Below are 59,505 nucleotides of genomic sequence, written 5' to 3'. Positions count from 1 at the left end.
TATGATTTTGCCCCTGAAATACAATAAATCTTTTTTCAAGTCAAAATCATTAGTAATCCCCTCAAATATTTTGTAATCATCAAAATCAATTCATAGAGCAACATATGTAAGTATTAATTGATTAAGTTCTATATTTCAATTTCATTATCAAGTTTAGACTTTTGATTACATTTATTTTTTTTTTAATTAGGAGCAAATGATGGATATACGATCCCAGCCCGCCCTCAGTGCTGAGGGCTCCACCCCACCCACAGATAACGATATCTATGATGAGGTGCTTGGTAGAAGATCCAATTTTATTATGAGATTGGGATATGCGATTATGGCCTCCAGCTCCTCTAGAGTACTATATGTTTCTTGTGATGCTCGTCTACATGAGGCAGATATGCTTAGCTGCATAAGGCAGAGAGGATACATAAGGAGGAGATGCGTTAAGCTGAGGAGGAGTACCGTAGATCCTAAGAGGACATAGCGGTCCTACAGTGGATCAATATTAAGCTTACATCCCAACTTGCAGCATTTGGGACAAAGCTCGATGAGTTATATATATCACCACATGCCTCCCCCACCAACTCCCGATGTCTCTGTTGATATCTATGATGATGACTCCATCGATGATGATAATGGATATCCTCTTGTGATCGATATTATTTTATATTATTTTTAATCTATATATTTTCATCATTTAGTAAATAATTAGTTTGCTAATTTAATTTTTTAATCTATTGCAGGTCTGTGATATGGCTTGGCATGTGGAGTTTATTTTGTATGGATGTATATATTTATATGATATTTTTACAATTGTATATATACTTGTTTTGTTATATATGTGGTTGTAAAAATGAATACAATATTTTGCTATATATATATATATCATGTCATTATTAAAGTGAAATGAATCTGATTCTGACATATATGTGAATGAAGACGATAGTGTACATATTGTTTATATTATATATATTTATTTATCTACAGATTTATGAAAAAAATTATAAAAAATTAGCATAAAAGCAATCAATTTTTTCTTTAGATTAAAAGGATAATTAGCGACACAAGATAAGCGTAGGTATATAGATTTAGCGACGCTAATTAGCATCGGTAAATTAAGTGTAGCATCGCCAAAGGGTATGCCTGGATGTCGGATGTGCCACCATTACCGACGCTATGTAACAGTTATCGATGCTAATTAGCATCGCTAAATTTATTTACCTACGCTTATCTTGCGTCGCCAAATAAAAAAATTAGCGATGCAAAATAAGCATAGGTCAACCGAAACTTTTTTCGACACAATATTTGCATCGTTCAATATATATTTGTTGATATCTTTTAGGCATAAGTAAATTGACTATTTTCGATACTAATTTTGCATTGATAAAAAGCTTTTTACCAATGCTTTCTGTAAGCGTAGGTAAATGGAACCAACGACGCTTAATTTATGCGTCGGTAAAATATAATATTTATCGATAAAAAATATTAAGCGTCGGTAAATAAAATCAACGACCGTCTTTTTGTTGATGCTTATTTGCCGATGTATTTTGCATCAGTAGTTACCTTTTACGATGCTTTTGGATATTTAGCTATGCTTTTTTATATAGCTAATTGTCTTGTTTCTTATAGTGCCTCTGAGACCTTTGAATAATCTGTGATCATGATTGCTGAAGCACTTCCAGACTTCCTTGCAATGGCAAAGGCAACCCTGAAGAAGAGAACACATTAGACTTCTTAGACTGCAAATCCTTATCAAGAGAAGGTCCCGATGAAGAAACCCCCATCGGATGATCAGTATTACCCTCCTGGATCATCGATTTTCCTCCGTTGGAGGAGGAAACCCTATCTTCAATTGCCGCTTCCCCAGTCACATTTTTTCCTTCTGAAGACATGACCATGTGAGTCTTAATGATCAGATTGTGTTCAGATCCTCTTTTCCCCTTTTCAGATATCGCTGTGACTTTCTCTATGCTCTTTAATAGAGTTTTCTACTTTCTCTTTTTTAAATAGCACTGATACAATGTAGTGATAATACAGAACAATAATGTCTAGATGCACATTATGATTGTAGAAGATCTCTTTGGCCGCTAAAATATTATTTAAATAAACAAGACAAATGATCACTTATTATGTTGTCTTTTTCACTTTTTATCCTTCATAATAGCTTCGCAATGCTTATTCTTTTAAGGAACAAGAAATAGATTTTAAAAAAATATTAGTCCATTGGTAGAATAAAATAGAATATAATAGTCACCAAAAAATAATCATAGTATTGCTAATTGATGATTCTTTTTAAAATTTTAAGGTACCAATTAAAAATCTTGAATAATATACACATGTAACTTGATAAATCATTTTTATTTTTAACTATTAAATATTTTTTGAGAAGATTTTCAATACTTAAATTATTTTTAATTATTGTATAGATTATCATATATTATCTTGTCCGTTGACAAAATAAAAGTAGGAATTTTGAGTGGCCATGATAAGTGTGTGCAATCTAGGGTCCATGTGTTTCATTGGCCCCACATGCCATGACCTTCAGCATATACTCAATAGTGTGCAGGCAAATATAGACTAGAACACACCCAATAACAAAACTTACAAATCTAAACTATATAGTATGTGAATTCCTTTCTGAAAACATGCAATACCTAATCTTTTACAAACAAATGTATATTTATATGCAATTTGCTTATGCCTCTGGATCCAAACACATAATAGGTGCTAGGTAGAACTATTGCATACTCAATTCCATGCATTTCTGGAGACACATGAAAGTTGGAGTTATATTGATTGAAAAAGCATGTGAAACTGCAATTGAGGATAATTAATAAATATTTATAACACAAGAGAGGAACCACACTGGGGATGGTGCTGCATCCATGAGCATTAGTACTGCAATAGTAGTGTGTAGAAATGGAGATGAAAGAGGTTTCATTTAGCTCTAGGTTGATAAATTGACTAGGTTCACTAGGCATGTCAAATTGAGTAAATTAATCAAAAAATATAATCGATAAAAAAAAGTGATATAAATCAAAACTTGTGGCATGAGGACTCCAATTTTCAATGGAAGTGATGAGAATTAATCAAACAATTTGAATAGGAACCCATCTGCTTAATTAAAGAAATAATTAAAATAGAAAGTGGATAATTAGAATGCAAAATAGGATGATCGATTGAGAATGCATTACACATTCTATTAGATCTTGGCACAAGCCAACCTATATATCCAAGATTACTACCGCTGAGATTTGCATTTATAGTTCGAAGAAACATGTAGCATCAGACAATACACTATAGTCATTGAAATCTGTGAGAAAAACACCATCTAGTCCCTTTCTTTTTTTGATATCCAAGAATTCTCCAACCATGTTGGGATCCTCTACGGTGCATGTTTTATACTACAGAGGGCTATACAACCTTTGATAGCTACTATATCATCCATCTCAAAGATGGTGGATTGTTGTTTATCCTTATGGTATAGTGTGTTTGGCACCCTATGCAGCCTCTCTATTTCTGAAATGAACGACGCTTGTCTGTCTCTGAAATGGATGATATGATAGCTATCTAGAACTGTACAATCTTTTACAATGAAAAACGCATACTTCGCAACTACTTCCTTAACTGAGTTATCTTTTTTTTTTTTTTCCCTTTATGCCAAGAAGATGGACAAAGATAGACATGATGCCAACTCATTGATACCCAACTCTCACCAATTTGGCCACTCGAATAAGCCGAAAATTAAGGAAAGATAGTAATCCACCTCTTTTATAGCCATTCTCTAGTAACTTGACTACCAGAAATAGTTATTACCCTCCTCCTAAAATTATCTTTTTGTTTTAAACTTTCAGAAATTTTACAAATCACTTTAATGGGCCACTACCCTCCATCTTTGTTAGAACAGATTGAGTGGTTGGTGAAACTGCTTTAATCATGTGCGTGTCACATGCTATTTTCCAAATCATAGAAAGTTACTTCTAGAATATTACGAAGCAACTCACATAGCCATGTTACATTTTAGGACAAAAGAAATTGTATCTTCCATATATTGTTATAAGATGGAGGGTTCATTACCTCCATTAAGATGGAATTCTTGCAACCGTTTCCAAAACCAAGCAATCCACTTCCCATGCTAAAATGAACTCTTATAAACACTCTCAAAGGCCAAAGTCATGCTTTCAAGCCATAACCAACTGAAAAATAAAATAATTAGAATGAAGTATGGTAGATTACAAAGCCTTTCTGCATAATATTTTATAATATAATAAAATAGATAACTAACACGATCAGCAGAGGCTATAGCACTTTGTCAATGCCCCCAAGCCACAACCAAGGAATAAGAGAATAAATCAAAAGGAAAAAGAGAAGTCCGATCACCAAAAAAAAAAAAAAAATCTTATTATTTATGTAAAATAAATAATTCTTGGTGCTTTATCCTCCACGTCATGTTCCATACATAACAACCAAACTTAAAATTTGTTTCGTTTTGTTATTTTTTTTTCCTTTGCACGTTTCAACTGCATTGGTTGTTATCTGACTGTTCTTCTTCATGTCCTAGTTTTCTTATATAACAAACTGTAAACTGTTGGTAGGATTCCAAAAGCCTCATTCCATCATCCAAATGTGTGAAGAGAGGACGGACGTAAGATCAGACTAATGTTTAGTATTGATTCCTCATGAGGAGTTCAGCCAATTCCAATAGCTTCCGGCGATGGCGTGAGGCCGGCAATGAGTTCGTGCCGCCAGCCGACGTCCGAATTGTCACCTCCGGCGGCCGGAGCATCCCAGCCCATTCCGCCATTCTGGTATCAATATTTCCATCTCCTCCAAAATCTCATTGTGGTACGTCTTCTAGTTTGGTCTTCCATTGTTCTTCGGAATCCAGCATTCGTTATTTGGCATGCAGGCTTCGGCTTCACCGGTGCTGGAAAAGATAGTTGTACCGATGCCGGATAAGCTGGAATTCACAAAGAATAATCCGCATCTTGGGGGTCCCCAGCGATGCAGTGCTTGCTTTTGTTCAATTCTTCTACTCCTCCAGGTACAAACTTGACACAAACTTATAATGGATTAATTCCAATATTCCAATAATGTGATTGGATTAGAAGAGAGAGCTGAATGATGGATGGATATATGCATGGGCGTTCACAGAAGTGCATTGAGATGGAGGGAGGGGGAGGAGGCAATGGAGAGATATGGAGTGCATCTGCTGGTGCTGTCTCATGCGTACCAAGTGAAATGGCTGAAGAGAGGGTGCGAGGAGGGGCTGACGGCGAGGTTGGTGGCTGAGGTGGTGGTGGATGTGGTGAAGTTGGCGAAGCTTCGCGACGCGCCATGGTTGTACCAGCGGTGCATGAGGCTGGTGGCCAAGGATTTTGCCGCGGTGACGCTGTCGGAGGGATGGCGTTTCATCCAGAAGCATGATCCATTGCTCCAGCTGGAGATCCTGCAGTTCCCCCAAGATGCGGACCAGGTTTGTGAGTTTGTTTATTCCTTTACTATGGACAGACATTATGTAATTTTCGATTCGTTTGGTGAAGAGGAGAGGGAAAACGTGCTCAATAGCGGGAGAGGGGGAAAAAAAGAAAAGAAAAAAACCCTCATATTTGGTTGGAGTTAACAAAGAAAAAAAAAAAAAAAAAGGTAAGAGAGTGGCTTTTCTATGAGAATAAGATTTTCGTATTTCATAGAAAAGAAAAATCCATGTAAGGCATGACAAAGTCAAATTCACATGGAAAAATAGAGTAATTTTTTTTCAAAAGTGCCCAAGCTTTTATATAGAATAAGATAAGATTTTTCTTTTTATTAAGAGTATAACAAATATTTTACACAACTTTTTCGAAAAAATAAATACTCAATTAAATATAAGCTATTCTAAAATGCGTTATTTTTTCATGACCAATCAAACATGCAAAAACTATTTTTGTAGACATGATACGTCCAAGCATCAGGTTTCTACGAATAACCAAATATAAGGTACTCTAGAATGTGTCATTTTTCATGATCAACTAAATATGCAAAAACTATTTTTATATGCATCATATACTGAGGTGTCAGTTTTTTAGAAAAATATTTCAGTAAAAAAAAATTATTCTTACAAAGATAAACGAGTTCTTCAATCTAGGAAGAAATTCAAATGAGTAAAGCACCATAAGTTTAGACTGAAAAAATATCGAAACATGCTTTGCTAAACATTTTGTATTCTTGCATGATTTGGCTTAGGATCATTCCTTAATGCAATGGTAAAAGATTGCAATAGTGCAGGATTAAATCCTCATTCAACATTTTTAGTCTATCACCAATCCATCTGATCTTCCAAAATCCTAGATTGCCAGGACTATACCTGGATATCATCCTTTTCTTTTAAATTTATGCTTGCACCAATTTTCTTGGTTCATTGTAATTAACCAAATTGTATTACAAAATACTTAATCAATTCCTGTGATAGAAAGACTTGTTTTGCATATACATTGCTCAATTAAGGATAATTTTGAAAGATAATTCAGGCGCAATTCTAGCTTAAGTGTTTTGGTTACGCTATCCAAAATTGACAAATATGCTACATTAAGGTTCTTATTTGGGTGGACTATGCACTATTAAGTATCCAGAACTGCAAAATTGTTGATTATTTACAAGCTTTATGATATCTAATGTGCGCAGAGGAAGAAGAGATGGACAAGAGAGAAGGAAGATCAAGAGATGTACCAACTACTGAGCGAGGCAATGGAGTGCCTCCAACACATCTGCACAGAAGGTTGCACAGTTGTGGGACCCCATGATAGCAAGCCTCCAAGTAGGAGCAAAGACTCCTGTAAATTACACACGTGTGAAGGGCTCCAACTCCTCATTTGCCACTCTGCCACGTGCAGCAAGAAGCTGTTCTCTGGAGGTTGCATCCATTGTAAGCGCCTGTGGCAGCTCTTTCAGCTCCACTCCTCCATCTGTGACCAATCCAATTCTTGCAAGGTTCTTCTCTGCAAGTGAGTGGAATTTCATATGCCATCTACCCCTCTTTATGTTGTAGTGTTTCACTCAAAATTTATTAGCTAATATGCCTATGTTCCTTGTCTATTAATTTAATGCAGGCAATTTAGATCAAAGATGCAAATGGATGGGAAAGTAGATGTGACATGGAGGCTTCTGGTGAAGAAGGTGATTACTGCTGGAGTAATGTCTTCTTTGGCCAGTAGAAAGAGACCAGAAGAAGTCCAATAGACATGGTTAAGATACAGAGGCACAAAGTGACTTCTCATCATTCACTTTTCTGTTTATTTTTCCTTTTTTTAATTCTTTAGAACAAAACAATGTTTGTTCTGTACTAGATCTTCATTCTTTTGTACCCTCATAGCATTTATTCTTTCTACATTCCGTATGAGATTTTGGCTCATACTGTATGCAACTTATTGAAGTTTGATTCAGATGACTTGGTTGATTAAGCTCAACTTGCTGAGAGATGTGTTGCATATTTTATAGTGCACTGATGTAAAACTATATAGGGCAACTATACATAGGTTATCCTAGTAGTACATGCATTCTAATATGTGCACCATGGTTTCATTGGATGCTCTGCATGTTTTTAACCACCAGTGCCAAGAAGGGTACTCCTGCTTGTGGAATCTTTTGAATGGTGGCTCCAATTTGTTGGTATAGAAAGTAGCTAATCAAAGATATCTATAGAACCTAAAAGGAGTCCCTCCTACGAAATTCACTATAATTTCCTTCCCTTCACAGTGTAAAAAAAGTAGATATGAGTAGGTTCTAGGAAGCATAATACTCTCTACTCATGCATAGAAGTCACATGGTGTCGGGAGTAGCTCTGATGCCAAATTAATGAACAATATCATGTCTACAAGGAATTAAAAAGTCAAATAATGCATGACTTTTGTAGATCAAAACCATTCCCCCTATAGAGCTCTTAATTATCAAATATTTTCAACCGTTGTTTTTCTGAAATGCTAACAAACTAGACCTAAAGCAAGGGAAGATTCGTGTCGAGTACATCATTGTTTAAGGATTTGGAAGAAGGATCTGATAGAAAAGATGAGGTTGTTACATCCTACATCGTAAATTTAGAAAAGTGAAGTGGCTCCTAAATCTAAAAGATTTCAAAGACATAAAGCATCTCTTCATCATTGAGAGGCCAATGGAACCTACAAACTAGATATATAGAATTTTAAGTGCACACAGTATCTAACTTCATCTTCATTGTAAAAGGAATCCATATCCTCTTACGGGAAGCATGACATGAAAAAAGTTATTCTACCATGCAGTTTAAACGAGACCCCAGATTATTGATGCCATATACATAGCACCTTTTCTCCCTTACCAACTGTAAACTACTCTGGTGATCGTTGCCAGCCACCTAAGCTAGCTAGAGAGCAATAAAAGTTGGCCATGTTGAAAATTCCTAGCCCTCAAATTCCCCCTTCTTTAAATTGTTCCTCCATTTCACCAATGACAAGTCTGCCACTAGCATAGATTTCCATAGGATGGAAAACTCTACTTACCATATACCTAGTGACAATGCCAAAAAGAAATAAATAACCAATAAAGGTCTTCCCTTCATGAGTAAGGACATTACAGTAAAGAGCCCGTACTGGGAACCCATATGTAGCAGGATTAATGCGTAGGATTAAAGTGGATAGGGACGAGGGCATATGCCTCGGTGTTGGGCTCTTTCAAAAGCAAATTAAAGCTGGGTTTTGATAAAATCTTGTTCTGCAAGGACTGTCCGTGAATGTTTGGCTTTTGTTTTATGGCAATTGCTTTTCCTTCTTTTAGAGGGAAGAGGGAGCAGACACACGTACACTATAGTGATGCATCATAAAGAATCAAAGTCATAAATTTTGATTGCTAAGCAGACGGATGCAAATAGGGGTATCAAAGACCCTTTTGTCATAGCAGAAAAAGTGAGATCTCAACTTTGATTTCATGCTTTCTTGATTTGAATAGTTGCTAGGTGCTTCATAATTACTTTTTATATAAACAATAGGAACATCCTAAACATCCATTAGGTAGAGATAATTAAGGAATTTTAATATTAGTAGGTCACTAAATCAGCTAATCTCCCTCAATTTATTATTTTTTAAAAAATCGATCGACTTTCACATGGCCCCTCCCCTTATTGCCTACCTCCCCACCGCTTCTGCCACTTGCCTCCTCGTTGTCGCACGTTTGATGTTTTTCTCCATCTTCAACCTATCCCACTTCTTCCTCTCTTCCGCCACCTACCGCCTACCGCTCACCTCTCCGTTATCTGACACCGCCCAACCTCCTCCATCCTCAACCCGCACCTTATCCTCCTCCTCTCCTCCATCTTTAACCTGCCCCACCACATCCTTCTCCTCTGTCTTCAATCCTCCCTCCTTCTTCTCTCCTTTCCACCTCATCCTCCTCCAGGACTAGAGATTGGATTGAAGGGGAGAAAACTATTCAAAAAGAACCTCTTAATTTTAACAAAATTATACTCCTCCGTCGTGTATCCCACTATGCGAATAATCTTGGATTTCAAAAAAACTATCACACCAGCCACACATATAACTGGTTGTGGTAGATTAATATTGACCATCCATGTTGGATCAAACAATCAAAATTTTGATTTTGATTAAAGATGACTTTACCCTTTAAAGTACCGTAGAAAAACTCATGCTAACATACAACGATAAAGGCTAAAATGGTCATGGTAAACAATAAGCATAAAATGACAAACACCAAGTATAGAGCAATAGGAACTACAATTAAAGAAATAATCATGATCAGAAGAAAATAAATTTCTAGTTAAGTGGCTGCTCCAACTAAAAGCAATGAGACTGTACTTGTTCTTTATTTAGCTTTTCTGGACGACTAGAGAGAGCCAACCAACCTCAGAAAGTGGCATAGATAGGGTAGGTTTTGTAAGAGAAGAGAGAGAGAGAGAGAGGAGAGAGAAAGAGAAGCAAGGGAGAAAAAAAGTTGGCATCTCTTTATAAAGAAAGAGAAGGAAAATAAGAGGGTATCTTTGAGATGAGAGAGCAGCAAAAAAGAAATAGAGAGGGACATATAGAGTAGAGAAAGAAGAGCGAGATAAAGAGGGAGCAGAGGAGGTAGCATGCAGGGAAAGAGAGTTGTGCGCCTCTCTCTAGTTTCATATTTTCTCTTATCTTTCTCCTTTCATAATGATAGATCGAGAAAGAGGAGCTAAATGGAGGCATCTGAGATCCATGTTCATCTAATGGCTGGGGAAACAGCAGAATCTAGTCTTAAATTCAATCGAGTGGATATCTCCTGTTACTACAATGGCTATATTGACTAGATTTGAAACTAGATTCTATCCTCAAGTACATATCCACTCAAATTTAATCAAATTTATGTCAGATGAAGAGATTCAACGTCGATAATATAAGTTATTGAATATGATTTACTAACTCTAGATTTATTACATACCAAAAAATATATGATTTGGAGATTTTAATTTAGGCATCAAATGGTCAAAAAAAATTGAAGTCTAAATAACATCAAATTATATATTTTTTTTTTTATCACATGATGCACATGTTAAGGATCTCCACATTAAATGATTTTTGATATATAAATAATTTAAAAATAATAGGCCATATCCATGGTTGGATCATCGATATGGACCCTTCATTGTTCAACCTAAATTTAACTAATCTGAGTGGAGATTCATTCGTTAAGTCCAGCTTTATATAAGAAGAATTTTTGGAAGAATAAAATTTTGATTCTATGATTAGATTATGAACTGACTCTAGCCTCTCCATTCTTAAAAAAATATATATATAAATTACATTAATCTCTGAGATGCAAGATAGTTATAGATTCATACCAATATTTTAGATATATGCACGTAACATCTAACCATTATCTTTCTATAAAATAAGCTAATACACTTTATTGACATCATCATTCTCGAGTCTGTCTAAATCTTAAAATATTTTATTTTATTTTTCTTTCTTTTAATTTCAGAAAGAAATATTTTCAATATTGAGTTAAATCTTTATATTTTCAATGTTGAGTTAAATCTTTAATTATCTTAAATCTCGAGAGAATTGGTGTAATTTATACCATGGGGAATAAAAAAGCAAAAACAAATTTGACTCTAGCACAGCTGGACTTTAGCTGTTGCTTGCGCCATCCAAGGGAGTACAAATCACGAAGTCCAACCCCCGTCTATCTTCTACAGTTTTACAGCCCTACACATCGAAACAGAACGAGTCAACCAGGTTGGTACAGGGCTGACGCGTGTCCCGACATGGATTCTTGCTGACAACCTGAAAGGCTCCACCACCACCCAACTTTGGATGGAAAATTTTTCTTCTTTCGAGGGAGTGCTAGAGAGTTGGGCAACCACATGCCTCGATATCTGGGCTTTGGCTAGTTGCCTTCGTCCTCCCCGAGGCCAAGACTATCAAGCTGTTCATGACTATAATATGCTTTGCTGAGTAATGTATACTTGATAGATTCAACTAGAAATTGAGCCAAAGTTTAACTTTGTTAGCAACTTAAATAACTGAAAAATGAGCCGATTCTTAGTGTTTTGGACTTTGGGGAGATGAATAGAAGCTGAGGCTCGGCTCAATGGCAAGCCTTTTTTTTTTTTTTTTGGTAGAAAATGGCAAGCTTATTTGAAATCATTCAAACAACAGCTAAGGCAAACCTCTAGAAATTTTTTGTGAAGCTTGGTTTGAGTTCAGAAAGTGAAAAAGAGCAAAAGAATCAATGAAACCTGCTCAACTAGTTTGGAATTAAGGTTTAATTAAGTTGAACTATTTTGCATTCGCAAATACTTTCATACAATACATTAGGCTAAGCAGTTTAATAGTTGGTTCAGTTTGATCGATTTGCACCTATAGCGAAGATCCAACCTATATTAATAAGTAATAGTTTTAAAAGACTTGGCAAAATTTCTTTTCTTGTTATTTCATTTCCTAATGAAATGGTAATGGTTACAAATTCTTCCAAAAAAACAAAAGAGTCTCAGCTAAATGAAAAGTAGATATTACCACTAGCAATTTAAGAATTCATTCAAAGATATTAACCAGAAAGTATTATTTGAATTCCTTGATTTGGTGTGAGTACCTAAGATCTCTTTAATATATGGCTAATGTGGGGCTAAACATATACCTACACAGATCTTTATAGAAGATGAATGAGATTACAAATTTAAATTAAGGGATAGAAATATGAGCATGGACATCCCACCTAATGGCACGGTGGTTCCGGTTTAATTTCCCATTGCCTTCCATGAAAAATAAGGGCATGAAACCATCTAAGATATGCATCAATGATGAGCAGAAGATAGGTATATTACCCATTGTACCCGTGCCTCGACGGCATGTTATTGGGAGACAACATACCTTCGGCTGTGGTCCAAAGATGCAGCATGTGTATCCACACTAGCCAAAGAGAGAGACCATCTTCCAGAAGCTGATGTCTTGCAATGATAATGCATTACCTCCATCTCAGCATAAAATATGCTTGGAACTTTATGAATTATACTCAAGTTGGTAATATTTGCTGCTTCTTGGACACACCTTAAGCTTAGCCAAATAACTGAGCTTGCAGTGCATCTAATACAAACTTTCCTTCGGAGAAAAGAGGAAAAAAAAGTGGACTAATGCAATAATGCTAATCTGGATTCATGAGGGTGATTTCCATAACAATAAAAAATAAGATCAATATAAGAAGAAGGATCAGAAAAAAAACTTATAGATTAGATTACTCCTGATGACCTTACCTGAGAAAACATGACCATACTGTATAAGCCATTAATTACAACAGACCCTTTGCAAAACGTTTGATCTATAGATCCCAAATTACTACTACAAACTCAAAACAGCCCTTCCCTCTCCTGCATGTTGTCTCAGGTTTCGAGGAAAAATATCTTAGATTTCCTGAACAAGGAGGCATTAGTAATTAATCATGGATCAAAACTATTATGTATTGGTCTCCGCCGCCTAACTGAAGCATAATCTGCATTCCACCACCAAGGCATCATTTCTTTCTTTGCCACAAATCTTCCTCTTCTTGCCAGCCGCTGATCCTGAAGGCTAGTGGCGCCTTCCACATTCAATAAATTTCAAATGAAAAAACAAACCATAATATGTATCAATGAGAAGATCATCTACAACACATGCATAATAATTGAAGAGTTGTTCATGTTTCGATGTACACATGATATACATGTAGAGAACAATGAAAGAGAAGATGTTTTACCGACTCTTGTTTGATAATGGAGCAAGAAGAGTCCTACAAGCATCAGAAGAACTACCCAAGCCTCCATTCTAGCAGACCCCATCCTCCTCTCTCTCCTTCTCTCTCTATTTGTTTAAATATGAACTAAAAGCATGCCACATCAGAACTCAGGCTGCCTTCCTCAAGTCAAAGACATGAGACTTGCTTCAGCATGAGGGAATTTTAGTGGTTGTATTCTGTCCCTCTACTTGCATAGGTGAACTAGCTAGACTCATATTCTAAAGGGAAGAAGATTCTATAGTTTCAAGGCCTTATAGGAGTTCTATGACAAGGTGTGGGACTCGCTCTCACACCACCCCTCCCCCCCCCCCCCCCCCACAACACCCTTCTTCTTGGGGACTGATATCTTTCAGAATAGTTTGTCTCATGTGAGCTCCACTAGAAGGAAAGCACATGACAGTTAAAAATTAGAGGTCATCGAGCAGACAAGAGAGACATCATTAATGAGATGTTTATATATAATTAACCTTGTTGATCATCTTGAGGGCACAATGTAATGGTGAATAGGAGGATAGGAGGCCACCACCATGAACATGCGACGGCTAGTCTTAGTGGAGTCAAGTGCAGTAGACCTCATTATTGGCCAGCATATGTATGGATGTAAAGATAAGCTCAAGACAACATAAAATCCTATGTTAAGCTCCCTTGAAACCTAGGCATTATAAAACGACTTACACAACATGCCTTTATAATCCTACTGTTTTGCATGAAATTGTTGCAGATTAAAGTATTTTTGGTTTTTGGATAGACCATGCTACTGGGAGTAGCTGTCTGCTTAAATGTATAGACCACCAAGTTCCCAACGAATGTTTCAATGCAATTACCTAGAGATCTCACCAGCAAGATACCTAAAGCTTTTGTGTAGTTCGCAACATAATTTTAGAGGAAGGAAAATACTTAGATAAATCCAAACAAACAATTGTTAATGATTTTTTTTTTTACCGAGACGACATCAGCTAAGAAAACAAATTGATATCAATCTTTGCAGTTACTTATTTGTTTCAGCAATTTGGGACTAGGTTAGCTTTTATACAGTGGTAAAGTAGCCCATCATCCGAAGATTGTCAACTATTAACTGTGTGGACAATCATCAACCAATACACAAGTCCAAGTCTTGCTAGGAGTATTTCTTGGAAATTGAATTAGTTAATTTTGTTTGCTAAATTTAATTGTATTGTATAATGGCTGGGACTAGTAAGGTTACAAGAGGAGACGAATCTGATAAGAATTCATATTTGAACTAAGTTAGGTGTGTATTTGGTTTTTGTGGGGTTTGAAGGGAGTTTGTCGTTCCAGTTTAGTGGATAAACAATCCTAAGCAGGTCAAGGATAAAGAAGGGGAAAAGGATACAGGAAAGCTTAAATCACGTCCAGAATTATACATTGCTATACACCCATAATAAAGAAGAGAGACAATGTTCTCTTAATCCTCGGTATCAGAAGGAGAAACAGTAACTGCAGAATATAACATTTCCTTAATCCATAAGCAATTCCGGTTCACTTCAACTCACTCTAGTAGCTGCCCTCCCCTCCCCCCTTTGCTTGTCAATCTCATGAAAATTTGTACAAACACTATCACTTATAAGTGACAACTCCCTCTTGCTTGTCAAATTCGAAGCGTCATATGCAGATAGGTCCATAATATAACAAGATTTTCCTCATCAAAACATGCATCAGAGAGGAAACACTACAGTTCTTTGTTTTACATGTGCACATGCTGTCTTTCTTGAATTATTTGGAATTTATTAAGCTAATACACAACAGATCACTATCCAACATCAATCATAATACACCCTCTGAATTTGAGCAGACGAGACTTACCAAAAATTACCACCCTCTTGACTATATATATTACGACTTTATAAAATCCTTACAAAGCTGTTTCCGAAGGAAGATAATCTGAAAGATGCAACACAAGAACTAAAACAGATATCTAAAATGGAGAAAGGAGGGGAAAATTTTAAAAAAAGAAAAAGAAAAATTCAATCTACACATGGCAGAGAACTATTCTGACCAAATATATCTGGAATACCATTCCATCTCCCCTCCTCTCTTGCTTCCCAATATCCACCTACATATTGGTAACAATCATCTTCTCTATCTTTTCTGAACCACCTGGGTTGCCATCCCTTCTCCTGTAGCTTCCTCGCCTATACAACAAACCACGCAATTTATTTCAAAGAGCACCTTCAACGGACAAAAGTAACACAACTAAAAGAACAGAGTTTTATTTTTTTTCAAAATGTTTTCCCTTGGCAGGAGGATTCACACTTATCTGAACTGCATATTTACATATTGAGAGATATATCTGCTTTAAATACTAGATCTCCAACAATGCAGAAAGAAAAATAGTAAGATATGTTTCACATTAAAAAATAAGCAAAATGAATATCATACAAACTGCATTTTTGAAACGTAACTCAAAGCAATTCCTGTGAATGTTCAGTAGCCTTGGCACCAACCAACAAAAATAAGATTTTAATCTATGATTTGGATTATATGGTGAGGACTTCCTTCCATGAATAGTTAATGTTTAGTATAAACCTACTAGTTTCTTTGGAATGTGTGCACATGTACCTATGTATGTAGAGAGAGAGAGAGAGAGAGAGAGAGAGCTTGCATGCTTACATCTATTTAACATAGGACAAAACGACTACAAGCTCTGCATCTACTCAACCGTATTCATGCACATGCCATGTGGATTGAGGTCATCAGCAAGGATAAACAGAAGAAGCTTTTCAGAATAATCTGGAATTAGTGCAGACCTATAAGTGAAAACCGTTACATTATTCATCCTTCAGAAATATTGTCTTTGGATAACTCCTGATAAACAATATCTCCAAATGCATGTTTTCCTTCATTGGAAAGAATGATGCATCCCTGTTCCTAATACCATAAGCAGGATAATTTGGCTAAATAATAAACAGATTCAGCATCTATGGTGCATGAAAGACATTTAAGAATTGAGGGCTAGAAACAGTTTTAAAATTGAGGCAACCCAAAAGTAAACACTTTTCCCTTTCAGTTTTGTGGATTAGTGAGAAGAAAAATGACACTGAAAGGTGCATGACCATATATCCAAAAATAACAGCCACAGGCAATTTGATCATAACAGCATGGAAATAGAAAAGTATGTGCACATAATGCCCTTGTAAATGTCTTGAAATTTGAAACACATTTTTGCAATATCTGAACAAAATCTAAAGAATATAATATAGGCATGTTTTTTTAAAAAAAATGCTCCAATCAGGGAAAGTAATATCTTCCTCAACCCACTCTACTTAAATCTTGCAAAAGAAAACTAGAAGAGAGAAGAATTTCTAAAATAGGGCTTAAGTCCTCTTTTTCTTTCATTCATTAATCTAAAAATCAGATACACAGCTTTTATTTATAATAACGAGATCCACCCTTGCATAATTTAGATTGGATTCCTCTTTCTAGCTTCTAGAAGAACATATGCTCTCGTTCAATAAGGTCTTATTCTTCTTCCTAACTCTAGTAGAACTCTTTTATCTAAAATAAACATATCTAGTAGAAATAATCTAGAAAAACCCATAATTCTTCATGAGGGAGATCTCGACTTATATATCAACTGTCTTCTGTCACTCAGTCAGATTCTTCTCAGATTAGAAGCTATGCCCTATCAAAATTTTATCCGAAAGAAAATTTTCGATTTGACCGACCCGTTTCAAACCTCAAATGAAGGAATTCAAGCCTGATCACTAGGGGCATACCCCTTAAAGGGCAAGACCCAAGAACTTAGGTCCTGACGGACATCCCGTGGGATATCAGGATGGGATACCATCCCATGTATTGGAACAAGACTGTCCCGCTAACATCCCAGCATCCCAATGGAGACATCTTGGGATATCCCATGTCTTAAGTGTCGAGACGGGTGGGATGGCGTTGTGTCCAGTTCTATGAAAAAATTAGGATAGTCCCGTTTCACGGGATTTAAAATCTTGACGGAGCATCATGATGTAGATCATAAAAAACTGTCCAATTTAATAAAGAAAAAAGATCACCAAAATCGAACATTATATGACCAAGTCATGACCGAAAGTTTGACTTGTGACTTGGCTTTCCAATGTAGCGGATCGTGCTCTTGGACTCTGCCAGCCATACCCGTAGTAGATAAAGTGATTCACATCGAATTTGATGATCCTTTTATATCAATCCTCATGTTTAGGGGATTCACCTAATGCTAAACCAGAACTAAAGATAAGGAAATGCCTACTTTCCCATCTCATAGTTGAACCATCTAGTTTTGCTCAAAAACCAACCCTATCTACTAATCCACAAAGACTCAATCCTTCCATGCTTGATTTCTGTGACCTCTCTCTCGATGACATCTTCCAATATTTTTTTCTGCTCCACCTATAGGTCATCCATAGTTGGCAGCACTAGTTCTTGGCCTTGATCTTCATCTAGCATGGAGGGCTCAAACAACTTTAAATTCTCAACATTGACTACCAAGTACATCTCCAAATATGGTGGTAAGTCAAGCTGGATGGCCTTCTCCCCTATCTTTTTCAGAATTTTGAAAGGATCATACTGAATTGTGTTCAGTTTTCTCCCTTCACCTTTCAACTTGTCTTTCTTTAGATGGAGCTAGACTAGTTCCCTCTCTTGGAAAGTGCACTTCACATGATGTTTATTATGCCAATCCTTGCAATGTTGCTGTGATCTATGCTATTGTGCCTCAACCTCCTAATGTACTTTTCTGATATTCTCAAGAAACTTTTGAGCTCGTGCTTGGTTTCCTTCCTTCTTACTTTCCTTTGGTGCAAAAGCAGCTGTAAACTTTAGGTCAAAGGGACCCTATGGTAAATAGCCCAAATAAACCACAAATTGTGATTTCTATGTAGAACCATGGATAGCTCGATTGTAAGCAAACTAGAGGTATGGCGAGCTACCATCCCAAATCTTTGGATGCTTGAAATTATATCCTTGAAGGAGATGCACCATGATACAATTCACGACCTCAGTCTATCCATCCATCCGTGGTGGAAGGCGGTGCTACGTTTCAACTTAGTATCCATCATCCCCCATAAAGATCTCCAAAAATTATTTAAAAAACAGCTATCTCAATTGAAAATTATTGAAGGTAGCCCAAAATTTTTCAGACCTGTTAGAAGAACGATCAAGCTACTTCTTCAGTCACCATTTTCTTGCAGGGGAGCAGGCATACCATCTTACTAAATCAATCAACCACCACGAACAAGTAGTCATGGCCATGTCTTGTCCTTGGTAAACCTCCTAGAAAATCCATCGAGATGCTCTCCTAAGGTTTGCTAGATACTGGTTGTGGGGTATAAAGTCCCAGCTTCCTATTGGAAGGCTTTGACATGCTACATAGTACACAGCTACATCTTATCACATCTTCGGCTAATATAGGTACCTTTTTAAATTCAATAGTCCTCTCCACTCCGAAGTATCCTGCAACCTTTGAAGTGTGAGCCTCTAAAATCCAACATACTCTATTAGTAGCCTAAGGGATACATAAACATATATCCTATATAGCAATCCCTCTTTAAAAGTGCATTCTGTTAATGTGCCTTTAGTTAATTTCTCCTACTCTCCTTGAAAGTCTAAATCTGTTACATAGAGATCTTTGTACTCCTCATGACAGAGTGGTTGAAATATATTGCAATCAATATACTGGAGACCATTGTAGTTGGAGACCAGGATAATAGATCGGCTAATTTGTTTGTAGCCCCTTTCTTGTATTTGATCACCAAGTTGAATTGCTGCAAATAAGACATCCACTTTGTGTCGAGTCTGCTGCAGCTTGGACTAGGTATTGAGAAACTGAAGTGGCTTATGATCTGTATGCACAATTGTTTCTTGTCTAATAGATATGATCGCCAATGCTTCATAGCCTTATGTAGGGCATATAACTCTATCATATATCAAATAATTCAGCTATCATCCCTAGAACATCTCCAAGTGATATGCTACTAGTTTTCCATCTCGCATAAGAACTGCTCCCAGTGCATACCCTGATGCATTGGCCTGATCTTATTTAAGGGTCTTTGTAGATTTGGCAATGCTAGGACGGGTGCTTCGCAAATCTTCTTCTTTAAAAGTTGAAAGATATCTTCATGCTTCTTCGACCATTCAAATTTCTGGTTGGCTTTCATCAAAACATGTAAGGGTGCTGCAATTACTGAAAAGTGCCTAATGAATTTTCTAATGTATCGACATGCACCCATCGAGCTCCTAGCCTCAGTCATTGTCTTGGGTCTAAGCCAATTTTTGATGACCCTCAAACTTTTCTAGGTCAATTTTCAGCTCACCTCCATTAACCATGGAGCCTAAGTACACCAAACACTGATTTCCAATCTTGCACAAGGTTCATCTTTTCTAGGACCTTCATGATATGCATATGTACTTCCCAAGTGTTGCTGTAGATCATAATATCGTCGAGGTACACAATCATGAAGTCATCCAAAAAAGGGCCGCAATACCTCGCTCATCAACCTCACGAAGGTGGCAAGGGCATTGTATAAACCAATCAGCATGACCAACCACTCGAACAAACCCTACCTCATCTTGAAGACCGTCTTCCAGGTGCCTTCCTCGCAAACCCAGACTTGATGGTGCCTGGATTTCAGATCCAACTTGGTGAAGTAATAAGCACATTTGAATTGGTCTAACAGATCATCAATTTAGTGTAGAGGATACCTATTTTTTTATGGTGATCTTGTTCAAGACATGATAATTGATGCATATCCTCCATCCACTATCTTTCTTTTGCACTGGAACCACAGGAATCCGCACGATGAACAACTGGCCTTGATCATGCCTTGGTCAAGTAGCTCCATAATCTACTTCTTGATGTCTTCGTTATCCATCACCGAGTTGCAGTAGAGCCCCAAGTTGGGCAAAGATGCATTAGCAAGCAATTGAATCCCATGTTCAATTGCTCTTTTGGCTGGCATCCCCTTCACAACCTCGAACAAGCCTGGAAACTTCTTCAATAGTTGGCTTATCTCAGCTTTCTGACTTGGATTCAGGTTATCTATCAAAGGGCTCAACCTCTCATGTGTGACATCGGTTTCTCGTATCATCAGGAGCACAAACCTTTTGAAGGCATTAATGAGTCATTTTGCTTGGGCAGCAATCACAAGGTCTACATTTCCTTTTGTTTTGGAGGGCATTGATCATGAACTTCTTTCCATCCTTTTTTTTTTTTTTGGTACATGCGAGTGGTCACACTACTCTGGTATAAGAGCAGCCCAGAAAGTCAAAATACAAAATTTTCCACAGGACCAACGGAATACTCTCACCCTATCGCCAAGTCCGATCTCTAAAGTGCTCTGCAACAAGTGATACGACACAATCTATCGTGTTGTTCGCCTCTCGATAGACATACCGCACACCACCCAGCTGGAAGGCGAAAAGCGGTCCAGATGTCTGAGGGGTGGATGGGCTTCTAGCTGCCTCCTGCTATCACGGACCCATCCAATGATGATGGTAGAGTTATCCTCAATGAAAATCCTCTCAATCCACAGCTCCTGTCTGATAAATATAATATCCATCTAGACGGCATGAAGCTCAGCTTCTGAAACTGAAGGCTCAAAAAGATGAGAGCCCCCAACTGCCAGCAGCCCGACATCCGGACTCCGGATGACAAATTTCGCACAACCCCTCCCATCCCTGACATTGCCACAAAATTTACCTTGACAAACTCCAAAGGAGGGACTCCGAAGAAATGAAAATAACCCTCCAAGTCACTACAGGAGCAGCAAGAAAATCCCAATGAACGGAGGCATCAAGGGACGAGCTAACAGCATCGAAATGACTGCACTTCACTGTCATAACCCGGCCCGATGGGCCAAAAGCCCACTAAGCCCACTTAAGAAAAAAAAAAGAAAAGAAAAAATATATATATATATTTATATAATAATAATAATACACATGAAAGGAAGTTTCTCTCATCCCTCTCTAAAGCCTTTCTCTCTAGAATTGGACTCTTTCTCTCTCTAAAAATTTTCTCTCTCTAAGAAGCCCTATGAATCCCCTGTTAGGCCATCTTCTCCACTCCTAGGGACCTATGACCTTAAATCGGTTTAGAGCCGAAGGGAGAGATTTATTGGACTGATCATCAAATCGGTCATCTCCTTATATTATGTAATTTTATTAAATATATAAAATAAAATTTATTGATGATTTAATATTTTAAATAGGACTGTCCGATTCTTTTAAGGAAAATTAAAAGATCCAGGACGATCAAGGTAGGTAGATCTTATGCTCCTTATTTATTTTTAAATGATCATATTTTTATACAAAGAATTGCTATTGATGAAATCATAATTTTTCATAAAATAAGGATCGACATATGTGATATGAAAAAGCATGTTTTATTATGAGCATTGATTTCATGAATATGTCTTATAGCATGATTATGAAGCATGAATTTTATTATTTTTCTATCTATGTATATGTATGCTTTAAAAAAAAAATATAATGATTTCAAAGGCTCTCAGATGGCTATGAATGAATCCTTTCGAGAAAATCGACATCCGGAGCTAGCATCCACACGAAACATGGCCCTGCCAGTAGGTATAAAGTTGGCATATGAATTAAGAACTCTGTCGATTAAGAAACATGGTCCTGTCACGAGTATAATAGTGATCTAGCACGAATATCTATGAGCAATGTTTTGAAATATGACATGAATACATGATGAAAATGATTTACGATTCATGATTGTGAAATATACATGACTTATGCATGCATGATGAGCTTATAACTTGTTTTATTATATGCTCTATGAAATATTTATTTTTACAATAATTGTTATTTGCTAAATGATGCATTATCATAGAAAACTTATGCTTGATCCGATAAGGAAGCGGAAATCTACTTACTGAGCTGGTGTAGCTCATATTCTTTTTGTTTTCTTTTTCATGTACAGAGAAATAAGGTTAGGACTGATGGAAAGGGAATCCAGGCTTGGGGATCAGCAAAGCAAGCTTGAAAATTTTGCACTAGGAATTCAATTTATGTTTATGGATTGTAGTCATTATGAATTTTAAGGCTTGAATTATTTCATCTTTGGATTTAGATGCTCTGAACCAGTTTTGGTTTAATTAAATATTTGAATTGAACTTTATTATTACATTTATTTATGATACACCTGTTATTATATTTAAAAAAAAATTTGGCTTCGTGTTATCGTGGGTCCATCCCTCGGTAGCATGGCCGTGTTATGTCCCGGATTTGGGACGTGACATTTTATGGTATCAGAGCGATAGATTTAATCAAGGGTAGAACTTAAAACCTAACAGTGGGTAGTTAGGTTACGCATAGTTAGACTCTGACTTAAATTATTAACTGTACTGCAACTCTGTTATAAAATAATATAATAATGTTGGCATTTGAATAGGAAGCGATGAGCGATAGGGAGGGCGAGACCTTGACCAATATGGCTGCTAGGACAAGAGGAGCAAGATTGACGTCGCGGAGAGCTGCCAATCAATCAGTTGAGCGGACTCCTGACGCACCGGCCACTTAGGCGGACATTGCTGGTGTATGTCAAGTGGTGGCTCAGCTTATCCAGTAGCAGGCACAGACTACTCCTCGACCGACATTATCTATGGAGTCATACTACGAGAGATTCAGAAGGCTCAACCCACCTCTATTTGAGGGTGGATCTGATCCTATGGCTGCAGAGACATGGATTCGAGAGATGGAAAAGATGTTTGATGCCCTGCAATACCCTGAGAATGTGAAGGTCCGATTAGCCGTTCCTATGTTAAAAGGGAATGCCGAGTTTTGGTGGACTACAATAAAAGCTGCCTATGGAAATAATGATGATCAACTCACTTGAAAAGAATTCAAAGAGATATTTTATGATCAGTACTTCCCGAGGACAATGAGATTGGTAAAAGAAAATGAGTTTCTAGCCTTAAAGCAAAAGGATGATATGACGGTGTTAGAATATGCTAACAAATTTAATGAGCCAGACCGCTTCTGCCCCCAGCTTATGGAGTTCGAAAGGAGTAAAGCTAACAGATTCGAACAAGGTCTAAGATATGGAATTCGATCCCGTCTGTCTTCTCATATTTTCAATAACTACAGGGACGTACTGAAGCGAGCTTTGAAAGTGGAGTCTGAATTGAAAAGAGCATATCTAGAAAGAGGAGATAAGAAGAGACCGAGATTAGCAGGAAATCTAAAGGATTAGCAGAAAAATTTCAAAAATAATAACTCTGATAAGAAAAAAGAATCTTCATCCTGCTCCTACTGTGGAAAAAATCACAATGGACCTTGTCTCAAGAGGATAGGAGCATGCTTCTTATGTGGTGAGAAAGGATATATGGCTCATGATTGCCCAAATAGGAAAAGAGATGGCTCTAGACCTAACAAACCAATTGATCAAAAACAGAAAAGAAATGCACGAATGTTTAATTTAAACCAGCAGGAGGCCGATGCAAATGATCAAGTGGTGACAGGTATTATCCCAGTCAATTCTATTCATGCTCGTGTGTTATTCGATTCCGACTCTTCACACTCTTTTATATCTCTCAAGTTTGCTACTTCTTTGAATTGTGTGTCTGAAAAACTAAATGAACCATTATATGTTAGCACACCTTTTAAAAATATTGTTGTTGCTAACATTATTTTTAAGAATTGCATAATCCAAATAGAAGAAAAAGAATTAGCAGCAGATTTGATTCAGCTAAATATGTATGATTTTGACGTTATTCTTGGGATGAACTGGTTATCTTCGTACCATGCACATATTGATTGTTTTGAAAAAAGAGTGGTATTTCAAATTCCGGATGAACCGCAATTCTTCTTTCAAGGCGAAGTTCATAATACGGAACCCAAACAATCTTTGGGTATTATCTCAATCATGAACGCAAGAAAAGCTTTAAGAAAAGGATGCAAAGCATTTTTGGCCCATGTAGTAGAACTACCCGGACTGCCCCCAGAGCGTGAGGTTGAATTTAAAATTGATATCACCCTAGGAACTGGACCTATATCAAAACCTCCTTATCGGATGGCTCCCATAGAATTACGAGAATTAAAGGATCAACTACAAGAACTTTTGAATAAAAAATTTGTCCGACCAAGTACATCATCCTGGGGAGCTCCTGTGTTATTTGTGAAAAAGAAAGATGGGAGCATGCATTTATGCATTGACTATCGGGAGTTGAACAAGGTAACCATAAAGAATAAATATCCTCTTCCTCGAATAGATGACTTATTTGATCAACTTCAGGGTGCACAAGTTTTCTCCAAAATTGACTTACGATCAGGCTATCATCAACTAAGAATTAGAGATGAAGATGTACCTAAGACTGCATTTAGAACCAGGTATGGCCATTATGAATTTTTAGTAATGCCTTTGGAACTAACCAATGCACCGACTGCTTTTATGGATATGATGAATAGGATTTTCAAGCCGTATCTGGATCAATTCGTTGTTGTTTTTATTGATGATATCCTAGTTTATTCTAAAAATATAGAGGAACATGAGAGACATTTGAGGATTGTGTTTCAGACCTTGAGAGAAGAGAAGCTCTTCGCCAAGCTTAACAAGTGTGAGTTCTGGTTGAATAGTAGTCTTCCTCGGCTATGTAATATCTAAGGAAGAAATCTTAGTCGATCCAAAGAAGATAGAAGCCGTGATGAATTGACCTCGTCCAACTAATGTGACGGAAGTTAGAAGCTTCTTAGGCTTGGCTGGTTATTATAGAAGATTCGTCGAGGAATTTTCTCAAATTGCAATTCCTCTAACCCGCTTAACTCAAAAACGAATAAAATTTGAATGGAGCAGTGAATGTGAGCAAAGTTTTCAAGATCTGAAGTAATGATTGATATCTGCCCCAGTTCTTACTTTACCATCTAATAAGGGAGGATTTGTCATTTATAGTGATGCTTCCAAGAAGGGATTAGGTTATGTGTTGATGCAGAATGATAAGGTCATAGCTTATGCTTCTCGACAACTAAAAGTCTATGAGCAGAATTATCCGACACATGATTTGAAGTTAGCAGCTATTATTTTTGCTTTAAAGATTTGGCGACACTATTTATATGAAGAATCATGTGAAATCTTTACTGATCATAAAAGCTTGAAATACTTATTTACTCAAAAAGAGCTGAACATGAGGCAAAGAAGGTGGCTTGAACTATTAAAAGATTATGATCTAAATATTAAATATCACCCTGAAAAAGCCAATGTGGTGGCAGATGCACTTAATAGGAAGTCTTCAGCGAATGTGATGACTCTGCTATCCTTTCAGCAACAAATTCTGAGGGATCTTAAAGATTTACAAATTAAAATGACTTGTACTGATGTTAAAAATGTGTTAGCAAATTTAATGGTACAACCAGCATTGATCGAACAGATAAAAGCGGCCCAACAAAGTGATTCATTTATGTCAGTTTAAGGACATGGAGAAAGGGCTACGAACTGAGTTTAGGCTACATACAGATGGAACTCTTTATTTTGGGAACAGATTATATATACCAGGAGATCCTGAACTAAAAAAAAAAAATTTGGAAGAAGCCTATAAATCCCGTTTCTCCTTTCATCTCGATAGTACAAAGATGTATAGAGATTTAAAACAACTCTTCTGGTGGAATGGAATGAAGCAGGAGATAGCTCGATTTGTATCTCAATGCTTGATATGCCAGCAAGTGAAAGCCGAACATCAAAGACCTGCCGGTTTGCTAAGACCATTAGAGATACCAGAATGGAAATGGGAGCATATCACGATGGATTTCATTACTGGACTTCCAAGGACAATAAAAAAAAATGATGCAGTGTGGGTGATTGTTGATCGGCTTACTAAATCAGCTCACTTTCTACCTTTTCGAGTTGGCACTCCACTTGATAAGTTAGCCCAGATGTATATTGATGGAATTGTACGCCTGCATGGTGTTCCAATAAGTATTGTGTCTGATCGAGATCCACGATTCGTATCTAGATTTTGAAAAAGTTTTTAAGATGTTTTGGAGACAGAATTGAGGCTTAGTACTGCATTCCATCCCCAGACCGATGGCCAATCTGAAAGGACAATTCAAACTCTTGAGGATATGTTAAGAGCTTGTGCTTTTGATTTCGAAGGACATTGGGATAATCATGTGACATTGCTTGAATTTGCATATAACAACAGTTTTCATTCTAGTATCCGGATGGCACCCTATGAAGCCCTATATGGAAGAAAGTGTAGATCCCCTCTGTATTGGGATGAAGTAGGTGAAAAAAAATTAATAGGTCCCGAGTTAGTTCAAGATGCTAGAGACAAAATTTATCTAATCAAGAGAAGACTCAAGGCAGCACAGGATAGACAGAAGAGTTGGGCAGATAGAAAAAGAAGAGAATTAGAATTTCAGATCGGTGATCATGTTTTTCTAAAAATATCACCTACTAAGGGTGTCATGAGGTTTGGGAGACATGGCAAGCTGAGTCCGCGATATATTGGACCTTTTGAAATTTTAAATCGAGTAGGAGATGTTGCTTACGAACTAGCCTTACCACCAGATTTATCCAAAGTGCACAATATCTTTCATGTTTCACTACTGAGAAAGTTTGTACCTGATCCAAATAGTGTGATAAAGTATGAGCCATTGCAAGTTCATGAAGATCTAACCTATGAAGAATTTCTCCTTCGAATTATTGATCGAAAAGAGCAAGTTCTAAGACGGCGTATCATTCCGTATGTAAAGATTCATTGGAGTAATCATGAAGAGAGAGAGGCTACATGGAAGCTTGAAGATGATATGAAGACGAGATATCCACACTTATTTGAAAATGAAGGTATGTTAAATTTTGAGGACAAAATTTTTTTTGAGGGTAGAATGTGATAACCCGACCCGATGGGCCAAAAGCCCACTAAGCCCCTTAAGAAAAAAAAAAATAAACAGGGAGGAAGACTCCCGATCGGAGTCTTCCCCTTCCCCGGTTCCGATCAGGAATCGGAGTCCTAGGGCCGTTAAAAGACCCTAGGACGAGCTCTATAAGAACCCCCCTCCTCTCCTCTAAGAGAAGACACAACAGTCACCGACGATCGTCGGAGTTCTTCTCCGATTTTCCCGATTGAAGCCGTGGCCCCTCAACTCGTGCTCGCCGCGATTTCACGCCGGTGGGGGTCATCGGAGGCTGTGGTAAGTCCCTCCTCTTCCTCCCTTCTCTCCCTTCTTTCCCGTGCCGGTGGGCATGACTGCCGGCGACAGGAGTCGTCGGATTTCGTTAGAAAAGGGAAGCCCTGTTCGGCCTCTCCCTTTTCCTGATTTTTAAGGCGCCGATGGTCACGCCAACCGCCGGCTCTGGCCTCTCCGAACTCGAGAGAGTCGTCCTTTGCCGCCGGCCACCGTCGGGCAAGGTACGACCATGAACGGCCGGTCTAAGGTATGGGGACCTCTAGGTCCCCTGTTTCGGCCAAAGAAGGCTACGGGAAAAAGAAAAGGAAAAAGAAAAGAAAAGGAAAAAGAAAAGAAAAAGAAAAAGAAAAGAAAAGGAAAAAGAAAAAAGAAAAGAAAGGAAAAAGAAAAAAGAAAAGAAAAGAAAAGAAATATATATATATATATATTTATATAATAATAATAATACACATGAAAGAAAGTTTATCTCATCCCTCTCTAAAGTCTTTCTCTCTCTAGAATTGGACTCTTTCTCTCTCTACTTTCTCTCTCTATAAATTCTCTCTAAGAAGTCCTATGAATCCCCTATTAGGCCATCTTCTCCACTCCTAGGGACCTATGACCTTAAATCGGTTTAGAACCGAATGGAGAGATTTATTGGACTGATCATCAAATCGATCATCTCCTTATATTATGTAATTTTATTAAATATATGAAATAAAATTTATTGATGATTTAATATTTTAAATAGGACTGTCCGATTCTTTTAAGGAAGATTAAAAGGTCCAGGACGATCAAGGTAAGTAGATCTTATGCTCCTTATTTATTTTTAAATGATCATATTTTTATACAAAGAATTACTATTGATGAAATCATAATTTTTCATAAAATAAGGATCGGCATATATGATATGAAAAAATATGTTTTATTATGAGCATTGATTTCATGAATATGTCTTATAGCATGATTATAAAGTATGAATTTTATTGTTTTTCCATCTATGTATATGTATGCTTTAAGAAAAAGATATAATGATTTCAGAGACTCTCAGATGGCTATGAATGAATCCGTTCGAAAAGGTCGACATCCGGAGCTAGCATCCACACGAAACATGACCCTGCCAGCGGGTATAAAGTTGGCACATGAATTAAGAACTCCGTCGATTAAGAAACATGGCCCTGTCACGGGTATAATAGTGACCTTAGCACGAATATCTGTGAGCAATGTTTTGAAACATGATATGAATACATGATGAAAATGATTTACGATTCATGATTGTGAAATATACATGATTTATGCATGCATGATGAGCTTATAACTTGTTTTATTATATGCTCTATGAAATATTTATTTTTACAATAATTGTTATTTGCTAAATGATGCATTATCATAGAAAACTTATGCTTGATCCGGTAAGGAAGCGAAAATCTACTTACTGAGCTGGTGTAGCTCATATTCTTTTTGTTTTCTTTTACATGTACAGAGAAATAAGGCTAGGACTGATGGAAAGGGAATCCAGATTTGGAAATCAGCAAAGCAAGCTTGAAAATTTTGCACTAGAAATTCAGTTTATGTTTATGGATTGTAGTCATTATGAATTTTAAGGCTTGGATTATTTCATCTTTGGATTTAGATGCTCTGAACCAGTTTTGGTTTAATTAAATATTTGAATTGAACTTTATTATTATATTTATTTATGATACACCTGTTATTATATTTAAGAAGATGAATTTTGGCTTCGTGTTATCCTGGGTCCATCCCTCGATAGCATGGTCGTGTTATGTCCCGGATTTGGGACGTGACATTCACAGTCAAATAGATCACTCTCTCCAACACCTGATATGTAGAAACCACCTCACCTTCAAAGACCAAACTGTTTCTGAAAAGTCAAATTTGATAGGCAATGTAAACCATTCTGCCTCCCCTAAGTTGAGGTCATCCTATCAGCCATGCCCCGACAAATTGCACTCAAAGAAAGACACCGGCCAATGGCCCCCAGTTGTCCCCCAAGATTAGCCACCTGCCCTCCTCCAAATCAGTCTGGCCCTCGAACAACACAAAATGGCATGCTCCGTCGACTCATCCTTCAGCCCGCAGTTCGGATATGAAACTAGCAACTCCATACCCTTATCTCTGAGAAGCATGCATGTCAGAAGCCGGTCCCATGCAAGCTTTCAAAGAAAGAATCTCACTCTGAGATGGGTGGGTACTCTCCAAATCCAAGCAGCCTCGATCCTCCTAACCGTCACCAACCTGCACATCTCAGATAAATCTCACAAAAGAACCCTAGGATAGCAAAATCGGCTCCACACTCAAATCCTGGCTATGGCAAGGATCCGATCAACAAGCAGGCCGTCAAATAATCTGGTGATCTCCTGCACTCTCCGGCCCTTACTATCGATGCTGAGTAGGTTGCAGACATATAAATGATCATCTACCTCACTGCTAATGTAGGTCGGCCATCGAGATAATGAAAGGCTGAAGATCTAAGCATCTTGGCTCACAACCACCAAAATCTCATCTCCAATCAACCATCTGATCTGAACCAAAACAGCAGGCCCACGAATACAAATCTCCTTCCAAAGGAAAAAGCTACTGCGGGGGGCCTTGATCTGAGACTCCTGACTCCATGCCCCATACCGAACCTTCATCACCTGCTCCAAAAACAGTCCGACTGGATAAGATATTTGACATGTCTGAAAGTCATAACCTCCCTCCTGACTAATAGAGACTGAATCCCCAGACCACTATCCCTCACAGATTGACAAACCGCCCCCTAGGAAATTTCATCATTCCCCATCATTCCTCGAGCCCCATAGAAAATTCCGAAGCCGCTACTCCAACCTTCTGAGACAAAAACTCAAGACGATCGTGTTGACCAAGAGGTATATCGGGATGGAATTGAGCACCAACCTTACAACAGTTATCCTACCCATCATGAAGAGGGCATTGGCTTGTCAATCCTGAATCCGCTGCTCCAAAGGTCAGTAGTCGACCCTCTGGAGATGCTGACCGATGATAGGAACACCCAGATAGATCAAAATCTTGATCAATTCCGAGATCCCCAATCGTTCTCGAATCGCCTGCTTCACCTGGATCTTCATTTTGGGGCTAAAGATGACCGCAGACTTCTACAAATTTACAAACAGCCCGATGTCCAATGGTAAACCCCAATAATGGATGCAAAACACCTCACGTTCCGCACCAAGACCTACCCAATGAGGCAGTCGTCCGCAAAGAGGTGCAAGAGTGACTGTGCCCCAAGGGCGAGCCAGTAGGTCTCCAACACCAACCCCTGAACCCCTACCCTCAACATCCGAGACAGCATCTGCACACAAAATAAATAGGTAAGGAGAGAGGAGCCAACACTCCTTTCCATCCTTTATGAAGCGATACTTCTTCATATGCCAATAGAAGAACATATCTCTATCTAAAGTTACAAGCTCTCAAGGATTACCTAACATACATCCAAATGAACTCTTTTATAGGTTACCTCATCAATGTACCTCTTAGTTATGGTAAACTTGAAGGTGCACTACTTGGTGATCTTCAAATCAACATCTTTCTAAATCCAAACTGAAAGGATAAAAATATGAATGAGGCTTGATTTGCAACCCTAGCTTTTGAACTAGATTTTTTTAGAGATAAGGATCTTCTAGCTTCCAGGATGTACAATAGCCTCAATCATGTGGATCTTCAAGTAGAAGAGTTCTTCTCAATCCTCACGTTTCTAAATTTGCCTCAATTGTTGTTTCAAGTTTCCTCACCATCTTGCTCAACTTAGAGTCCATTTGCTCAAGTTCAGACAACTCTTCAACCTCTACAACATTTAAGGCCGTCTTCCCTTTCTTCATAGAATCGCCATCATTCAGCTTCAATTCGAGGTGAAACTTCCAACACTTTTCCTTGGTGTATCCAGAAGGATCTAATAATTATAGTAATTTTTCAAATCATGTTGGCATGCTTCTTGTCCTACTTCCCTTTCTGGCTTAATTTTTTACTGCTCTTCTTGAACTTGTCGCCAATCTTGCCCTAGGCCAATTCTCCTCAATCTCTATGGCCTTCACACTAGCTTTTCTAATGTCTTCAACTTTGAAGAGCTTCAATTTTTTTCAGATGCTCTTGTGAAGACTTCCAACGTGTACTTCATAAAAACTACATAACCATTTGATGGAGATTTCAAGGGAGATTACTTGCTTATGATACTCGGTGATATAGTTCTGAACAAATCAATCATACTCCTACCTTAGGTACTGCCACTTGATCTACCGATCCTCCTTGTGGCCAATTGGATAAAACTACTTGATTAGGTCCTTGAATTTACTCCATGTTAAATAAAAACTATTGTTCCTCATGTACAAATTCCATCAAAAGCATGACTAGAAAACTTAAGACGAGCAAAAGTTACCATTTGGCCACCAAAGTATCCATAGATAGCAAACTAGGTTTCTAACTGGCCTAGCTAATTGTCTAGCCTTTGTGCATCAACAATCCCATCGTAGACGGGGACCTAAATTCGAGCTTCAACTTTAAAGGATTGAAGAGAGATTTTACATACCTCTAAGTTATTCATCCTCTTCATTGGATGGAGGATCTTCATCTCCAGACATAAAAGAGTTCGCAACAAGAGTTGCTGATGCTTGTGTTTGTGCTTGTGCTTGTGCAGAAGGTATCACCAATCTGGAGACGATCTCGGTGAGTTAAGCAATCTTCTCCACTAGTTGTGTGAGATATTCCTTCATCTCATCATCCACTGAGGAAGAACTAGCAATCATACTTATCTTTGTCCTCAAAGTACTTGAAGCATGAATAGCCCTTCTCTTGATTGTTTGCATTGCTCATACTTCTGGACTATGAACTAAAATCCCCACAAATGTAGAGGACCAATGCTCTAATACCAACTTGATCCGATCAGAGAGAAGAAAGATTTCTCTCAACCCGCTTAACTTGAATCTCACAAAAGCAAACTAGAAGAGAGAAGAATTTCAAAAGGCTCAAGTCTTTTTTTCTTCCATTGATTAATTTAAAAATGAGAAACACAATCTCTATTTACAATAGCGCGGTCTATCCTCACACAATTCAGGTCAGATTCCTCTTTCCTGGCTTTTAGGACATCCGCTCTTGTAAAATTGGATAGAATTCCTCTTTCTGATTTTAGTTTGACAATTTTACTTAAATGGACGTATCTAATTGAAATAATCTAAAAAAATCTAAAATTCTTCGAGAGGTAAATCCCGAGTTCTATATCAAATCTGCCTTCTGTCACTTCACCAGATTCTTCTTGAATTGCAAGCTATACCTAGTCAAAATCTTGCTCGAATGAAAATTTTTCGATTTGATCAGCCCATTTTAGACCCCAAATGAAAGAATGTGGGCCTGATTGCTAGGGGCACTGCCCCTAAAAGGTGAGGCATCACGGTGCAGACCTTAAAAAGCTGTCTGATTTAACCAAAAAAATCATCAAAATCAGATGTCATGCGACCAAGTTATAGCCTCTGAAAATTTGGCTTGCAACTCGACTTTCCGATATAGCGAAACTTGCTCCTAGACCCTGTTCAAGCCTATCTGTAGTAGCCAACATGATCCACATCAAGTCTAATAATCCTCTTAAATCATAAATACACTTTGTGACCTAATGTAGCACATATCTACCTGACCACCCATAGATATCATGTGAGATAATGCCATTAACATGATAACAGAAGACTTTTAGATTGAAACTACAAACAGGCCCTTACACAATCTAATTTTTATAAATAAGAAAAGATTTATACTTGAAAACTCATGTTTTTGTATTTATGCAGAAAATCCTAAGAGATCTAGCCCTTTCAGTAAAAAGATATACTGCCTGTTCACTTCTGTTTACAATGGGGTAACTCCAAGTTTAACAAGGTTTTTAACTACAAATTCAAGGTTAAGGACACATAAAAACAGAATGGGCACCTAAAATCATATATGGTTCACAGGTGCAAGCCAAGGGCAATGAGCCTTACCTCAACAATTGTGATTACTGATTTGCATGTACTCTAACTAGAAATATGAAAGCAATCAACCAGATCTATTAGCTCTAAGAGCTAAAAGCATGTGCCAGGTAAATCAAATCAACATCTTGCTGATGTGATTAGGGGCAAACATTCCTTGAAAAGAATCCCTGGGGCTTTATTATTAATATGAACATATGCAAATTTTCCATGTTAAAGCTCATGAAGGGCATTGCAGGGCTTTGAAAATCCTTGCATAAAAGCAGCTCATGGTTTTTGTTCGCCACAAGTCTCTTGGGAAATATGTGATCCAAAAAAATGCAGGCTGCCAGCAAAATGAACCAAATAAATATAGATGATGGAAAAAGTGCTGCTGTTGTGGTGTTAATGGCTGAACAAAGGCTCAACCATGGTAATTGTAGGAAGGAATATTGAAGTAGAACTCAATGAAAATAAACTAAAGATTTTGGGACTGGTTAAATGCTTATTGGAAACTCATTTCCCAGAGATATGAGAATGGTTTGGCACTTGGATGAGAAAACCACAACTAGCTAGCTACCCACCAGAGATGATAGTTGCTGGAAACTTGAAGGACATGGGCAGTCCTGATCTCAGGTCAGCTTGGAATTCTAAATGGATAACAGTCTCAGTGCTAAGTACCACACAATGTAATTTGGTCCAAGTGGGCAATAACAATGCATTCAGTAAACATTTGGAGAGCTCTGCAACAGAACTTAGATAGCCCAAGAACAGCTAGAACTTGCAGACTCTGTTGGTTGGTCAAAGGAACAACATAACACCTTTTGTTCAATAATTGCCATCACCATTGTATGTGGAGGTTCATATAAATTAGGTGTGGAAATGATTGAGAAATTATTTGAACTGAATAGTATTTTTCGGAGACAAGAACTTCATTCTTAAGTTGATGGCATGGAACAACTTGTGTGGTAATCTGGCACTATAAGGGATGTGAGGCATATGAGTGCACTTGGGGAAATGATTGCATAAATACAGCAGCCAAGATGTGCTAAGAAGAAAGTGAAAGCAATATCCAACACGCCGATTATGAGGTGGATCAAAATTGGTGGGTACAAGTCATGTATTGATGCTTAATAGTGGCCAAAAAATATTCCAAATTGTGACTGGATAGGGCCATTACTTCTCAAGTTTATAGGATTCAACTGATGTACCATGCGACATAAGGGCCAGAAGGGTGCAGGTATACTCATAGATTCCACTATTAATGACCAAAATATGTTTCAGCTTTTAACTGATAATATTTAGTGTCATCAAAAGTCTAACGAGTGATTCTTGCAGCTTGAATACAATGGAACTTGTGAAGCAGGTGTTTAGATGATGCAAGAGTACAGTTCTCAGTTATTAGATGGCAGATAGCCCACTAACTAAAATAGTTTGAGGCCATTGGCTGCTCATAAAACTTGTTTTCATATACCCACATTGGCAATAGATAGCATAGTATTAAGGGCTCGTTCTTTTGTGGGTAAATATCATGGGAAAGTTGGTCAACTTTCCTATTGACCAACTTACCCATGTTCTCACAGATTTCAAGATGGGTAAATTATTTTCCATGGGTGGCATTTACCCATAAAATAGGAGGAAAATTTTACCCATCCAGGGGATGGCTAAATAATTTTCCCATCAACCGGTAAAGTGATCTCTTAATTTTATTCCTAAAATATCCTTTTTCTCGTTTCCAATGCCTCTATCGTTAATGCCTAATAACTCAGACTAATAAAATATATCTTTATTAGAAGTTGATAATTTTATTATGTTAGGATAATTTGGTATAGACTAAAAGCTTAGTTTGGTACAAAAAAAATTACTTAGTTTGGTACAAAAAAAATTAAGCTTTATAAATAAATCATCAAATTTGACCCAAGAAGCATAAAGGGTATTATGAGAAATATGGATAAAGTTTAGCAACTTACCCGGGAAAGTAATAATGCAAAAGAACACGGGTAACAGATTTCAAAGCCACTTTCCCACGTATAAAAGAACATAGATAAGTTATTTTCCTGTCTAAATGTTACCTGGGAAATACTTACCCAGAAAAATATTCATGGGTAAATCTTTTACCTACAAAAGAACAGGCCCTAAGTTTCACAGAACTCCACTGAAGCATTTCTCTTTCAGCCAAGACCAATCCAAAACAGATCTTGATATCAAAGAATCAGCAGAAACTAACTAATGGGATCAAATAAATGTATATAACACCAAGTAAATTTTTTAACAATTTTTTGTCTTTCTTATATTGCTCAGTAGCATGTTGTGTATATTAAATTTAGAGTTAAGGACTTTGATAAGATTTGAAAGCATGGTAACATTAGGTTTCAAAGATATTTCAGGTTGAACAAAATTTTTGAAATAAGCCCAGCTATCACAGAACTCACAAATCGTAAAGGCATTTAAATCATCATATGTTATCTTGTCATTAAACTATAAATATAGATTTCTATCCACACAACCAACCAAAAAGATACACCAGAGGTCCCAAACATTGTATATTACCTCTTAATTTTATCTTAGTGGCTTGCTATACTTTTTAATATTCTGTATTTTCCAAAATTCTGTAGACACTCTTTTTGTATTTATACAGTTTTCAACCATAAAACCCAAAACTAGAACCAAAACCACTAAATTGCCCACATGAGAACTCAATTGTTCCAGCCAAAACTGAGTTCTCAAACCTATGTATATTTTGTAGCTCGAACAGTCATTAGTACGAAGCATAAATATTTATTTATAATTTCACTAACTTGTTCCAGATATTTTGCTTCTTGACTGCAGCTTTTCAGAGTACATTTTTGCAGGCTGATGTACTGCAAAATGCAAACATTTATGGCATCTCAATGGCAAGGAATGCAGCTGGTATGAAGATCTCTCACATTTTTACTACAGCACAACAGCAATACCAAAATTCAAAGTTAACTCAAACGCATTACGAAATGGGATCTGTATATCACATATAACAATAAAATAAATTTCACAGTTTTTAATTTATAAAAAATCATGAAACATTGAAAAGATAGACCAAAATCACGTAGACATCATCTGATCTTCAATAACAAAGAGGCGGCTCACTAGTTTGCTAATTCTGAATTTTTTGAATAATAGCTTGATCAAAGTCTACCCAGATGCAACAGAATGAAGGGGGGGGGTGCGAACATGCAACTGATACTAAGTATTTCATAGACATATCATAAACATTTTACGAGCAAAGAAAGTCATCAAAATACTGGCATTTTGGAATAAGCATAATAACAGGTACCTGTCTTTGCAATTGTTCAAGCCTGAGTTTCTCCGCATTTGCCAGCTCATATTCACCATTTTCTAGGTGCCGTTGATCAGGCCGAAGACGAGAGTCGGTTGGAGGCAACTTCTCCAACAAGCTAGGTGTCAGCTCATTTAAGGAGATAGCAAATGGTGTAAGGTTGTAACGTGTCTGAGTGACAGACTTGTCTCGTTCCCAAAGAAGCACAGCCTCAGACATTGGATCATACCCCTTAGGCTTTGTACTCGGATCACCTAGTATATAATACATGGCTTCATCCCACTTACCCATCAACATTGCTACCTTCTTTCCTGTTCTATTATCCAGCACAAATCCATGTACCTGCATCGTAAAATGGAACTATCAGTTAACAAAAAGAGGAGGTATGGGAGTAAAAAAATACATAACAATACTCATCTATAATCATTTTCCATGATGATTGAAACATACAACCTAATGTTGATAAAGATAAATTAAATAATCTAGAAAGAAATTTCTCTGTTCTGCTACAAAAGTAAGTAAAACTTAGTTGCTAATATGGGGAATATACTAAATTATGAGTATAATTTACCCAGCCAAATTTCTGACAAAAACAAGTTATATAATAATTAATGATTGATGAAGATGTTCTGTTTAGATTGAGGAGGTCTTGCTAGCAAATATGGAGATCCCATCCCAATCAATATCACTGGAACAACAACGTCACTGCATTACAAGATGCCACTATGTACGTTAGATAACATAAGAAGATGACCATGTAAGAATAGATTTATAAAACAAAGCAACGAAAATGATGATTTGTATTAGTTACCATATAACTTCTTTATTATTTTTCTTCTCTTTCTGTAATGGCGGTGTTGGGGGTAGTGATGTGGTGTTATCAAACAACATCAAATGCACATGTATAATTGGCCACTGAGGTTCCTAATTAGTAAACAAGTCCGAATTCTAATGTTGTATGTGGTTCATTCTCATATTGCAAAGACAGGTATCTCTGGTTTACTCAGAGACAGTAATCTTGATAATTAATTGATTCTTATAGTATCTCCTACATAATATTCTCAAGACATGTCTCAGTAATTGTCTACTGTATGTTCTATCTCCCACTAGCTAGTTGAATGACATCAACAGTTTGTTTTTTCCACGTGTACCAGAAGTCCTTCCCTGGTTAGGATCAACAAAATTCCTGAACTAACTATTGATCACTGAATCTTGCACGTGACACTATATGCTATTTTTCTTTTCTTAAAACAAATGAAACATGAAGAAAATACACGTAATAATGTAATATATCAACTATTGTAGTGGGCAAAGCTTTTCTGACCAAACTCTTCTTTTGCAACAATACTATTAATGAGACCTTTTACTGACTAAATAGATTTTGAATACAATCAAAAGAGGAGAAAAAATAATGAGTTTAGCAATTTTTTAGAATCCTAATTTAGAAAGTGTTCTAGGTTTTTAGGTGGATTCAGAAACTCTTTAGAATGCCAATCTAAAAAGTCAGAATCCCAATAAAAGAAATGTTTAAAATACTACAGCAAATAGTTCTTTCTTAAGCATGAGTGTAAGAAAGCCCACTCTTGAAAGTATCACAGCCATGCTTCTGCCACATGCATGGCAGCAATATGAAGTGTGGTTTTGCAAGAAATGAAGCAAAAATATATGAATCCTAAAGCAATTATTCGTCCAGAATGAGTGATAAGGCATCAACTTTCAAACAGAAGTTCTTTGAAGTGCTTAATGGAGTGGATATTTATTTCAGATATCTGTGTGCGCTACAAACATCATTGTTCACTCTAGTTTCTAAGCTGCTGCAGTTTCAGTCCGTATTGTGTTTTGGATGTTTTGTCAGGCATAAACACCTCTTGTACCATTATGATCAGGCTTCTGATAGATTGGGGCTTATTCTGTTTTGCTGGTTTTCTTTTTGGACTCTTTGTTGACTCATGGCAGTTCTTTTGCAGCTTCCATTTTGCTCTCTCTATGAAACAAACCTTGATGCATGTCCACCCCAGACCAACCGCACCCAAAAAAAAAATCTCAACCAAAAAAGATAAATAAATAAATAAATAAAATAAAATAAATAACAATCATCAGAAAACATTTAGCTAAACATATTGTTCCATGAGCTAGGGACAAAGTAACTGCAGAATGGAAATGCTATTTATATCATGCAGAGGTACCTGATGTGGATTTCGATCAATGATGGACTGTTCTTTAAACTTGAGCTTGCAGGAGTAATGGCCACTACCCTTTATGCGCATGGTACCATAGTGATCACAATAAATTTTACCAATTATAATGTTATATATAGAAGTGGTGACTTTACTCCATTGAAATGTTTCTCCATCTTCAAACTGGAGAGTTAGAATGCCAATAGGATCAAGCTGGATCGATCGACCCCAAAACTTTCCTTTCAGATTGGAATCACCCCAGAATTTCCATCCTCTACCTTCACAGTGACAAGCAACAATCATTGGGTGGTGACTGACCTGAACCGACAAAAATTTTTGGCCAAACAAAACAGTTCAGTGTGATGATCACATCAGAATCTACATTATTTCAAGCAAAAACAGAGGACATTAATTGCTTCTGCTGGAAACGGATAGAAATGAATGGTAAAAAGGAATATTACTAAAGTTTCTATTCTGTCCAAAGACATGACGTTAATGAGAACCCATAATCCAGAGTATCTTAACTAAATACGTATGCTGCACATTATTGAGAGAAGACGAGAGTGTAACCTTCTCAGAGAAGAAGCGAAGACCTTTATCTGGATAATCAGCTTCATATGTCTCCCCAAGAAGAGGGTTGAAAGGTTTGCATTGTCGACCTTCCGTTGAAGCATAGCCAGATACCGCAAATGCTGCAATGTGGAGAATCCTCATTAAGCTGTTTCCCTGCATATTTTCCAACCCATTCGCTTATGTTTCACAATCAAGCAACAGACAGCAGTCGACCACATGTAACACTATCTGTTCAATCGAATGTATAGGTTTTTCTATGAACTATAATAGGAAACCAGGTGAGGCAGCTCTTAAATGAAAGTTAAAAACAGCAGGGTGCAGCAACTATACAGTCATAAGTTTTTATATTGTTGTTACCTATCAAGAATTTTCCTACTTGTTAAGACATTTTCTTTCTATTCAATAGTATCCAGGAACTATAGCTGAGAGTCTAAAGGATATAAGTATACAATACAAAAGAAGTGCACTGAGTTAAAAAAAAAAAGAAAGAAAGAAAGAAAGAAATCTAACAGTCTGCTACTGGTTCAGGATTTGAATCAGCTGCCAGACAACTCATAAACATTAAAAAAATAAAAGGACCCATGTCCATGGCATAAACATTATGATCTTTTTTCACCATTTGTTTTTATTTCAGAAGCTTGATCCACGATTCTCATGGATAGATGAAAAATATAAACATCTATCATGAGAATATGAGAATATGTTAGACTGGTCCAAACAGAAACAATGGCAGCCCCATGGTTTATATCTGCTTACTCATATGTGATGGCAAAAATACTTGACAACAAAAGCAATCTGACTATATCATGGCATAACTATAGCCAGGTTTTAAACTCTATGATATGATAAATTTCACATCATTGCTGAACAGAAACTTAATGGTGGTAGTAGTAAGGTCCACTACACCGGGCCGAACCGTCCGGTACGGGGCGTACTGAACTGGATCGGCGGCCAGCCGATCCCGTTCGGCCATTTTCCTCAAAAACCAGCTTCGAACCGCACCGAACCCAGTGGTTCAGTACGATTCAACTCCATACCGCCCAAAACCAGATGGTATGGACCGGTACAGTTCGGTTCGACGTTGAAGCGAACCGTACCGACATCTCCAAGTGAACGGAGTGGGGGGGGAGTGGGGGGGAGTGGGGTGGGGTCTGGACTGTCTTTTAGTGACAGCCCAGGTGGGTTGTCTGAGAGACTCGAGAGCTCTCAGAGAACTCCCGAGCTCGTCTGAGACTCAACGAGACGCCGAAAAAATAAGAAAAAAAAAAATTCCATCAAATTGCAGCACTGGTTCAAGGAGATGCTGATTTTTGACCGGAAGTAAGGTAATGTATTATTCTTTTAGTAAATATTTTATTTTTTATGTTTTTGTTGTTAAAAAATGATAAGAACGAAGAAGTATGAAAATAAGAGGAAATCATGCCAAAATTTTGTGATTTTAGTATGATTTGATCATATGTGATAGATTTTTGGAAGATCTACATGATGACACTAAAATCGTTGATTTTCATTAATTATATATTTTTTAAATATTTATATATATTTATTCATAAAAAATTTATGAAAAAATAAATTCAAAAAAATAAAAAATCAGAGTTTCAGAATCATGTTTAAAATGATTCAAGCTACTTAAATCTAACCTTGAATTTTTTTAAAATTTTTGAAATTAAAAAATATTTTTATAATTATTTAAATAGTAAAAAAATATTATCAAATAAAAAATATGTAAAAATAGTGTTATATTTTAGTTAATTCAAAAATATTATTTGAAGCCTATAACATATTTTTTTGAATTTATAAGTTTTAAAATTATTATTGAAATTTTTTTGAATTTATATATAATATTTTTAAATAATTATTAAACTACCATGTTTTGTTATACTTGCAGATATTTGTAAGAAAAAAAAATTCAGAGCATGACATTCATTGACTTTAATTAATTATATATTTTTAATATAATTTATTCATAAAAATTATTTAAAAAATAAATTAAAAAATAAAAAATCAGAGTTTCAAAATCATGTTTAGAATGATTCAAGCAATTAAGCTACTTGAATCTAACCTCAGATTTTTTTTGAAATTTTTTAAATTAAAAAATATTTTTATAATTATTCAAATAATAAAAAATTGTTATCAAATAAAAAATATGTAAAATTAATATTATATTACAGTTAATTCAAAAATATTATTTGAAGCATATAAATATTTTTTTTGAATTTATGAGTTTTAAAATTATTATTGAAATTTTTTTAATTTATATATAATATTTTTTAATAATTATTAAACTATCATATTTTGTTATACTTACTGAAATGAGTAAGAAAAAAGATTCAGAACGTGACATTGGTTGGGATCATGGCGCGATGCTCTCGGCTCGGCATCATTGGAGATGCAAATGGTGCAACACAGAATTCAAGGGAGGGGTGACTAGGTTGAAGCAACACCTAACTGGTGGTTATCCTAATATGTCCATATGTCCGAAATGCCCGTAGAAGGTTCGACAGTTGATGGAAAAGCACTTCGCTGATTCGAAAGCAGCGAAAGAAAGGACAAAGCAAAAAAAGACAAAAGTGGACCATCGAGCTGCAGAGCCACCTTCTTATCACTTTAGAGAGTCAGAGGAGGCTTCTGCTCTAAATGATAAGGAGGCACAGATTGAAGCTGCCATTCAGACGAGCTTGGCTGACCAGTACCGATAGGAGAAGATGGCCAGATATAGAGAGCGATTTGGACCATTATGCTACGAATCAGGATCTGGATCAGTGATCGATGGAGGAGAATTCGAGTTCAGGAGGACTACCTCAGTCAGAGAGCCCGATGGTAGAGGGAGCAGACACAGCATATCATTTTTGTTGGGAGTTTTTGACAGTAAAAGGTCCTCCAGAGATGTTCCAGCAGGAGCCACCATCCATGATTTGAATCCACATGCTTTTCCCAACAAGAATTCAAAACAGCAAAGGATTAACACTATGGTGAAAAAAATAAGAAGAATATGTGGCGAGCTATTAGATCATGGTTTCATTTCAGCCATATTCCAGCAAATACAGCCGATAATCCTTACTATCGATCTGCCATTTCAGCCATAGAGACTGCCGGCCCGGGTGTAGATCCGCTAGGACCTAAGGACATCTATGGTCAGCTTCTTGACAGTAACAAGAAAGATCTGTAGAGATTGATTGCTTCTTACAAGAATAAATGACCTACATATGGACTGACAGTGATGTGTGATGGTTGGATCGGTCCTACTAGATAAAGCATCATTAATTTTTTGACATACTGTGATAGAAAAATATTTTTTCACAAATCAACTGATGCTTCAAATAAGATACACGATGCCACATATATCCTTAGTCTGATGGAGGAGGTGATTGATCCAGTGGGTGAGTAGTATGTCGTGCAGGTCATCACAGCTAATGGATCGCAATATAAGATTGCCGGAGAGTTACTGATGGAGCAGCGATCGCAGATATACTAGACCCCATATGCTACACATTGCATTGATCTTATATTGATGGATATTGGAAAAATTCGTAGGATGCAGCAGATAGTGAAGATTGCCCAAATTATTACTAGATTCATCTACAATCACACATAGGTTCTTTCATTGATGCGGACGTATACTGAGAAGATCTTAAAATCGGATATCACACAATTTGCTACCAACTACATAGCACTTGATAGTCTTCTTCAGAAAAAAGCAGCCTTACGTCAGATGTTTATCAGTGCCGAGTAACAGGAGAGTAGATATGCGAGGACCGACACTGATGGAAGTTATGTGAAGAACTTAGTGACGAGAGTCATTCTGACAGCAGGCTGAGAAAATAGTGAAAGCTATTAAGCCATTATATGAGGTGCTTCACACCGTGGATAATGAAAGATACCCCAGATGATTTTCTTATATTACATGATGGAGAGGGCAAAGAAACAGATCAGTAAGAATGATCCGAAGCATGCTCAAAAATTCATTAACATCATTTAGCACCGTTGGGACTATCAGATGGATAGATATTTGCATCTAGCCGGTAAGCATGGATTCAAGAATATTTTAAAATATTTTTTTTTATGCTTGTAAAAGTATACTTAATCAATTATGAAATTTATCTGCAGCTTATTATTTGAATCCGAAATTCCAGTACACCATTTCTGGGATAGATATGCATAACGAGCTTCTTGCTACTCTTCGTAACGTGATATATAAAATGGTGTCCGATCCAGATATCACATCGTTGTGTCTGCAAGAGGAATACTAATTTAAAACAGATGTGATTATTCAACTGAATTCGATCTGTACTCAATGATATATTTATAAATTTAATAAACATTTTTTTACAGATGAAACAGTTTAGAGAAAGATCAGACAGTTTTGGAGTCTCATCAACTGTCGTAAGCAAAAAGCAGATGAATCCAGATAAATTTCATATCAATAATGAGCAGCATAGATTGATATGTAATTTTGCTTAATAATATCATAAAATTTGATATGTAATTTTGCTTTTACAGCTGAATGGTGGATTCATTTTGGAATATCCACAGAACATTTGAGAGGTGTGGCTGTCCGCATTCTTTCTCAAACGGTCTCTGCTAGTAGCTGTGAGCGCAATTGATCGACTTTCGTCCCACAACAAACAGAAAAATCATCTAATACAAAAATGCCTCAATGATCTTGTATATGTTCACTATAATTTGAGGTTGAGGCTAAAATACATTCAGAAGAAAGTACAACTGAAGTATACTGATCCGACACTAGATTATGCTGACAAGGATGACGATCCGATCATCGAATGGCTTGCAAGTCAGCAGCAAGAGCCAGAGCTTGATGAGCCGGAATTCCCTCTACGATCAGCCAGTGTGGTAGCTAAAGAGATCAGGGTGGATCCAGGACAATGGGTAGAAAGAAATATTCCACATAAGGTTCCAACTGATCAGCCACAACTTGAGGGGACACAGGAGACTCATTCATCACATGACTCGATGTTCGATACATCCTCGCAGAGGTTCGAGCGACAAATGTTTAGACGAGGTCGGCAGTCAGCAAGAAGACATCCATTCTCCCAATCACAAGAAACTCAGTCACAGAGGGGCACAAGAGGAAAAAAAAGACATTTGCACGTGCACCACTCTCGAGAGTACAGGAGCTATCTGACTCAGATTCGGAGATCAAAAAGAGTGATGATGATACTGATAGTAGTAGTCATGGATCTGATGATCAGAGAAGAACTAGAGGACAGGAGACCACTCCTTATGAAACATAGCCGCAGGATGATATTCGATTCACCGGTGAGTCCCAGTTTACACATGCCACACAAGATAAGAACCATGGTGGACGAGTCGGTAGAGACCGTGCGGAGCCAATTTCATATAGACGACGGGTTCCTAGAGGTCGTCCAGCACACGATGCAACTACAGACGATCTTGCACGTGGAGTAGATTTTATGGATGTATCTGGATCATCCTCGCATTATGGATCCTATTATCCGCAGCCACCTTATGATCCATATGAATATGGTGCATCCGAAGCAACATCTTCTAGTGGTTACTATCCTATGCAGTCTGGAGCATCTTACGGATCGGATTTTGCTACCGGCATATTCGGAGGGGCTCCTCCACAGTCATACCATCATCCCGAGGATACTTCCTAGAGTCAGAGTTTGAGTGAAAGATCTGAGATGTCGTACAATCCAGAGAGGATGCCTTATGAGACGAATATTCAAGAGTACGATGCATCTTAATTAGAGGGTTGAACTGATGTTCCTCCAGATTATACTAATGATCCAGATATCTACGAGCATCACAGATACTCGACGAGATATTAAATGCAGAGTAGATCTTGAGGTTAGTATATCATTTTTTGTGCTTTGTACTTTAAAAGTTTAGATATATTTTAATGCACATTTATATATTTTCTTTTTAATTTTAGGATGATATAGTTGTAATATAATGTAAATAAATATATATTTAAAATTTTGGATCAAGAGTCCCTGTACTGCTACCGAACTCAAAAATTGAATCCAAATATATCAATAAGATACAATATAATATAATTTTGGGATTGTATTTATGAATTAATAATTTGAACACCCAAAAAAAAGAAACAAAACAAAAAAAATTGTACCGGTATGCAACCAGTATGCTGAAGCATACCATGTGTCGATACGGTACGGTATCGGTATCGTACCGTATTGGTCGGCCATCGGTACGGGATCCGGTACCGGTACAGTGGATCTTGAGTAGTACCATGGTAGCCTTAATATCGACAAAATTCTGATAGATATTCAAGGTATAGTGTTGATTATGATAGGATTATGTATATAATCACAAATACCTGATTCTAAAGGCCAAAGTTCCATCAATGAGGTTAATGCTTTAATCAAGCATTGGACAAAAGAAAAGGATAAAGCATCTTGTAATAGTTCCCAAAACTGTCACCGAAGGACCCAAAAAACTGATGTGAAGCAGCAGCATCATGCAACTTAAAGATCTGAGTTTGGCTCTCCAGATTATTGCTTGTGCCTTAGAGATAATGCAATTCTCTGCATTTTATGCCTTAATCCCACACATCTGGACTACAAATCGAGGCAGACCTCAAATTTGCTCCTAAGTTCCACAAGCTTAAGGTATGTGCTGAGGTAGGTATCCATACCCAGAAATGGCTTCTCCAGGTCTTATAGAAGTATGCTCCTTGAAAAAGGTTATCTAAGTCAGAGATTCAGCTTCAGTTTAGAGGGCTAAGATCAGCTTACAATACAACTAGAAAACGTTTCTTCATCTTGATGAATTATAAGCACAAAGCCAACCCCCACTGGATGGATATAATTTGTTGGTTCAAGGCTAAGGTTAATACAATATGAACGGGAACACCCCAATACATGCACAGTATTACCGTACTGTTCAAGTCACCAAAGCAGTAAACATAGCAATGATATAATAATAAATTTCCATGCATACTATTACAAAAATCCCTTAAGGATGTATTAAAGAAAACATGGCAATCAATCAAGAATCAAGAAAAAAAGTAGAAGATAATCTAGAACAGTAGATAGCATTAAATATAAGCAAGAAGCTGCAAGGCACTTTAAAGATCAGAAACAAAGAACAAATAACATCAATTTTTAACTATAACCCCACATGCTTATACCATGTTTGGCAGGCATTACTAGCTATCCACAGTAATGCATATTATCCTAAAAAATGGTGGTGGGTTTTTTTTCAAATGAACAATGCAGAACTTGAAAAGTTTTGTTACCACCGGTAATAGCCCATCATTACTTGAATAGTGGAACACTTAATTGCCATTAAGAAGGCAGACATCTAGCTCAGGAGTCAAGATATTAGAAGTGTTGCGCAGCAGAAGCATCATTTTCTTATGGAAAGTTTTCAAAAAAGAATGCTCATGATTGCCAAGCATAGATGTTCATCAAACTTCAAAGTGTTTCAAACTAATCATACATATGTAAAAATGATATTGTTTCAAATTAGTAAAAGGAAGCAGATGCTTCCATGCAGCCGTTGAACATTCATTCAAGACAATGGAACACTAGTTACATTAATCAGACTAATTAGTAAAAGTTCAAATTAAAAAACATCTCCATAACAAATCAATATTGCTGTTATAAACATAAAACAAAAGCAGCAGTGTGACCAGATCATAAGCAATGAGTAAGTGCTAACTTTGCACCAAAGAATTCCAAAGAAAATACAAAAATTTTACAGAAAACATTTACATTAAAAGGACATGCTTATAAGTTGTAACACATCGAGACCCATATGAAACATAAAACAAAAGCAGCAGGATGACCAGATCATCAGCAATAAGTAAGTGCTGTCTTTGCACCACAGAATTCCAAAGAAAATATTAAAATTTTACAGAAAACATTTACATTAAAAGGACATGCTTATAAGTTGGGACACATTAAGAACCTTATGAAACAGGAATGGTAATAATATTATATATGAATAAGCAATTGATTAGTAAAAGGTGGAATTTTTCCAAAGATTAAACCTGCTTGCCCCATTCCAATGCACGATCAACCAAGTATGAATATTCCAGGTCCTCAAAGCATTTTTGCAAGGAAGAGAGTGGCTCGTTGAAATAAACAGGAAGACAAACTCCAGAAAGATCTTTTCCGATGTTTTCTTTAATTATTGACCACAAGCCCACAGGTTTCTCTTTTTCCTTCGGCTCTGGCAACTTCTCTCTCCGTTTAACATAAGGATACTCAATGGTTTTCAATCCAATGAGAATACTTCTCATATCATCAGGACAGCAGGAATTTCTATCACATGTTAAACACATGCAGCCATTTGTCCTAGTTTCTCTACAACGATATGAGGCACTTCTCAGTAACTCTGACGACAGAAAGTCACTCGTGTCAAAATACATCCCATCATCTTCATCCGTTTCCCCATCTGGACCTTGACTTTCATTGTCTGCATCGGAGTCAGTTGCGCTGCCCTCTGACATAACTGAATAGAAGTCTGTACCATTCAAAATAAGATGAATGTTTTTTAAATTCCAGAAGAAAGAAACCAAAGCCTGACAAAAATACATGGACATATTTAAATACAAAAGCATTTACATGTACACTAAACTTACAGTCTCACAAAGTACAACGGGCATACTCCAAAATGAAAAATGAGCAAAACACAAGTTCTTTTTTCTTCAAGGATGTTTTGTTTGTTTTCACTGGTAAAAGCACCATTTTGATACATCAAATTACATTGCTGAAGGTCTGAATATTTTTCATTCCAATTCAAACTAACGAGAATAAAAGAGAAAATAGAAACAAGAATATAAGTTGTCCACCAAAGCATTCCACAACTATTTATAATGTTGGTTTGCTCATGTGACAAAAGGTTTTAGTCTTTAGCTTCCAGAATGTCAACAAAATGCCAATGGTGGTGACTCATCCCACAAGAATAGACATGCATCAGTTATTTTTTTGTACATTTAGGATGGAAACAAGTCCATCTCTGGATGGTAGTCGAGATTGAACAAGAAGTTGGAGATCCAACAAAACGTCAGTAGAATGAAGAAAAGGAGAGGATCATCAATTAAACTAGCTTGTACAGGTAATGCAATTTTGGTCCTTATACTGACAGATGCCTCAATCAATATGTGGCCAAGGGAAACTGCAGCACCATTCTTCTCATTATCTTTTGAACATTTAGTGGTAAAGAGAAAATTGTCTTAAACTGAAGAATGTGTGTTGTCCACCATTTTTCCAGGTGCAGATGGGTCACATCAATCAATCTAGCTTGACCGAAATTCCCAACTAAACCAGCTTAAACTCTAAAATGTAGAGCAAATACCAAGCCAACATTGGTTTCAGAAAACAAACATGAACCAGATATTTGACTTTGGAGAGACAGGTTCAATCATGTACCAATTTGAGACTGAGTTAAATGAGCCAAATCTCATTTGTTGAGCTCATTTTCCTGGAGCCTATAGAGTTTCTTCAAGTACAAACATGCAATTTCCAGCAAGATTTGAAGCAATGGCCTCCGAATAGATCCATGTACCCTTTTCCTGGTGATTACCAGCATTATCTCAAGATCAGTCAAACTTGGCCATTCCATTGCTGGTTTCCCTTTTCCATTATAAATTTTGCTTCCACATCCAATTTTTCCAGAACTGTTGCTAGGAAGCGCCAGAACAAGATAAATTTGAAAATTTGTAAAAGAAAATTGCAAAGAGTTCTTATCATTGTTCACACTCTTAAGGTATCAACTGCATTATCCACACCATATATAAATCAAAGCAGATTTGTGAGGACCCATGCGGGCATGAGTTTAGTCCCACACCAGCTACACACTAAGTAGATCCTAGGAAGGCCAAAGAACCCCAATAATGCCTTTCAGCTAGCCTTTTTGTATGAGATCTTAGGTTGTTATAGTTAGTATCAAAGAATAACATGGGACCTCCATCCAAAAAAGCTAATCGGAAGATATTATTTGGATCCTTGACCCTGTCTAAGTATCCAAGATCTACCTACGACATAGCCACTGTGGGACCAAACACACACCTGCACTGGTCCTCATAAGATTAAAACAAGTAGGGAGAAAAGAAACGCATGCAATTATTTCCGAAAGAAAATGAAGCAGGGTCATGGTAAAAGCAGACTAAAACAAATAGGTATAAAATAAACATATGGTATTTTTTTCCCAAAGAAGATGAAACAAGGTCATAGTAGAAGCTTTCATATTTCAGAATATCATTGAAAAATATAGCCCCTTGATTTACAAAAGAATTCAGTAAATTGTGAGCATAATATGTATAACATATGTCAGCCAAATGTCACATGATAACACAAATTTGTAATACCAAAATAAATTATAGTAAATGGCAGGGCATAGAAATCCCTAACCAATGTGGATATATATATATATATATGCATCGCGAGTAATATTACATAGTATTCAAGAAAATAAATCTATTTCAAGCACTACTGACCGCTGAATCTCCCATTCCCCTGTCCAGCATGTGCTTCACGCTCCTTTGTTTCGTCTACTACTGTAGTTTCTAGCTCCACTTTCTCTGTCTGCATATCAAGAAAGAAAGGACAATATAGTCCCTTTAGGACCATGTTTTTGCTTCATGACTCAAAAAAGAAATAATATGAGAAAAGAAACGGTAGCATCTGAAATATGAGGCCTCTGCAATTGATTTCTTGAACATAATCTATCAGAGAACCATTATTCAACTTTTCGCACCAGTTAACATGCTGCACACATTGGAATTACCATCAGTCATCACCATCAATATAATTCAAGCCTTTTCCCATGAAAAGATGTATGAAGCACAACTCAATGCCAATAAGTTACAAGAAAATATTGAGCAAATTTTTCAATTGCTGATTGGCATGACGTCATTTCCCTAATAATTAGAGCCAAACTCCTAGCTAAAGCAGCTTCAAGCAACAGAGGAGCCTGCCTTGAAACTTAGAAGGTCAATGGATCTTATAGGAGTTTAAGTTTTGCAACAAGGAAGCAGCCTTTTCAAATGTCATAAAACTATCAAATAGCCTATGCAAAAAGTATACAACTCTGTGATGCCAGAAATGACGTCTCATGTATCTATATATTAGGACATTTCACTAAAAGAATGAAATGTGTGCTTTTCAACTTTACTTTCCCAATTTCTTGCTCCATGGATTGCAAAGAAAATGTGTATGTTAATTTTGAAATATACAGAAAATGAAATGTTCAGCAGTCAGGCCACTAAGGGGTACCTGAGGAACATTAAAGGATTTGATCCATAAATATTATGCAGTAACTGATGCTCTGAGAGTCATGTTTAACATGGAGATGACCAACCAAATGTAATCATCTCATCCAAGGATGTAGGTCCCAACGGGACGTCCCATGGGACACAGGGACAAAATACCATCCCATGCATCGAGACAGGGCTGTCCCACTAGCATCCCAACGTCTCAATGAGAACACCTTGAGATATCCTCTATCCTAAGTGTCAAGATGAGGCAAGACAACGGCGCATCCCATCCGCTGTCCCATCCTATCCCATAGAAAAATCGAGACAGCTCCGTCCCACAGGATTTAAAACCTTGATCTCATCCCATGAAAATACAAGCGGATCTTGATGCACAGAAGATTGAAGTGTTAAGATGCGCATAAAAGTTTGGGCATGTGAACAATGAGCTGCAGGAACACATGTTTAGGTAACTACAAAAGGATTGGACCCTGGGCTGCCAAACTTAGTTTTCCGGTTGTAAATGGATATACAAGGTTTCAATTGCAAAGGGCAAAAGAGCAAGAAAGGACAAGGCAGACAAATGAATACAAGCAGTTGGGAAGGCATGCAAGTTCAAGATGAAGTCAAGGCAGTCAAATGTTGTTCTGATGTGGTGGAGACAAGCCTTCTCTGAAAATATTCATTGTTGAAGTTTACTTATTAAGTAAAATTACAACAATATATACCATGTTTTATTGCAACATTGCACCTCCATGAAACTATATCCATAAAGGAAAAGAGATGGATGTCTTAGCACTGTAGTAAGTATATTCCCTAACATCATAAGGACTAAAAAAAAAAAAAGAGTTTGCCTACAAGTGAAAAGAAAATTTTAAAAATACTGCATAATTATCATTAAGTTTTAAAAACGGCAATGTATACTACAGCAACAAGCACACACCACTTATGATCTAAGAGTATCATGCAATAATAGATTTGCTGCTAATAACAATTTATAAGATATAGTTAATGGAATTGAGTATAATTAGCATTTAACATAATACTCCACATGTTTTTCTTAAATAGTACATTACAGTATATTACATGCAGAGAAAATGTGATTTCAAAATGTAAAAACAAATCAGATGCAAATAATAAGCAGTGTGAGAAGGTGGAGACAAAGGTTTGCACAGCAATGCACACATAAACTTAAGAAAAAGATCAATCACATTACCTTAAGAAGAAAAGATCGATAGAAATTAAAGAATCATTAAGAAACAAAAAAGATCAATAGAAAGTAAAGAATTCTCTGAATGAAGGAAAATTCTCCTTAAATATATTTGGAAATTATGCCCTTTCTTTTTATTTACATTTACTCAGTATTGATTTAACGGTGAAAATAATATCCACATTATTCACATAAAGTTACCTCCAACTGCCTTAGTGTGTCAAGTAAAACAATATGTTTTTGTTGAAGAGATTTTAACTGGTTCTGCAGCTCAGAGAGTTCAGAGAGCATTATAGACTCGCACTCTTTGACTGCTGCTTCACCGAGTCCTTCCTGCAGCAATCGTCCCCGTAGCTTCTCAGTAGAGACTCTGATATCTATGGTAGGTGCAAAGTCATTGCTGGTTAGCATACGAGGAAAATGATCTTTAGCTGACAGCAATGCTTCAATCCATGCACTACGATCTTCTCTAGAATCACACCGTAAATGAAGAGTTTTAGTGCCAGTGAAAATATACAGCCTTTTATCATCTGATTTACTGCCACGAATTGAAGAAACCTGAAATCATGTTCACTTCTCACTTGTTACCACAGAGGATGGAAGAAATATGAAGTTGTTTGTGGAAATGGTGACCAATGCAAAGCAGCAAAATAAGTTTATTTTAAGGCCATGAACTAACAATCGGCTACATGGAGAACAGCTATACCAAATGTTGTTTGAGGATCATACCATGAGTATCTAGTGGGACCAGAGCATAAGTGAATGTAGAATCATATAACAAAGGACCTAAAAATTAAAAACAGATAAATGGATCAACCCATCAATTACATCATAGATACTTAACAACAAAGGCAGTAGACATATGGGTCAACGGAAGTCCATGCAACACCACATGTTTATAAATATGTCTACCTCATATGATGCCATTTAGCATCAAGGCCTTCAAAGTTGAAGAGAAACTGGCAACATACAATAACAAGCTTTCCATATAAAGTGATCCTACAAATGAATTATCTAAGTACATTAATTTGGCAGGAGAATTCTCTGTTGCAAGTCTGACTACACGCGCGTGCACACCGAGGCGGCGAGGCTAGAATGCTTCTGACAGCATTTGGCCTCACAGGCTTTACAATGAAAACTAATGATAGGCCTCCCAAAATGAAAATGCATACTCTTGATCATGATGATCTATGATGTCTATATTGGCTATAAACGAAAAATCATGGACTCTTAGACCATTTACCTATGCATCATATGGACTCAAAATGGAAAATTTTAATGATGTGATGCCATGTACTAGGTGGATCTAGTCATATTTAATTTATTTTGGAGCTATTAGATCGGAAGCCACTTTTTGGGCAATATGAGTCGAAGCAATAACAAGAATATTTCTAGTGGAACATCTTTCACAATCCCTGGAGAGATAGTTCTCTAATAGAGAAAGGGATAAGAATGATAAGTATAATTAACTAAATCTAGATTTGTGCTTATTTTACAATTTTTAGATCAAGATCAATAGTTTGGATTTGCAAATCATATAGTCTAGCTATATTCCTATTGTTTATCTTGTGCCCATTTAATTTATTGGCAAAAGACCTCTGATCTTTCACCCATATATTGGAAGTATTCAAAATGCACAATTTTAATAAATGTTTGCTACAGTACTCCCTAGCGATTTTTAGGGTACGTAGTTTGAGTCATTCATTCTAAAATGGTAAGCTCAGGTGATTTACCACAATATCAGTAGTACAACGTAAAAGAAAAGATTTTCTTGTAAGTAACTAAAACACTAAGCCCTATTTTAAAGCTTCAAATTCTCCTTTTCTTCCTACTTTCTTGACACTGTGCAACCACCTTGTTGCTTCCAGTCATCTTCCACAGTGGCAATATCAATGCTCTCCTCTTACCCCCCTCCCCCACCCCCTCTCCGCCCCACCAACAACCCTCACTTCACCATCGCATCCTCACCAGTGACCATGGCCATTGGTAGAAAAGGTGCAGCCACCCCCTTTTTCCCCTTTTGCATCCATGCCATTGTTCCCATTCGTGTACTACTGAACTCTTATAATCCCACAGAGCACATCCATTCGCTCAAAGGACATGCCACCACTTCCTAGTTCATCTAAGAGCAACAGCCAAGGTCTAGGAAGGTATTTAAGAGCCATCATCTGAGGGTGGAGTGGGCCTACAAGGAGAAGTGATGGTAGCCATTGACTGGCATGTAGACAAGCAGCCATCACAGGTCATTGAGAAGAAGCTATGGAGATGATGAGGCTCCCATAACGGACACTCCAAACGGTTCCATATTTGATGATGCTAATGATCATCAATACCAGTAGGATGCTACGGCTGCTTCACAGCCACGGTGGAACAATGCAGGCAAGAGATTGGGAGGTGTAGAAGAAAAAAATGACTTATAACTCTCCCACAATACCTTCATCCACCAAAGGTCGAGATCTACTCCTACAAACCATTAAAATTTAATATAGATGCACTGTAGCTAAAACCTTTTTAACAGTGTGATGCCATGTTTTGATTCAATCTAAAGTCCAGAAGGCATACAAATTGATTGAATACTGATTCATATATGTTTTAAAATATTTAGATGGAGATCAATGGCTTGTATTTGCAAATTATATAGTTTATGACGTACTTTTGCTCACAAGCTTTATTGCTTGTGCTCATTTTGTGCTTTTTTGATGTACGGGTAAAAGACCTCCAAGGTAAATCATTTTTAATTTCTAGGCATTTTATACAAACTATTATATCCAAATATTTTGCATTAGATGAATACATAAAAAGCTTTTCATCTAAAAGCAATGTCCATATTTGAGAAGCTAGGAATATTAAGAGAAAAGAAGGATTCGAGAAGAAAAATAATGGATAAATTCTATGTTTATGGAGTATGTCAAAATAACCCATCAAGAGTGGAAAATATAAGATGCAAAAAAAAGTAGAAATTAACATAAAATAGCAGTAAAAAAAACATGATACTAAAATTGTCATCATCAATCGCAAATAAAATGAAGGAAAAGAAATGCATCTGCATTTGATCATTCATTTTTATCTATCTAAAATTTCTCATAAATGCATCAATTTAAATAGTGCTTAGATCCATGGTTTTTGCTAATGAATAAGAGATAGTAATAAATTAATGATTAGTTAAGCAAGAGTTCTTTTAAATGAAAATTAATACCACAATCTATCAAATGTGCCATCAAATTTTAACATTTTGACTAGTTACTAAAAGTCTTGAGTATTGTTTGCAAATATCTTGTTTTAGACTTACACATATGGCTTTGAAAATGTATTACTCCAATAGGGGTTTATTACATTATCATGGATCTCTTTGAGATGACACTGTTGCAAGAAAGATCTAAGACAAGGGTATCCATACCAATCTATGGTTTATGCTACTTACTGAGTTCACTTGTAGAATGTGAAAGCTTGCATTACCATAGAGTTTGCAACAACTGCCCAAATACTAGAAATGGGGGAACTGACTCCAATTTGCTGATTGTTAATGACATCTCATGATGAAGCACAAAAGGATATAATTTTCTAGCCCAGAGTAATCTTGCAGTGCTTTGAGATCCTCTTAAGTGGTTTTAGGCTTTAAAAAAATTCTCATGTGCAAAGGATAGAATGTTAGAAAAAGGAGAGGCTTGCCAAGCTCTTATTCAGCAAACTAAAGAAACTTTCCATCCAGTTCATTGGCACATGTCATAAAGCTTGAGTGTGGTCAAGACTGGTTCTAAATGGTTGAGAATGTGGATAAAATGTTGGCTACAGGAAATGGAAACCCAAGTGGTGAAACCAACACTAGTTTGTTCAGTCCATTCATCTATTCCAACTTCCTACTTACCAATTTGTTATACCAGTAGGGATGTGGTTCACATGATTAATCAAATCATCTTCTGAAAAGAATATCGCTATAAATAATGAGATTATAACCTCCAGATATAGAAATTTGTGCAAAAGAAAGGGACAAGGTGTCTTAAAGGTCAAATCCCATGAGAAAATGATTCAAAGGTTCTTCAGTATTTAAGTGAAGTAATAAAGGATTTTGGAAGTGGTATATCAATAACTCTGACTATTTTGAAGGCAAATTTGGATATGTGGCTGGGATTATTTAATTAGTCCTTTTCTACTACTGTATGATGATAATTTCTGAGCATGATATAAGTTATTCCATCATACCCATGCAAAGCTTCTCATTGTGACATCCAGCCAACAAGTCTGCTATAACTTCACAGCATTCTGCATTATTTCTTGAGAAAAGATGAGCGTGTTGTTTTCATGGGAAGTATACCAAATGATTGTAATTATCTTTTCTGATCAAGGATTAGTACAAAATATATCAGATTACTAGTAAAAATGGCATATCTTATACAAAACAGTTATGCTTTCTGAAACTCAAAGCCGCATTCATATCAACAACTACTTATAGACTATTTCATACGCAATAATCTCTGTTTGACATTGCAATTCAGTATGGACCAACCAACCACAAGATCAACGACCTGTGCCAAAGACCACTTTCACAAAACCAGATAAAACAGTAAAAGGAAAGAAAACAGAGAACTGGCACCAAACCTTCAAATGTATCTCCCCAAATGGCTTCCACTGCTTTGCCGTCCCCCGCCCTGCTGCCCCACCCGCCGCCTGGTCCTTCTTCACCCGTCTCAGAGAGTCTTCTCCGATCACCCGGACGCCGCCGACCTCGCATACCGGCCCCACAGCAATCTTATCTGGCCCATGCACCTTGTAATAAGACAGAACGCCATCCTGCAGCACAAACCACCTCGATCTCCACCCCTTCCCGTAATTCACCCACTTGTACAGAACACCCGCCACCACCCCATTCGCCGTGCACCCTCTGCCGCTGCCCTTCCCCTCACTCCCCTCCCCCGCCGCCGCCGCCGTGGCCCCCGCCCCCTCATCCGCCTCTCGACTCACACCCAAATCCGACTCTGAGGCCAGAGGAGCCGACAATAACAGCTGCTTGCTCGACGAATTCCTCCCCTGATTCTCAACACCTGCTGCCGCCGCCGCCGCCGCCGGCTTCGCCTTCAGCGTTACCACGGGCGAGTTCCCGCGCTCCCCCCGATCCAGCGACACCGGCGCAATGCAGCAGAGCGGATTCATCTCTACCTATATGATCTACCAGAAACCCCAAAAATTTCCCAAGAAAATGCAGCAAAAATCCCTAAAAAAACGAAAAATAGCTGGAGATCGGATCCAGGGGTCCTTCGGCACTCAACGAAGATTGGAGGGAATGGACAAGGGATCGAAGGGCATTGGGATCCAGGGAGATGGAGAAGCGGCGGCCAGGGTTGGAGCCTTAGGCGATGAAGAGAGGAAGGGGGTGGAAGGAGTTCGATTGAGGGAGATCGAGGAGACGGGCCCTTCAAAGTCTCCGGGGGATGACATAAGAACGGTACGAATGGGATCTAGAGAGAGAAAGAGAGAGTGTGTGTTTTTATTAAGAGAGCCTCTCAGCTGCAATTAAGCTGGGCGATAAAGAGGAGCAGGCGCGGACAGATCCATTAAATTCGCTGATCGGCGTCGCAGCGCCAGCAGCAGCGCTCAGTGGAAAGAGTGTGAGAGAAGAGAGAGCAAAAAAAAAAAAAGCAGCAGCTCTTGCAATGGATCTGCTGCATATATCCACTGTACCCGTAGCCTGGTTTTCCGACACGTGTGCGTCGGTGGATAGGCTGATAAACGTGGCACTATTTGATTGGATAAATTGATGAAGATTATTGTTGTGGAGGGGAGGGAGGCTGGCGGTGAAATGGACCGTTTGGCGTGGATGGGGATGGATTACGGTGTGCTGGAGGGGAAGAGGAGGGTTAACGTGGACCGCGATGTTGGTGACACGTGGACGAAGGAGGAGGGAGCCGGACGGGGTGACGGTGGGTCGACGGATGGTTCGGTTGGGTGGCTTTCTTTGTCGCGGGGCGAATTGGTGGAGCACAGCGGGGGGCAGCGGGCGTACCGAGCGGGTGCGGTTTGGGTTATGCGGTGCTGCGGAGTAATGGAAGCGAGTTTGTCTTTAGCTGGGGAATGCTTAAAAAGGATGTGCTTGGGCTGGAAAATCTAAAGTGGGTGTCCTGACTGGCTCTTTATGTGCCAAAACAAGGGTGCAAAGCTCTCTCTCTCTCTCTCTCTCTCTCTCTCTCTCTCTCTCTTTTCTTTTCTTTTTTCTTTTCTTTTTTTTCCTTTTTTTTTTTTTTAAGATAGAAGCTAGTTTTTTTTTTTTTTTTTTTTTTTTGATAAGCAGGTGCAAAGCTATTTGAATGACCCTTTGTTTAGCTCAAAATTTGATCTTTTTATTTTTTATTTTTTTTCAATCACCAATACTTCAAAATGTTAGCCATGATTTTATTTTTCTAGATAAAAAATAAGATTTAGATCTCCTCTCCTTGCAAACAAGGACGTATGGCATATGCTATATCCTATGTAAGTTGGCATCATAAAAAGGTTAACAAAAAAAATTTAAACAAAATTCTTTTGAAACCTTATCATTCTTGTAAGAAGAATATCTAGGTCAATATGAGATACAATATAAGAAAGGCAGTCATTAGATATATGTCTACTTGCCCAAAAGATGATATTGTAGTACTAAATAATGAGTAATGACATAGAGTTAGGCTTGATTTAAAATAATTGTTACGATGAAAAATAGCTTTCAAAGGTCTTATACAACTTTATATTTTTTTTATTGCTATAGTGCATTGGAATTTTTATTTGAAAAAATAAAATTGTCTTGGTCATCTACTTCAAAATAGATAGTTAGATCCATCAAATGATTTATCTAACATAGCAAGGTTAAAGACCAACTATCTGTGGCAAGTACTTTAATTTCCTAAGATGCAAGGGGGTGGAATTCTTAGTGTTTTCACTAATCCAATCATTTTTTTCTCTAACTATATATTGATGCCTAAATAAAAAACACAATAATAAATCTTCTTCATGTATATTTTTCTTGAAAAGAGATAAGGAACTGGATTTTGCTTTCCTACACTCACATGCCATTAGCCTAGAAAGTATATAACTGGAGATCAAGTTGATCACTTAGATATCTCCATTAAAATACTTAACATTCTACATTTTAAAAACACCCCACAATTATAATTATTTGACTTTCCTTTTGTCTCTATTTCTTTACCCCATCTACGTTGCTTTCTTCTCTTCTTATTTCCCTCCCCATCAAACAATTGTATCCCCAACCCAATGGACCCCTCTCACAATCCTTTTATTTTCTTTTTCCTCTTGGCTCATCTTATCCTACAATATATGACCACCTCTAGAATAAGCCTTAATCACAACCTGAGATTGATTTGAAGTCACCATTGTTCTTTATAATCTAAAAACCAAAAAACATGAAGAAATGAAAGTTGATAAGATGAATTTACATCCTAGCTTAGTTAAGGATTAAAAATATTATTAGAGAATGCTTAAAAAATGTGGCATCATCTTGAGTCCCGAGTATAAGAACTTAATCCCATAATTTCATATACAAAAGGGTCCATAGTACATATATCATGCATTTATTGGATAAATAAATGAGCAATAAGATATAGAAATAATGAATTCAAGCTCCATACAATCGAGGATATTATGAATGAGGGATTTGATGACAAAGGCGACTAGGGAGTAAGATAAGGTATCCAAGATACTCCATCCATCTAGAAATCCAAAAAATGAAGAAAAAGATC

General features: G+C 37.2%; 1 protein-coding gene and 4 pseudogenes across 1 annotated transcript; 4 read left to right on the top strand and 1 right to left on the bottom strand.

The window, feature by feature from the left end:
• The first annotated feature begins 4,444 nt into the window (after positions 1 to 4,444).
• Positions 4,445 to 7,396, top strand: LOC105051297 (BTB/POZ and TAZ domain-containing protein 2-like; annotated as a pseudogene).
• A 7,663-nt stretch (positions 7,397 to 15,059) lies between these two features.
• On the bottom strand, positions 15,060 to 57,279 carry LOC105051299 (oxysterol-binding protein-related protein 1D). The gene is made up of 8 exons (XM_010931654.4): positions 56,381 to 57,279; positions 51,986 to 52,342; positions 49,819 to 49,906; positions 47,368 to 47,843; positions 39,366 to 39,521; positions 38,805 to 39,113; positions 36,616 to 36,960; positions 15,060 to 15,392 (listed from the first exon to the last, which is right to left on the bottom strand). Exons 1-8 carry the CDS (start codon positions 56,930 to 56,932, stop codon positions 15,225 to 15,227), a joined length of 2,451 nt encoding a protein of 816 aa, XP_010929956.2. The 5' UTR covers positions 56,933 to 57,279; the 3' UTR covers positions 15,060 to 15,224.
• LOC140851611 (uncharacterized) lies at positions 22,785 to 36,316 on the top strand (annotated as a pseudogene).
• On the top strand, positions 41,568 to 43,620 carry LOC140851655 (uncharacterized; annotated as a pseudogene).
• On the top strand, positions 43,701 to 45,319 carry LOC140851610 (uncharacterized; annotated as a pseudogene).
• Positions 57,280 to 59,505: the final 2,226 nt, after the last annotated feature.

The sequence above is a fragment of the Elaeis guineensis genome, chromosome 9 (assembly GCF_000442705.2).
Source record: "Elaeis guineensis isolate ETL-2024a chromosome 9, EG11, whole genome shotgun sequence".
NCBI classification, from domain to species: domain Eukaryota; kingdom Viridiplantae; phylum Streptophyta; class Magnoliopsida; order Arecales; family Arecaceae; genus Elaeis; species Elaeis guineensis.
This window is presented reverse-complemented; position numbering and strand designations above follow the sequence as displayed.

Bases quoted from the DNA above. Each gene is read 5' to 3' on its own strand.
- LOC105051299 (XM_010931654.4), bottom strand. From the start codon at position 56,932: ATGAATCCGCTCTGCTGCATTGCGCCGGTGTCGCTGGATCGGGGGGAG. The intron at 39,114-39,365 runs GTTACACTCTCG...TTGTCGGTTCAG, and splicing joins TTCGCTTCTTCTCTGAGAAG to GTCAGTCACCACCCAATGAT. The intron at 36,961-38,804 runs GTACCTCTGCAT...TTTACGATGCAG, and splicing joins TTGATCGAAATCCACATCAG to GTACATGGATTTGTGCTGGA.